We start from the raw sequence: 72,089 nt of genomic DNA, 5'->3' as shown, positions 1-72,089 counted from the left end.
CCCCCAGGCAGATCCACACTTCCAGCCAATTTGGTGTCATCTGCGAATTTACTGAGGGTGCACTCGATGCCCTCATCGAGGTCATCAATAAAGATACTGAAGAGGACAGGCCCCAGCACCGACCCCTGGCGAACACCACTCACGACCGGTCGCCAGCTGGATTTGACTCCATTCACCACCACCCTCTGTGCCCGGCCCTCCAGCCAGCTCCTTACCCAGCCAAGAGCGTACCCATCCAAGCCTCGGGCTGCCAGCTTCTGCAGGAGAATGCTGTGGGAGACAGTGTCAAAGGCTTTGCTGAAGTCTAGGTAGACCACATCCACAGCCTTTCCCTCATCCACCAGATGGGTCACTAGATCATAGAAGGAGATCAGATTGGTCAAGCAGGACCTGCCCTTCATGAACCCATGCTGGCTAGGCCTGATCCCCCGCTCATCCCGCACATGCCAGATGATCTCCCTCAAGACATCTGCTCCATAACCTTCCCTGGCACTGAGGTCGGGCTAACAGGCCTGTAGTTCCCCGGATCCTCCTTACGACCTTTCTTGTAAATGGGAGTCACGTTGACAAGCCTCCAGTCTTCTGGGACCTCACCAGTCAACAAGGAGCGCTGACAGATGATGGAAAGCGGCTCGGCTATCATCTCCGCATGTTTGTTAGACTTAAGCTTTTGAGAAACGGGCATCTAGATGCATGAAGATTCCTTGCAGTTCTAATACTTGAGAGCCTCTTCATATCTTCCCATCTTTAACTTAGATTGGCCACTGCAGTAAAGGAGAATAAGAAATCCTTTTACAAATATATCAATGGCAAGAGAAAAACCAAGGATAATATCTATCCTTTAATTGATGCTGCCGGGAATGTGACCACAGATGACAAGGAGAAGGTCCTCAATGCCTTCTTTACATCTGCCTTTAATAGTCAGAGCAGTTATCTTCAGGGCATTTTGTGCCCTGATATGGATATCTGGGCTGATATGCAGAATGTCTCCCCAGAGATTGAGGTGGAGGCAGTTAGAGAGCTCCTCCTCCATCTGGACAGTCACAAGTCCATGGGACCGGATGGGCTTCATCCTTGGGTGCTAAGAGAGTTGGCGGGGGTGATTGCTAAGCCGCTCTCAGCTATCTACCAGCGCTCCTGGTTGACTGGAGAGATTCCAGAGGATTGGAGGCTTGCTGATGTGACTCCCATCTACAAGAAGGACTGTAACAAGGACCCAGGAAACTACAGGCCTGTCAGCCTGACATCAGTGCCAGGGAAGGTCATGGAACAAATCCTCCTGGGAGAGATCACACGGCTCGTGTGCGACGTCCATGGGATCAGGCCCAGCCAGCATGGGTTCGTGAAAGGCAGGTTGTGTTTGACCAACCTCATCTCTTTCTACAACTGGGTGACCAGACTGGTAGATGAGGGAAAGGCTGTTGATGTAGTCTACCTAGACTTCAGCAAAGCCTTTGACATGGTCTCTCGCAGTATCCTTCTGCGGAAACTGGCTGCCTGTGGCTTGGACAGTTTTACCCTCTGTTGGATAAGGAGCTGGCTGGAGGGCCGTGCTCAACGGGTGGTGGTCAGTGGAGTGAAGTCTAGCTGGAGACCTGTTACAAGTGGTGTCCCCCAGGGGTCGGTGCTGGGGCCCATCCTGTTTAGTATCTTCATTGGCGACTTAGATGAAGGGATTGAGTGTACCCTGAGTAAGTTTGCAGATGACACCAAGTTTGGAGGTGGTGTCGATCTGCCTGAGGGCAGGGAGGCCCTGCAGAGGGATCTAGATAAGCTGGATTGCTGGGCTGAGGTGAATGGGATGAGGTTTAACAAGGCCAAGTGTTGGGTCCTGCACTTTGGGCACAACAACCCCATGCAGCGCTATAAGCTTGGGGATGAGTGGTTGGATGACTGTGAAGAGGAAAGGGACCTGGGGGTGTTGGTTGATGCTCGGCTGAACATGAGCCGACAGTGTGCCCAGGTGGCCAAGAGGGCCAACGGCATCCTGGCCTGCATTAGAAATGGTGTGGCCAGCAGGAGCAGGGAGGTGATCATCCCCCTGTGCTCAGCTCTGGTGAGGCCGCACTTCGAGTACTGTGTTCAGTTTTGGGCCCCTCACTACAAGAAAGACATTGAGGCCCTGGAGCGTGTCCAGAGAAGGGCAGCGGAACTGGTGAGGGGTCTGGAGCACAAGTCTTATGAGGAGCGGCTGAGGGAGCTGGGATTGTTCAGTCTGGAGAAGAGGAGGCTCAGGGGAGACCTCACTGCACTCTACAACTTCCTGAAGGGAGGTTGTGGTGTAAAAGGGTCTGGCCTCTTCTCCCAGGCAAATAGTAGGACCTGAGGAAACGGCCAGAAGTTGTACCAGAGGAGGTTTAGGTTGGACGTTAGGAGAAACTTTTTCTCTCAGAGGGTGGTCAGGCACTGGAATGGCTGCCCAGGGAGGTGGTGGAGTTGCTGTCCCTGGCAGTGTTCAAGAGGCGCCTGGATGAGGAGCTACGAGATATGGATTAGTAGCTTGTGGTACTAATAGGAATGGGAGGGTGGTTGGACTAGATGATCTTGCAGGTAGTTCCCAACCTTGAGATTCTGTGATTCTGTGATCTGTTGCATGTGCATTATAGCAGTTTCTCATGGCTGAGATTAAACTCTACTACACTGGTTATTTTGGCATTATTTGTCAAAGGGTAATTTTGAAAGGGTGATTTGAAAGGGATTTTTAAAGGGTGATTTTGAACCCTTGGCAAGTTCTAAGTATTTTTGTTTTGCTGCAAAATCCATGTACCAACAGATAACTTGCACAATGAGGGTTTTTGCATCTGTGTCCACAGATGTAAGATGGATAACATAAAAACAGTGAAGTTTTTTGGTTGTTTCTTTTAAGCTGAGGTCAAATTTCTAGTTTTCTTTTATGTCTTGGATCAGTTTGTGGAGCTCATATTTGTTGATGAGATTCCTAAGAGAAAACAATGAACAAGAAGACAGAACAGTTAATTTGTTTGCATACTTCCAAGTATGAGTGTGTTTCCATAGCTGTTTTTTCCAAAAGTGCTGTTTTGTTATTTTAGGTAATAAAGAACATTGCATTATGCTGAGTGTTAGGCACTTCATTCAGTTTTAAGACAGTTAAAAATATGCCATATAAAAACTGTAAAAGTTCTGGCAAAACAAACTCTAGTATTAAAATGCAACTCATGCAGAGATTTGGCCAGTCATGGACCTATGACAGTTCCTTCCCATTGCTGCTGATAAACATACCCATACCCCTTGGCAGCATACTTCCAGAAGTATGTCCCCAGCAGAACACCAAAATTGTATTGCCAAATACAGATTATTTTAGGGCAGTCTGGAAGCAAATGTGAGTCTGTGTGTACTTGCTGAGAATGTACCATGAACTGTCACTTCCCTGTGTTGAAGGATTCTGGCTGTCAGTAGCTGTCATGCTGTTAGTACTAGGAGATTACAAGTCTGCAAATAGTTCAGTCTCTTGCCTCTTAAGACAGTGTATTATAGTTAACATCATAGAATCCTCCACCCAAGAGAAGTTGAAAGATAACACAGCTTTTGGAGTTGGTCAGGTTTTTGTCAATCAGACAACCCACACAGCAAGGTAGTTTCTTTGCTTTGCTATAAATCTGTAGCTTTGATTCAAACACTGAAGTAATGAGAAACGGTAAGGAAACTGACAACAACAATACTTGCTTTCAGGAAAAACAAGTTAGGCTTTTCTTGAGAATGATCTCTGAACACTTTGTGTCTCCCTGGTCTGCCTTTCCCTGTTCCTTAAGTATAGACATCTGAAATGATCAAACAACTATCTACTCTAAGTGTGAAATATCTGTTTGATTTCAAAGGGTACACTTTGTAGACACAAATATTTTTCTAGCCACATCTATCTTATCTAACCATATGACATTGTTTTGTCAAATCTAGCTCACTTTTAAGGCACATATTTTCAATCAGTCTAGAAGGCTATGATTGAGTTAGAATCTTGCCATTAACCACTGACAGTACAATCCCTTTATTACAGTCATATGTGAAATAATTGTCTTTGTTCCATACATACTCTCCCAGTACTTGCTGAAAATTACTGAAAATTATTTCCTGGTTTAAAACTGATCAAGCACAGTCTGTAAATCATCAGAGCTTATCCTTCTGTGGTACTTCTAATTGTAATACAGTTAAGTCTTAGAAATTATCTATAAATGTGGTTTTTTTTTTCTGAACTTATTGTGACAGGTATATGGAAGCTTAGCATGGAATTTATGAGGCTTCCCTCCCCAACTCCCCAATTACATGATAATTGATACCTTTGTGCAGGCAAAACCTATTTCACTGGGAACAGTGGTATTAATTGTGCATGGAGTTGCACTTCTTTAGTCTCCTTTAGAATCTCTCATTTCCCTTGTTCAAAGGAAGACAATATAACTAATCTCATTGCCCTAAAATTGTTCCTGTTTTAGAAGAATTTTAATGTTGCAGTTCATTTCTGCTCAGCTTGTCTGTGTGATGGATAATCTTGCTAAATCTGAAGTCTTTTTAGCTGAACATACTATCTTTGTCATTGAACACGAATGGATGTTTAAAGGATGAGCATGGATAATCCTACCTCTACAATGCTCTTCCTGGAATTACTGAAATAAATTCTGGTTTTACTGTTTTTATTGTTTTAAATGGAAGATGATTATTATCATAGGCTGGAGGCTGCCTGAAATGTCTCTGAAAAAAGTAGTTTTCAAAATACTTCTTTCTGTCCTACCTTAGATGAAGGGCATGAATGTTGTGGCTCTCTCTTCTCCCATTTCCTTTCAACAAGCTAGTGCAAGGAAAAACAGCTTAGGAGTTATTTGTTACCATTCAGCTAATTCTAAAGTATAATCCTATTTCCTCATCTTTTATATGCAAATTTGCCATAGTGTTCTGGGTCCATCAATAACTTTCCAAAATCTTCCAATAAGCAACTCAGAGAATTTGAGGTGAAATGTATTTGTGTTAAAATTGCAGAAAGAAAGAAGTGTACTAACACAACTGCAGACCTCACTGGCCTAAAACCAGCGACAAGCTGGAACTGAGGTATGTATGTGAACAGGATGCAGTGTGGTGGAGAGAACCACTGCATTGCAGCACACCAGCAGTTGATTAGCAAGCATCTTCTAACAGAGGTAGGGTTATACTCAAGGGAGGGTAGAAAAACAGTGAGTACATAGCAGTTTGCCCAACTTCTCTCCTAGTGCTCAGGGAAAATGGAGTGCTAGGACTCTTACATAGCACCTTTGTTGGTGGAGTCTGGCAGAATACAGAGGCGCAGTATGTTGTGGATTATAGCATGTGCTCTAGAATGTTTAAATAAAACTTTCCTAGGTGCTTTTATTAGATATTTTAATTTATCACTATACATCTAAAGCACCTGTTACTTCAGGTAAGTAGGAAAGTGACTTTCTAAGCTAGTTGAGATCATGGTGCATAGTTACCCTGGGTTCAGCAGAATGCCTTGGCCTCTTTTTCATTGTGCTTTTCATTCTGCTTTTCAATGAACTGGACATATCAGCGTGATTGCATGGAAGTCTAGAGTATTCCTACTTTTGAGAATCACCAGCACTTAAAACTGTAGTCACTGTGCTCTTGGCTGAGTAGTATTCTCTTCTGCGATGGACTTGAATTTACCTGATTTAGTGTCAGTTTCAAGTGCTATTAAAGTAATGTCAGTTGTGATGATCTCAGTGTTTCTTGTCTAATTCTGTAACTGTTGTGTGTTGTTCTGTACATAGTTCCTTAATCTTTATGGCATGCACACACATACCAATTCCTGTATTATTTTCTCTGGGGAATTGGAATCTGATCAGTTCCTTGTGTTTGGTTTTGAAGTCTGCAAGCATTTCATGGTTTGCTAATGGTTCCCTACCACTGGAATTTATTTTTCTAGGCATTTCAACAGCGGCAACCCAACAGGTGTCAGGAAATGATGCAAGAGTAATCCCTTTTGTTTATTGTTTTTGCGATTATTATGCAGCTAACTATTCCTTTAGTTTTTCTAATCTGAATGCTTTGCCTGCCATGCCTTGACCTTCTGCCTTTTTGTTTTCAGCAGCATAGTCACCTGACAGTCTTATTTTCAGATCCAGCCTTGTGCTGCAGTTTTCTTTGGATTAATTCTGTTTATCTTAGCAGAGCTATTGCAAACCTACAGTTCTATCATTTGGAAGGTTTGTGTACAGTGCCTCGAAATAAGTTTTCTACAAATGAAATAGCTTTTCAGAAGGAGCATAGAGTCATGAGATGGGAGAGAATCACACAGATGTGGCAGTTTGACACAGACATCCCAGATTTCTGAATATGTTTTGATCCTTACTGTCTTCATTCATCTTTTTAGTTGTTTTGAATGCTGCTGCTAAGTATTTCTGATGCTGGCTAAACTGATTGATTTACTTTTTTTTTTTTTTCATCAGGAAACTCAATTGAGCCTTTAATATTTTACCTCAATTGCTTTTATCCCTTGTTTGCATACCCTCATTGTTGTTCTGCTGAAAATAAATGAATATATTTATCCAGTACAGTACATTGGAATGTGTTTGGTATGAATGTACTATATGGCATAAGTGACTGCTGAGGGAAGAGCAGGGCCAGTAACATGCAAAAGCTGATCACAGCACAATCCTGTTGTGTTGATTATGGCTTCCTAACAAATTAATTGTTCTGTAGTAGTACTGCTGCTTGCTTCTTACTCCCAACAAACTAGCTTTCATTTCTCCTATAACAATTTTGATTTTAAATCCCTCTTCAGAATTTTTGTGGACACAGTTGTGATACCTTTCTTGATAGTCTGATTCTGCTTTTTACTGGAATTAAATAAACTGCAATTACATTTATGGGTAAATCCATTGAATGAAAATATTTGCTCCCCACTATTTTAGTTTTTTCTAGGTACTTTGAGAGATTGTCTTCTACCATGACTCAGCTCCTTAGCTGCTGTACATGATTTTATATTCAATTAGAATCTGTTCATACGGATACTTAATCCCTGTGAAGATATATTCTATTTCTATGCTTTTGTAGGCCAAGATTACAGTTTGCATAGGTCCAGCCAACAATTTTCAATGTACTGAGTGTTTTTCTTTCTATCTTTCCATTTGTTCTACATTGGTGAATGTAGCATTAGTAATCTGCTATGACTCAACTGGCAACTTTGTTTAAAAAACAAAAAAACCATAAAGTTAATATTATGGGAAAAGCACGGATTTGTCATGTTCCATTGATTTCTGATGTATTTTTTTCTTAACTTTCTTGAGAAACGTGCAAGAAATGTGTAGTGTTAGGGACTTATTAAGTATAGCAATTAAATGTGAAGTAGAAATGAAACAGGTGTATAGACACAATGCTATGAAGTCAGAATTGAAGTAGGAAGGCAGATAGTAATATTCTCTTTAAAGAAAGTAGTACCCCCTTAAAATTTGTATATATTTTTGGTGAATCTTTCAAAAACTATTAATAGTACAGAAGATTCTGAACTACCACAGTAATGCTATAATAGTCTCTAAATTAAAATTCACACAGGTACTTTTTGTTTTTTTAAGCAAACAATGCGGAAAGCAAAATAAACACCCAATGCAATGAAGTATCAGTTTGCTCTTATCTAGTGTGGATAGGTGTGACTAAAATTTTCCTACCTTTGTTTTGAACAGAATGTTGGCTTTGAAAGCTCAGGGAAGAAGCAGCAGGGAGAAGGAAGTAACACAGTGGTAAGTACTGTATTTCTGTTTCCTCTGCGTAATAGAATGTTTACACATTGATTCTTTTCTTTTTCATATGCCATCAGTAATCACCTCCAGAGTGCTCAAACTTTATTGCATGAATGCTCATGTTGTTCTGAAGCTTTTTTGTTGCAACTATCAGTTGAAGAGTATATTACATGTAGTTATGCATGAATATAAAAGGGAAAACATGAAACTAAGTTGCAGGATAATAATTTTCTGTTTTGAAGACAAATGTTCATTATTAAATATTTTCATTTGTGGAGTTTTAGCATTTTAAAATAATTTTTAAACTGCTTTTTAAAATAAATGTATTTAGTTCTTAAGAAACCTGATTTTAAAAATTAAAAAGAAAAAAAAGTTAAAGATGCTTGAAAACTTGTTGAATACTTGTTGGGCCTCTTACCATCCATTTTAATAGTTTGCACAGGAGGACATTAAGTCATATCATTTCTCGCTTCTTGGTATATTAACATTCTTTAGCTAAAGACCATACTTTAGAGTATCAAAGTTAAGCTAGAGTTCATTTTTGTTTTCAAAGCTTTGGAAAAGAAACACATATTTATATTCAGCTTTTATCAATGATGCCAGTGTAGATGATATTAAGTTGATTGTTGTAAGGTAAGAGTTGCTAGATAGAAATATTCCTCATGAATTGAGAAGAATATCCAGGAGAATCATTCATCTCCAGAACTTCCGTTTGAATTTGAGTAGTGCTTTCCCACCTACTCCAGCAAACCAAACTAACCAAACACCTCACCTCTCGCCCTGCCCACCCCCTTTCTGCCCCCACACCACACACACAGCAGTAGTGTCCATCTGCTCTGATTTTGTTAATAGTGCTATTAATATTGTGAACGTGCTAATAAATATTGACACATCAGTGACTGTAATTATGAGATTTATTATAAAATATCTGTTTTAAAACATACAGAATCATCTGAGCATTATATCTGGCATTGCTACAGCTTAAAGAGATAGCTCTTCTTTTTTTTTTTCCTTGTTAAAAGATAGCTCTTTTTTTTTTCTTGTTTTCTGTGTTGTTTACAATGCAGTGGGCCTTGTGTACATTAGCATTTTCTATTGAGCTAAGAAACTGCTGTTGTGCTGCCTCAGCTGTGTTGCCACTCTGTAAGGACTGGTTTCTATAGGCAAATGACTTGCAGTGCCTCTTCTTTTTCTTCCCATATGCTGGTTCATCTCTTTTGATTGTTATAACTGGAGGACTTAACACAGCATCTCTTCCTCTCTGATTGAATATTTGTTGACAGTATGTGATATGCAGCATTTACTAGTACCGTAGATCCAGACATAATCCCTCAAAGGACTAAACCAGAAGCATAAGCGGTTTAATAAGGTTTTATACCTCTTCCAGCAGGCTTACCAAGTCTTAGTCTAGCTGCACTGTGTATTTAATTTTCATTGTTTTCTTTGTATAGAAAGTTAGGAATTTGTCCTTTTTGTTTCTGTGGGCCTTTTCCACATTGACAATGGAAGAAAATTGAGTTATTTAATGTAGTGCTTAATAATAGAGTAGTTTGTTCCTCCTAATGTTCTCTTAATAAAGCTACAAATTGTTACCCAAAGAATATACAATGTAGTCAAATGTCAGCAATGAAGCTTAGATCTATTGCTAATCTCAGCAATATTGTTAGTGATATATGACTAGAGACCATTCTTCAGATGACGAATTTACTTGGATAGTTTGGCTGGTAAAATGGAAATTAGTTTCTAGGACTGGCTTAGGAAAAGAGCAAAACAAGTGAGAAGTTACTACTACATGGAATGCAATTGTATAGTGACAACTGGAGGGACTCGGAATTGGATGAGTTTTTCAAACGTGAACAATCTGACAGCACAAATGCAGAATGCATTCAATTTACTTGCTTAATCTGTAGCGTTAATATAGAGTCAAAATTACAATTATTAGGACACCTAATTACATTTTATTCTTTTACTGTAAACTTACCTTATAATTTTACTTTTTTTTTTTTTTTAAATAGGGCATTTCTGTGATGCATCTTGCCTTAAATTTACACATCTGTACTCTTGTGTACCTGTGCTTTAGTGATGCCACAGCCTAGAGATATAACATAATACTAAACATTACACAGTTAAATTCTGTGCTTAAATTAAAATCTTGCCAAAGGTTTTTTTTCTTAATGTAAAACAATTTTGTTCTATTTTTACAAAGTTGATCTGTTCTTGTCATTGCTAAGCTTTTGGTATAAAAAGACCAAGTGCTTTGTTATATTACTAATTTCTTTTTTTTTTATTAGCAGATAAATAAATTAACTGAAATAAATATTCCAAGCATTTCCTTTTATATGCTTTCATTGGTTTACTTGTCACAGTAATTCCTCAGGTTTGCTTTAGTAATCACAAAAATGGTTTTTGCCCCTTTTACCCCTCAAGAAAAAAGTATCTTTCACATGTTTGCACTTAATGAATGATTGTAATTGTACTGCATTTACTAATATCTTCCTCCCTCCCTCTATTGTTACCATTCACCATTGTTGCTTCATGACTAATGCCTTTTATTTCATTTGCTATGAATGTTGTATGTGAGCAAGTACAGTGTGATTTTTTTTTTTTTTGTCTCCTGCCTTTGTGGGGACTTGCAGCCATGAATGCAGCTGAACATTGCATATCAGGAGCTTCACATAAAAATGGTGAAATGGTTTCAAAAGACCCTTTTTGTAAGTCTCTTATTTCCTATTGTTTGTTCTGACAGTACAGCTTTGGTTCCTTGGTTTGTATTGATCTAAGTGTTTACCAGTTTCATTTAGTTAGATGTGTGACATAACTGATCTATTTTGATTTTTTGTTTTCCTTTTTTTAGAAGTGAAAGAAATAGCTTGGATGGGAGGCAGGAGGAAGTGAAAATACCTTGACTTGGCATTGTCACTGAACAAAGTTTTAAAACCACAGCCACAAAATGGCAGTGGCATTTAACAAAAGGCAGTTTACTCACAGCATACCTTTCCTTCTGGTGTTTCAGTTTCTCATCAGAGTCCATCAGGTCTGAGAGTCACGCGTTCCTCTTACACATTGGACATGCAGGTCAGGGTTTACAGGGTGTCAGGTGCTCTCAGTTGCTCGGGAACCTTGCTGCTCCTTCCCGAGAGGAGGGGGAGGAGTTAGGGGAAGCCAGAGTCAAACTTTTGCCTCCCCTGCCCCATCTGGGTTAATGTGTTCTGATATTGAAGAAGAGATATCAAATCATTTCTGAGCTTAAAGAATGAAGAATAGTTCTGCTTTTTCTTGTAAGAGTGGAGGACTTTCTGAGTTTAAGATTCTTAGATGTGTACAGTATCTCCAAATTTTTGAGGACCAGAGCTGCCTTTTGGTGGAAGATTCATTTAAATTGTGCTAGGAATTGTCACAACGGTCTCTTCTAGGTCAAACCAATCAGCCTACATCTGTGCATGTGTTGTTGAACATGTTGCTGCCTTAGGAGGAGAAAAGCCTATAATATTTCTGAAGATAGACCACTGCGTGTTGCTGATACAGGAAGTCTCATTCTTAATAATTTATTAATGTAGGAGGGATAGCTTTTTGCTTGGTGGATTAAATTGTGTTTCAGTATTAATTTGTTGGAGGTTCTATCCATTGGCCACGTAAAGGTTTCTATATGTTAAGCTGCAGTGCATACTGCCCCTCCCTGCCTGTTCCTGTACTTACACATCCCCAGCTCGGCAATTCTGTGCTCATCTATAGGCACTGGATTGGACTAGTGGGATTCTGACCAGAAGTTTTTCTGTGGAGCTGTACTTGCCTTTCTGTGTGAGCATCTGATTGCTGGTTTCATTTTCAGCTTTGCTGCTGATGTAACTGGTAAACATCCTTCTGCACTTGGGGGAAAGGGGAGCGCTTTCACACGCAGTGCTTACAGCATTCGCATTCGCATCCTGTTAGTATCAGGCAGGAATCTGAACAACCCATGATACAGTGCTATTGCTTTTAAAACAAAGTAGCAGAGGTGAAGAACTTTAGCTTAGATTCTGTGGGTAATGACATGAGTTCAGAATTCTCAGAGCAGTGTGATACTTCTGTGCATGGTGTTTTGTTTTTTAATGCTCATCAAATCACAGCGAGACATGTGGTTAAACAAAAATGTCCTGTGTGTCTCTGGCAGATGCCTGGGTGCTGCTAGGCTGTGAATGCTCAGATGACGGCAGTGTGCAGGAATGAGTGATGTCTCTCTGGGTGGTGCGCACTCGTCTGAACTATCGGTCTGTAGTGGTGTCCAACCCTGCTGCCGGTCTTGCTTGCTTTTGCTAATAGTGGCCTTTCAAACTGACGCTTTGCTTTTCTACTTCGAGTGATTTTATTTTGTTTAAGGATGTCTTAGGCTTACAGATTTGGTCTGCTGTTGTTACAGTGTAGATTTGCTATAACCATGGTGTTTACTTTTCCCTAGATTCTCCAGGAACTTTATCTGAATACTGTATTAATTATACTGTATTCTCCAGTTGTTACTTCACTGTATGTCATTAGCATCTGTTTGCACTGAAATTCCATCCCTAGTTAGCAAGATTAATGAGATTTAAAGAGTACTTCAAGTAGTCTTCAAAGCCTTCTGTACCGTAGAAGTTTTTCAGGGTAGATGCTATTAAAATATGAATTGAAGTTTTTTATTTTGGTTGCTCTAGTGTTTTAATCACAAAGTTTAATGTTATCATGATAGCACATATTTTCATTTTATTGATACAAATATAATGTGAAGGCAAAATAAGGTAAATGGCATTTTTTTTTCTTTTTTTTTTTTTTTTTTTTTTTGAAACTGCAAACCAGCTGAAACTAGTTTCTGGCTTTGTTAGATTTTGCTGCTTTGATTCTGTTTTCTGTAATAGCATGCTTCAGGGGTAGCAAGCTGACCTATCTTCTGGAAGTACATTACTGTAGGGGAATTACAGATTCCCTTTGGAACTGGAAACATTGATAAGCTTAGCATGGTCTCTTCAAAAAGAAGATAATCTATGAAGTCTTTTCTTTTTTTTTAATGTGATAAGTATATGCAAAAGTAGCTGGAACACAAATGACTAATATTCAAAACTGATAAAAGATGAACAACAGTCACTTACAGATCTTTTTTAATTATTATTTATCTGATGAAACAAAAGTCCTCTATTCATTTTGAGTGTAGTTTTCAAAGCAGAAAGGGGAAATTTAATTCTGACTTTCTTTTGATTTTCAAGCAAAATTTGTTCGAAGTTGATGGTAACAGTAAAATACTGTCCGTTTTCAGCTATGTTAGTAACACCTAGAGATACCTGTTTTGGAAACAGTTAGTTATGCTTGTAGAATTCATCATAAATTGACTGTTCTGTGCCTTGGTGGTTAGCGTGCTGTTCCATTTTGTAAACCTTTGCTGAAGAAATCCTACATATCTTTTAAATTGCTGTTGTTATCAGTAACCTGTCTTAATGGTTTGTTCCAAATGTTGCTGAAGTGCTCTTAGTATAGCAAAATAATTGAGGAACTTGTTTAGCAAAATAATTTTTGCCTATAAAATCAGGTGTAAGGAGTTTGCCAATTCAAGCATATTAAATGAAAGTGTAGTGTATTGCTACAACACAGGATGTAGATGCCTAGAAAAGTCTTATTTGCAGAGGTACTTAGCTGGCCAAATCCTGCAAGTTAGAACTGGAAAACAGTGAACAGGAAAAAATAGGTAAAAGTTACTAATGAGTGAGACTCAGACAAACATGAGTTTTAACTTATTCTTCTTTTTTTTCCAAAGTGCTGGCTATTCTGCAAATTTATTTGCAAACCTATAACCTTTGCAATGGTGTAGTAATAATAATAAATAGAGCATGTATTATATTTTGAAAGAACATCTATTTGAAAGACATGTATCTGAGACTATATTGATACGGGAAATATGGAAGATTATTTCCACTCTCATCCTGAGAAAAAAAATAAAAGCTGAGATGAAAAATGAAAAAAACAGCAAATGTTGTTGTTTCTGTTTGTCGCATCAGAGGGTTAATAGCTACAAATGAATCCAAGGCTGACTGTGGGGCTGGTTCCTGTATTGTTTGAGCAGTTGGGGTGGGTGGGTGAGACTGTACACATCATGCTTTGTTATTTCCCTCTGGTTTTGATCAAACTGGTTGGAAAAAAGTCCCACAGCAATAGTCTGCATAGTCATTGTACCATTGGGATATGAAAGGTCTTGGGAGAGGTGCCTGAAGACTGCAGGATAGACAGTGTCACTCTAGTCTTCAAAAAGGGCAAGAAGGGAGGATCTGAGAAACTACAGGTCAGTCAGTTGTTCCTATAAAGGTGATGGAAGTGCTTGTTCTGGATAACCTCTCCAAGCAGTTAGAAGAGAAAAAAGCTGTAAGGAGTAGTCAACATAGATTCATCAAGGGGAAATGATGCTTGACCAACCTGGTAGCCTTTGATGTCATCACTGGCTGGGTAGCTGTGGGGAGAGCAGTGGATATTATGAACCCTGACTTCAACAAGGCATTTGACACTGTCTCCCACAATATCCTTGTTATTAAACTTAGAAAGTGTGGAATAGTTGAGTGGACACTGAGGTGGATTGACATCTGGGTGACTGGTAGAGCTCGAAGGTTTGTGATCAGTGGCGCGGAGTCTGATTGGATGCCTGTAACTAGTGATGTTCCCCAGGGTCAGTGCTGGGTCCGATCTCATTCAACATCTTTGTCAGTGACCTGGATGAAGGAACAGAGTCCACCCTCAGCAAGTTTGCTGTTAGTACAAAGCTGAGAGGGGTGGCTGATGCTCCAGAAGGCTGTGCTGCCACTTTCAGAAAGACCTTGACAGATGGAAATGTTGGGAAGAAAGGGAAGGGAAGAAAGTGATGAAGACGATGAGCAAGTTTATGGTCTTGCACCCGGGGATGAATAACCATATACATCAGTATGAGTTAGGGGCTGACCTGTTGGAGGGGTTTCTTTCTTCCTTCTCTGAGTTCTGTAGTAGATCAAGTTCTTACAATTTTGAACTTGCATGGTGATGGAGAAAAAGAAACTGTAATAGTGTTGCAGATTTGCTATTTCATTGTTTTATTTGGTACTTTCAGATTGCTTGTTGATGTTGCATAATAGTACAAGACCAAGATTCTTGTTCTTGCTAGACTTCAGAGGGAAATATTTGAGATGCTTTGTATTCCTGTTCCCTTGCTGAACTGTATTTACCCAAACCATCCCTGGAGTATAGTTCTTAATTTGAGAATATAAAAAAAATAACGTCACCTGTGCTACACTACATTTTTCTGTCTTTGGTTGATGAGAGTGAACTCTCTTCTGTGATACGTCCTTCCTTTTCTCCTCTACAGTCTTTTTACTTGGGCAACTGATCATGAGGTCAGACAGAAAGGCAGGTAAATAGGAGAGTAGGTAGTGTGCATTGAGAGAGGCAGAAAAGTGTGTAGAATGATGATATGAAGAGGCTGTCCTAGTATTGATAGCCTTCAGTGTTTTAATTAAGACAGGGAAGAAGTTCCTATAGCAAAATGAAATTTAGTTAATTTCAGTGAGCACAGCAAGATGTGTTAAAGTTTTACTTACTGACTGAAATTGCAGAAGTTGAGGGAAATTATTTATCTGAGTTCTTGGAAATCTTTTATTTTAAATAAGTAGAAAAATTAGAGAAAACAACACTAGCTTGTTACGCAAAAAAGCTGTATGTATGTGAGGGATTTGAAATTAATGTATATTAATTTAACATTACTCATCACTGAAGATGACAAGGTTTTTTTTCTTTGTATCATTTTGATTTCATTGTATTAAGCAAAAACAGATTGTAAAAGCATGAACGATGCTTCAGAACTGCTGCTTTAAATTTCATCTGCTTACATACAGTGTGGATATTCTCTGCTTAAGGCTGTTGACAGGTGACAAGTTACAGGCTAAATTCTATGTTCATCCATCGGTATCTGTAGGTATTTCAATGACATTTCATGCCAGTAAAGAACTGTTGTGTTTAAACAAAACTGAAATCTCTCTGCCCACCTCCCTCTCATGTGTGTGTATATATATACATAGCATGTATGTATACATTTCTTTCTTTTTCAAGCATTTAGCAGCCAGAAGTTTGAGATGTTGCCCATCTAGGTATTTCTGCAGTTGTCTGGTTGGTTTTATAGATCTACTAATTTCTGTGTCATAGTGCCTGAAAATGACCACGAAGCGGAATCTGTTGGTGCGGCTGGTGCCATGCCGCTGCCTGCGTGGGGAGGAGGAAACAGTCACTACACTTGATTATTCTCACTGCAGCCTGGAACAGGTGCCTAAGGAGATTTTTGCTTTTGAAAAGACCCTGGAAGAACTCTACTTAGATGCTAATCAGATTGAAGAGCTTCCAAAGGTATGTTGCATGATTTCCCTTTGTGTAACTTTTAGTGTTTCTTTTCTTACATCATCAGTGGTAAAAGCTGATAGTGTCAAGCTTCCCCGTACAGCTTTAAAGCTGAGTTTTCCTAGATATTTTTGAGTAAATGTTGGTCCCAGAACAAGCTCTCTTGATAGTCTGTCCTGTGTATTTCAGCTGCACCAGTTCCCTGTGCTGCCTTGAGGTGAAACTGCTTAAACAACTGAGCCAGCCCAACAGGAGAAGCTGGTGCAAAGCAAAAGAGGCAGGCTAATTTATTTCTGTGGAAGTGTCTGCTTAAATTGACTAATACTATTCAGATATTAAATAAATTGCTGCATTGCTTTGAATCTCTGATAATATATGAGGATTAGAAGCAGCAAGATCAGTGTATTATTCAGATTTCTATGGTCATGAAGCTGAAGTCCAAAATAGTCACTTGAAGTCCTTGCTTTTGTTTTTGACTGAAAAGTATCTAAAATTATTTAAGCTCAAAATGTAGAAAGATGAAATTCTACTTTGATTACATCTTAATTAAAGAAATCATTATTTGTTGCTAGTTCTAAAATCTGAAGACAAAGCATGTGCTGAATGAACAGTATACTACAGGAAAGGATCAGATTTTGTTCCAGTGAGGCTCCTCAAAAGTACAGTGTGGTCAGAATAATAAATTTTCCCTTATTAGATCCTATCTTGGTGAAGTTGGATTAAGTACTTGATATTAAAAATAGCTTTTTTCCAATTGCATGCAGACCTTCCCTATTGCACAGTGATGAATTTGGAACACACTGCTAAGCTTGTTGGTGGTTTGTCATAACCATATGAGATTTTTTTTACTTGAGTTTTCTTGAAAGACAAATGAAATTAATAAGGAAATAAAATAATTTAACATGTCAGTTCATCAGAAGTCTTGTAGTTTGGTGGAGCTGACTTTGTTTAATCTAATGAATATATTCCTTTTTTTCTGGAATTACAAAGCTTATGTAAATTCAGTATAGATTCAAATTCAAATACAGTAAAAGAAATAAGCTGAGAGATTAGGGAGTATTAGAGACATCTTAAAAACCATTTACCTATTTAATAGAGGTTGTAATCTTGAAACTATCCATAGAAGATCTCTTAGGGAATGCCTTCAAGTTTGTAATAATCCTATCTGTTTTAGAGCCAGAGTTTCAAGCTGTATAAGCCTTTTCCCTAACCTAAACTTATTTAGTGTTTGAACTCTGAAGCTTGTAATTAATCCATCTTCTCAGAAAAAGAGTGTGGTATTTATTAGACTGTCTCCTGCTCTTCCCCTTTCCTGACTGCTACTGGTGCTGTTTTTGTCCCAGTGTTGCAGTTTTCTGCCCTTTGTATTTCATGGCACAGTCGTTTGGACAACGGGGCCATGTTGTCAACCTGCAATGACCTGTTTTTTGTTTTGTTTAGTTTGTTTTTCATTTTTTAATCACCCCCAGTCTTTCTAGTAATGTTCACCTCAGTATACTTTCAAAACTGGATATTACAGTGTTGTTTGTTAATTAAGCAGATGTAATTGAACTTGAAAAAATAAGACATACTGTAAAATAAACGTAAAATGTATTAAAATTTGAAGTTACTGTAGAGAAGATAAATACCTACTCAAATGCTACATTCTGGAATAATGTTTTTAGTGGATTTGTTTATTTACCTTTATTTTTTCCCCTCCTTTTCTTGAAGAAACTAAAAGTACTTTGGAGGTACCAGGTGGCATGCTTACTGTGGAAAATACTTTTGTTTTCAGAACTACAGGTCACAATTTGTGATGCACTTGTAGGATTTTATAGTTGTTAAATGTAACTATCAGTTTTCTGTGGCTGTTTGCACTTCTTTTTAGCTTTCCTAAACATCCTAAACCTAGTCAAGTTTAAAAAAAAAAAAAAAAAAAAAATTGTCTTTGGTCAAAGTGTTTAAATAGCCTGACCTTCCAGCTGTGAGGTCATAAGTTTAAAGGGATTTAAAAAAAAAAAAGCTATACAGAGGAAACTAAGAGAAAGTTGCTCTTTTTTCTTTGTTTCATTAGCAACTTTTTAACTGTCAGTCGCTGCACAAGCTGAGTTTGCCAGACAATGATCTAACCACATTGCCAGCATCCATTGCAAATCTCATTAATCTCAGGGAACTGGATGTCAGCAAGAATGGTAAGTCATTTCACTTATTATATTGGAATAGCTTTAAGGCAAATCATCACTGATTGTACAAAGATACCAGCAAAAGTGTAATTTCCAGAATCTACGCATCTAATAAACTTTAAACTACAACCCTAAATCTTATGCTTAGCCAAGAGTAATCTATTTTATGGTTTTTTATGTTTGTTTTTAATCATATCTGTCAAATGTATTGCTTTTTACTGAAAAATGATACCATGAAATGTTTGTGTTTTCTCAAAAGTGCATATGCTTGAAGTTATTACTTTTATTGACTCTTGTCATTTTTCACTGTAGCGAAGAATTTTTGCACAAGAGCTTTTAAAAATTTGCTGGATTCTCTTTTAATTTTATTATAAAAATTGTTTTCAGTTTACTTTAATGATCTGTCCCAGACTTGTAATAGAAGTCAGCTGCTTTGCTATCTGTCTCTAGAGATGGTAATCTCTGTCACATGGGGAGAAAAGTGTCCGTGGACAATGACTGATTCAGTTGACTGACTTGCATTCTGTGAGTCAGCTGCTTATAAATTATGAAATGCTGTCAGCCAAGTACTATGTGTATGCTTTCATTTATTTTTTTAATGGTAGTCTTTTGGCAAGTTGGAATATCTGTGCAAATGAGGAAATTGTAAGAGCTTATATTGTCATCAGGCTTGCTTGTGTGGTTTACTTAAAGAAAAAAAAATTATTGTGTTAATTGATAAGGATGTAAGAGCCTTTTCTTGCTGATTCACATTGAAATTAGACGAGGACCTTTGCTTGAAACCATATTTGAAAGTATGGGTTAAATAAACATGCCAAAGATTCTATCATGTGCAATTCATTGTTTTTATGTGAACATCTAAATGACTCCATAAAATTAAGTTGAGATCTGCTTTATTGTGGAAGTGTTCCCATCGTGGAGGTGTTGGCATTCTCCTTTCTTGTCCATTGTATCCCAGTCTGTACTTAAACTATTACTTTATTATTTCTGCCTAATGAATGCAACATTTAGTGCAATAAATTGACCTGGTTGTTACTGCTCTGTTCCTGGTACAAGTGGATTAATAGCCTTTCTTAAACAACATGTTCCCTGAACTTTCATAATTACAAACAGCTGGGAAAGTATAGTATTTTTGTCCTAGACTGAACAATTAAAAGGATTAAATGGTTCTAATTCAAGTTCTCAATAATTAAAATTTGAAAGCAATGGAAGGGATTTTGAGTTCTAGTGTTGGCCAATTCCTTAGCTTATGAATGTAAATAGGCAGTTGGTCACAGAGTTAGTTACCCACCCAAAACAATGCAACCTTTTGCTAAGCCTTCTAAGGGCTGCTGAAGAAACACTTGCTACTGATAAGCATATAAATGATTTAAGGAGACAAAAGCTGAAAGATATGACATTGCAATAGACTGTAAAGTTCTGTTTTTTAGGAGCAATGGGTTCTTCCTCCTTAGGCGCAGCACTTTTCCTTGTTGAATTCCATGTGTTTCTTGTCAGCCCACCTTTCCAGCATGTCTAGCGAATCAGCTAGGACTTTTCCAGGACTTCACATTTTTGATGTGTTTTTATTTTATTGGGGTTTTTCTGTGTTTTTGAGTGTGATGTGGAAACAGTGAACTTTGTGGGAAGCGCAGGAGATGTAATTTTTCTTCATAAATCAGGGAAAACTAGGAATCAGTTATGAGAGGCCTCAAAACTCTAGAATAATGCAGTGGCTTTTTTTGTGAGAATAGTGTGGTTATAGCAAGAAAGTTAGTCTCCTGCATTTTTCTTGTATGCTTTCTAGTGTGACAGTACCAAAAGTGTTTTCCTCATGTGGATGGAATTAAAGCACAGAGTGCAAATGCGTTTGCATCAAATATATGTTCATTTATAATTTTCATCTATAATTTTAGATTTCATTTTCAAATACCAATGAACATTCAGGTCTTTCAGTAGTCTCCTATGTAGATGGAGTAGCTTTTTCCCTGTATATTTCAGCAAATTTAAACATTGTCACCTTTTCTATCTGTTGCAAGGCATTTTTACAGAAAAATACACAAATGAAAACCACAAACACTGAAATGCTCCACGAAAACACATCTGCCAATAATATTGTTTTTAGTAATATTGAAGGTTTTTGTTAACAGATACTAATCTAGATAAAATATGTTTCCTTCAGTGTTTTAAAAACATCTGCTGATTTGGCAAATTTTAGAGTAGTGTGTGCCAGAAGCTGGGGAGTTGAAAAACAAAAATTCAGGAGAATGTGTAGTTATTATGTTGCCCATCTGTGAAGGATTTAGAAGTACAGTTTGTCAACAAATTGAGAATTATTCATAGTTAATAAAGAGAATGATCCAAGTTTTATTTTACTCAGGGAGAAGCAAGAGAGAAAGATCCTGAATAGAAAAATAACTTGCTATAAATTTGCTATTTTTGTCCATATAGGAAGAAGGGGAGGGGATGTACTTAATTTTGTATCTTTCATGATAGTTAAATAAAAAGATAACTAATTGGTTGAGGACTTCTAAGTCTGTAGCTTTATTATAATATTTGTCATTACATAGAGGTGGTAAATTTATGTTAAAAGCAGTTAGCTATTCAACTTAAAGCTCTTTACTGTAGATAATGTTTTTTCATAAATACTTTGTTTTTCCTATGAAAAAGTACTGACTAGAAGCTGTCTCTGCAGAATAAAATTATGTTCCTGTCTAAGAGAGGATGTCAGCAAAATGGAATTGCAGTGCAGTTACGGCACAGATTTGGTCTTGAATGTGGAACTTGAGTGTACACATTTGAAATTCTGAAACTAGTTTAATACAGATCTGTTCCTGGATTCAGAGAAATTTTCATAACATAGAAAAAGCATTGTAAAAGTAATTAGGATTTTTTTTAGTTGTGAATTTCATGTGGAGGCAGAATGTACCTTTTTTTTTTTTTTTTTTTTTTTTTTTTTTTTTTTTTGAGTAGTGTGCTTTGAGTGACAGTCAATCTATCACCCAAAAGTGCAAAAGTGACTGGACAGGCAACAGAAATTTTTCAGCTCTGGGTAATGGGGGGTGGGAGAAAAGCAAATCAGCTTTTAGTTTCAGGTTACTCTGAGGGGGTCCAGCTTTGAATCAGACATAGTTCAGAACCACCTGAATCTTAATAATCTTTCAAAACAGCAGTGTAAGCAAAACAGTTGTCTATAACGTTCTTAGTATCTCATGTTCAGAAAATTTTACTCTGACCTTGGCATGCCTAGGTAGGTTTATCTGTCAAGCACTTTTGAAGACCATGAGTATGTGTATCAAGTAATAATAATTTCCTCTGATGAGTTACTGTTGGTGGAAGTGATGAGGCATTTTTCATTTAAATAGATCAAGGGGCAAAATAGGATTCTTTACTGTCTGAACTGCTGAGAACTTGGTTTTAAGCCTTCAGATGAAAAAAAAAAAAAACTTCACATTTTTAATTTTGCGAGTACTCTCAGAAATGAATTTTGGAAATATTAAACCTGAATCAGCCTTCTAATAGAAAAAAAAATAGCATGCAGATGATGAGAGAAAGCCAGCTTAAAGTATGGCACACACATGAGCATAAAATGTTAATTTTTTTATGAGATCAAAGTGCTGTAAAAAAAAGCATTTTACATTTTCAGTAAACATTCTATTGCCACATAATTGTATGTAGCTGAGTCCTCATGTCATTAATAAAATGAGCATCGAATATATTTCTGATGCTGTATTTTGTTGTAAATCTAATTATACTGTAATAATCATCACAACCAATAAGAGTATATTTTTCTAAACCATAAAAATCTTTCTACTGAAGTATTTTTTGTTTTCTCCCTTTTTTAAAATGAGAGCACTGTTTAAGTTGTACTTCTCAGGTTTATAAATCAACTAACATTCTTGCACTAACGGATAGCATAAATATCGTGCTTCTCTTCTAGAAAATACCAAGCAGACCTCAAAATAAAAATTGAGTTTCTATTTTTCATTTTATAAACCTTCGAATAACCATAATAGAAGGGAGGACAAGTGTGAAAGGAAACTTTTAGAGCATAGAATTGGAGAAAAGGACTTCATAAAGTGAAGATGGAGAGGTGAATAGGCTGAGTTGTATGTAGGTACTTGTCAAGTAGTTCATTGAGTCATAAAATCTGGAAAAGACCTCTAAAATAAGCTAGTCCAACTGTCCACCTACCACTGGTATTGCCCATTTGATACTACATCTTCACATTTCTTGTACGCCTCCTGGAATGGTGACTCAACCACCTCTCTGAACAGTCTGATCCATCACCTGTCTACTCCTTCAAATAAGATTTTCGCTATATCCAGCCTGAACCTTCCCTGGCACAACTTGTCCTATTACAAGAACAAGCTGGCACCCGCCAGGCCAGCTTGTTCAGGTCATTATAAATGGCAATCATCCCCTAAGCCTCCTCCAAACTGAATAATCCTGGCTGCCTCCATTGCTCCCCATAAGACCCATCACCAGCTTCGTTGCCCTTCTCTGAACGTGTTCCGTGGCCTCAATATCTTTCTAGTGGGGAATGGGGAAGGGCTCAAAACTGAACACGGTACTGAAGATGCTGCCTCATCAGTGTTGAGTACAGAGGGATGATCACTTCCCCACTCCTGCTAACTACACTGTTTCTGATACAAGCCAGGATACCATTGACCTTCTTGGCCATCTGGGCACACTACTGGCTCATGGTCAGTTGAGAACTGACCAACACCCCCTGATCCTTTTCCTCTGCACATCTGCTCTATCCCAAGTCTGTAGCGTTGCATGGGTTTTGTTGTGGCCGAAGTGCAAGACGTGGTGCTTGGTCTTGTTGAACTTCATCCCTTGGCCTCAGCCCAGCTATCTTGCCTGCTTCAAGTGAAATTAAGGAAATCCAATGGAGGATGTTTTTAGATTCTTACAAACATTCTGTAAGATTTTTAGATAAGAGACCTACAAGCAAATATTTTTTTCTACGAAGGGAACTTTTCTATTTAAACAAAACAGAGAGATTAAAGGCTATACAAATAGGAAAACTTACACTTGCAAGGAATGTTACTAGTTTAGTGTGGTTGTCATTGTATTCCTTGTGAAATACAAGTAAAGCAACCAAAACGCAAGGTATAGCAAGTTTCTAAAGCTTTGAGATATCGAATTTTAGAACTAGATGAAAATCTATTTGCAATAGTTGCTCTTTACTCTGAAAATGATTGGTTTAGAATAGGCTTGCACTGAATAAACCAGAGGTGCCTGTGCTGCTTTGAGATCACTAGTGAATTGTGTGCCACCTTGCATGGAGAAGTCAACCTTGTGCAGGTCTGGAGCTGCAGCTCTGAGCAGGAAGGTACTGCTGTTTTGCTAGCTGATCAAATATCTGGAAACCAGAGCTCCTGGCTGACTGGAAACCAGTGGCAGCAGGGGACTAGGTAAGAGTTTTAGGAAGATGGATGAACTCTAAGAAGGAGCAATGGCTGAGTAAACATTGTGTAGCAAATTAATTGGTCTGTAAGATGCTACTTTATAAGTGTTGCTTTTAATACCACAGGTATGCAGAAATCCTGAATTAAAGTGGATTCTACAGCTATATATGAATACAGACTGAATGTGACTGATAGTTCCCTTTGAGTTTTCAGTTTAAATTCCATGCTTAGGAACGTTTTTCATAATTTTTGGAACAGTTGTGTGATCTTGAACTCTGGAAGTATTTTGATTGCCATGTTTAATCCATATTAGCTGTCAGTATAGCTGTAGCAAAAGGCTGAGTGGGAAGACAAACAGAAGCTGTGTTTTTTTTATGGTGGATCTGCTTTCAGTCTGGTCCTCATAGCTGCTCGTCCAGAATTTAAGACCAGGATGAATAGATTAGCTCAGGGAGGCATGTGTGTAATTACGTTGCTTTCACATTCATGCAAACTGGGCCTGCGTGTTTGCCCATATCCCCTATGCTTGGAAGGATGCAGAATAGAAAAGGTGCATGGAGGGCAGTAGTTCCAGGTGTTTTGCAGCAGTAGGTCTGTTTGTTGTTGAGCTATCTGTTGATCGGGGTGAAAACCTGTTTTAATTTTCACACATTTCCTACAAATCAAAACATCCAGCTGTAAACTCTTTCCTTTGGGGTCATTACTCATGTGACTTGCACAGTCTTACATTTGTTAGTGGTTAGGAATTGAACTGATACTTTTATTTTTTTTTCGCAAGGCTGTTTTTAAAATCTTTAGATGTGGGGGAAAAAAGAGGTGGAACTTCGTTTTGAGGTAATGCCACCTCTGTCTCTAGCAGTAATAGTTTGAGTAACTAAAGTCTGGAAATACCAGTCCAGGCATTTTTGAAGAAAAATGTGAGTACATGATCTGAGTGCAAACAGCAGTGCAAATTCTTCCCAACGACAGTAGGGGTGAAACAGCAGTGTACTAGGATGTCGGCTTTATGCGGGCTCTACCAGCGGTGGGTATGACTACGCTGTTTTCCGTTAACCTAGAAATGCCGATATTTCTGAGTTAAAAAAGTTTCCTAATGGATAGTAAAGGTGCTTCCAGTTTTCTCGGCCGTTCTGCAGTTAACACTGTCCTCGGTGATAAGAAAGAATTGGTGTAACTCCAGATGGTGAGTGGGACCCCAATTATGCTTACAACTGCCTTAATCCAGACTGAATAAAGAGAGGGACATTAGTGTGTATTTGCTCAATGGTGCTGTGCCAAAACCATCCTTTCCCTCTGGGGAGTTAAAGATCAGGCGAGATTCTTTATTTCAGCCCTGCTATGTGATCCAGAACCGAGGTCGATTACATACAGGTTTCTGGCCGTTGACCTGAAATCCCTGTGTGATTTCTTTGGTCATATGCTTCCGGCATGTGCTGCAGCTGGTCTGGGGATCCTGATTAACCACCCTTCTGTGGGTTATGCTAGCTGGCTGGCGAGTGTAGCCAGATAGAGTTCTGAATGACGAATGCTTTCTGTTTTTGGTGCAGTCCAGACAATAATTTAGATTACATTCCTTACCTAGCTGCCAGCTTTTCTTTGACAATCTTCCAGGCCCTCACCCCCGTGTTTTTTGTTTTTAATTGGCATTTGTAGTAGAAACTGGCCAGTACACTTGAAAACGCCTGAAATTTGGAAAAGCAGGTTGGAAGGGACAGACAAGTAAATGTGAGAGCTATTATCTAAATGTTATTTCTGTGGAAAACAGCAATGCAAAAAGAACTTTGCTCTTAATTCAGTTCATAGAACCTGCAGTTAGCATTAAAAATGGCCAGCAAATCTTATTTTCTCTTGTTGTGCTCTGGAATTGGTCAAAGTCCACAAATGTGATGGTTTGTGATTTTTGTAAAAAATAGTAAACATTATCTGTAAACCAACTGCAGCACAGAAATGGAATTGACGTGATTGTTACCATGTAAAATAGGGAACAGCAGGCTAAGAAACCTAGCTACGTGTTTCGAGGATGGGATAAAGCTGTAGTAGTCTAGATAACCCACAGATCAGTAATCTGATTTATCTTCCTTTTCTCTAATGCTTAAGTGTGTACTTAAGGAAGCCATAAAAGATCCTAAAGGAAAATTAGATTTGAAGCAGAATATGGGTCTCACTTTGTGGTGTCCACTGCATCAGATCCTTGTGTAGGATGGGGAGGGGTCATAAATTAATTAGTATGGTGTTACAAATGGAGTGTGAAAAGACATATTCATGTAGACCCTTGAGATTTGTTGAGCTGTCTTAACAGAAGACAATTCAGGACATTTAAGTATAGATAGCAAGCAGAGAAAGAGCGGATCCTCTTAAAAATGCTTCTTACAGCACTTGGATCTTCTGTCACCTGCTCACAGTGTCTTTCTGCCTACTCTTAGTGACTTTTCATTTTGTTTTATTGGTGGGAGAATATTAACTCAACATTAACTGCACACTTGAGGGTAAAGGAAGTATATATGAAGAGAAGAGACTGTCTGAAGGTTGTTGTGTAGGCAGTTAGCACTTGCTGATTTCCTGTCACCTGATGGAGAGGAACAGCCTCTGAACCTGTACTGAAAGCATGTATATTTAATGCTACTTTCCTCATGTAACAATGGCTGCCACCATTTATCTGACTGAAGTGTTGAGTGAGTTTGTAAAAACAGCATATATGTACCAATCCTGGTACAGTGATTTGAACTAAGTTGCTGCTTCATTGTTAGTTTTCTTGTATCTGTTGAATTTCTGTTGTTAATTTGTTGTTGGAACTGTTGCTCCTTCTTGCCCAAGGCATAATCAAACAAGAGACTATGGTAGAGTACTCTAAATTTGTACGAAAGCATTCTGATCTAACGTGTCTGTATTTGGATAGCTAATATTGTATTTGGCTATTCTTTTGAGTACACTCTCCTCTCTAGATGTGCTATGTGTTTTGTTTTCTAGGTAGTTATTGCAAATCTTAGTCTTCTGTGCTTCAAAGAGTTCTTGATACAGACAGTGGCTACATTAGTAATAAATGAATTTTGACATCTTGGAGGAGAACAGTCTTTGATCTGAGGAGAAAGCCAGAGCCAGTATTGTGCCTGTCTTTCAGAATAACTAAGCTTAGAGAATCTCTGCAGTTCTAACAATAGATCTAATAGCATAGAGTGAGACAAAAATATTGCGCTGACTCCAAGGAGGAACTTAGCAGTGGTTTACTGTGATTATAGTAAACATGATTCATTTTAAATGGACAAAGTTGCATCATCAGAAAAAAATTGTGCGACTTCATCTAGACAGGTTTCACCTGCTCTAGGTTTTTGTGCATCTGGTGTGGTAGAGGACTGTCTGTCAGATTAGGTGCCTTCCATTTGTGTGTTTGGAGAAAGAGGCTTCTTGCTACAACAGGAATTAAAATAATATATCCTTAAATTCCTTGGAAATGTTTCCTTTAGTATAAAAGATGACGTGGCAACAACAGGTTAACATTTCTTATCTTTACATGCTATTTTTCTCATCTTTTTTTAAAGCTACCTTCAGTCCTGAAAGGATTGCTGTTATTTGAGAAATGAAGCTTCTTTACATTATAAGCATATAGTTTTGATTTTGGGCTAAAAGGAATAAAGTTAATCAGTAGTCCCTGTCTTCTCCTCTACTGACCCTTTTTACAGGTCTACTCAAATTCTTACTACATCTGGTATGAGTCAGAAGTAGTTTTTAATCATCTGGTCTGACTAATGGCTTCCTGTCAAGAAAGACCTAAAAATCTGCTTTGATGGCGTTAGAGTTTGTCCTTAATTGGAATTGAATTAGACATAATGACTTTCCCCCCTGAACATCATCAGTGTATTTGCTGTGAAAGAATGTTGTTGGTTTTTTTTTTGACTATTTGTCTTGTGAGATGGCAGCGTTATCTCTTAGGTCAGAATGTACTGTGTCAGTCTTGTTAACTGCACAAACAGAAACCCAAACTCTGAACACGTGTCCTGACCTATCAGAACAATGCAGTGGTACATTGCAAAAGTAAATCTTGTTGTGGTACCATGGTTTTAGTTTTTTTATGGTACGCTGGTAAATGAGGTGAAGGTCTTAGGGAACAGAACGGAGCTCAGAGCTGCCTTCTTACTGACGTGGTGCATACCCATCTTCTGTTTTCAAGGCCTGGATAGTCAGCTTCAGACAAATACAGCTGTGGTTGTGAATTTATTCATTACCATTTCTATAGGCTATTTTAGAAAAAAGAGGAGATTCCTTATTGTCTTAGCCTTTATGCAAGTGTATCTGCAGCATTTTTTTTTTTCCTTCTGTGCAAATAATTTGAAGCTAGCAGCAGGGTATGTGGTAGATTTTAGGAGATCTTTTCAGAACCATGAATGCTGTAAATGTACTTTCAGATTTCAAGAAGTAAATTTGGAACTAACAGTCTGTTCTCAGGTACATTACAGAGTGCAAGTTCTGTAGTGTTTGGAAATATCAGTAAGAATTGTTACACTGTCTCTGAAATGTTGCTTTGTGGACTCACTGTTATGTAATGAAGTACGCGAGAAATAGAATAGCAATGAAATTGATTTCGTGTAAAGGTGTTTCTTTCGTGAAAACTTACCTAAGGTGAAACATTAAAGAACGAGTCCATCGGCTTCCAGATGGGTTGCTTTTTATCACCAGCAGTTTTATGTGCACCATTTTTTATGTCTGTGTTGGAGCATACTGGTTGAACACTGTTTCCCTTCTTGTCCATGTATTTTGCAGGCATACAGGAGTTTCCAGAAAACATAAAAAACTGCAAAGTCTTGACAGTTGTTGAGGCCAGCGTAAATCCAATTTCAAAGTAAGTTTGTAATTTTTATGGTACTTATTCATTTACACAAGCTCTGATGAATCTCACATGTGCTCCGGTCAACTTTTTGTGAGCCAGCTCTTCTAACTGGAGGCAGGGAACTGAGGCACCCAAGAATTATTTTTATTATCCTCATTGTGCTAAGATGCACTTTAGCTATGCGACTGAGTAATTTGCCTAGCTTAATAGGTTCTGTCAGGCATCCTGCATTATATCACATGGCTTCGTCAGCTTTTTTTCAGTTCTTTGCTTCTTTAGGAAGGTAGAGAAAAATGATCAAAGTTTTGTTTCTTAAGAGCAAATTAATTTCACTCCAAAATTTGCACCACAGTCTTTAAGATAACTCAATTAATACAGACTATCCATCATTTTCAATAGCAATACAAGTAATTTTGCCAAAGTAGTGCTACTGGAGTTATGAACTTCATGGAAGGTAACTGTTTTGGGGTGAGAAAGCTATTGCATATATTTTAATTCATCATATTACCTGTAAAAATATTTTTTCTGCTCTAGGTGTCAGGAGATCATAAGTACATAGGAAAGAGCATGTTTTTTGTTTGTATTTTTGTTGCCTATAGATACTGCCCTCAACACTTAAAAATAATTTTCAAACTAGTTTCACATAACCACCATACCATATAATGTAATATGTGTCGGTCTTCAGTACTGTACTGTTCTTTCATAGAGCATTGAGTCAAATGCCTTGAATATAATGGAACTGAAGGCTCTGTACTACTTTTTTTTTGTTTATTTACAGGCTTCCGGATGGATTTTCCCAGCTGCTAAACCTAACGCAGCTGTACCTGAATGATGCATTTCTTGAGTTTTTGCCAGCTAACTTTGGCAGGTGAGCTGCATTTGAAACATAGTATCTATGTTTAATTTCAAATCTGTGCAGAACATTCTCTGCTGCTTCTGGAGCAAAGTGCAGACTGGAGAAGAGGAAATGTGCATAACCAATTTTATAAAATAACCTATGTTATTTTAAAAAACATCATTCACTATCATTTTTCTTCATTGCTGTCCTCTTCTGTAAAGCTTACAGTGTGCTGTAACTTCTTCAATGGTTAGGCAAACTGTGAAGTCATTAATTACTGCTAACTGGTTTAGGATTAATTATTTACTGTGGGCAACTTGAAAGCCATTTTTCTGATACTGTGCTTACTGCTTCTTAATAGCCATTAAGAATACATCCCTGCTTTAAAATAGAGGTATTGACTTAAAACATCCTGGCTTGTAGCAAAGAGAATGAGACTGAAATGAATGCTTCTCTCATCTGTTGTTTTTAATCAAATTCAACATATTTTGATGTAAGTTCACATGTTTACTAATGGTATCACACAGAACATATACAATTCTATCAGAAAGTAATTTACAGAAGAGATAAATTAGAAGATAATATAACAAAATGTGTAACTAAACTATTGCTGACAATCTTAACACTGGGACAAGTAAAGCATGCATTTGACTTCTGCTTAGAACTACATGAGCTAGAAAGAGGGGGATTTCTATACTGCTGATTTAATACATCAGAAATGTTCTTTCAATTGGGATTTCTGTTCTATATCATGATAGCTTTTCTTTTCTTTTAAAAGCTTTGTGTTTTTGGGTGGTTGTTTTTTTTTGTTTTTTTCTTTTTTGTCACATCAGTTACATGCTTCTTTTCCTCAACCATATCCTTTCTTAAGGTACTCTGAAGCTGAGCTATGTTCTACCAAAATTGGAGTCAAACTAAGACAAGTCATTCTGATTCCTCCTCCATCCTGTGCCATGTAAAGAAATCATAACTTTATCATTTGTTGACAAATGGTCTAAATTATTTTTCTCTCTGGTATCACAGGCTTTTCTCTGCGCCTTGTATTAGTAGGTCTTGGAACTAGTTTCAGTTTTAGTTATTTTTATTTGTTTGTGTAATGATGGAGGACTACAACATATGTAACTATATTTAGAATTCAAATTGAGATCTCTTAATGGCTTGTACAATGTCATGATTATCTTCTTGTTTCTCTTGGAAATGTCAGTGATTACACTCTAGTGTTCCTCCAGTGCCTTCTGCAGCTGCTGAGTATGGCTTCCCACACATGATCATCTTATGCATTGGACAGCTCAGTTAAAAAGGAGTGATTATCCTACAAGGAAATATCAGATATGCAGATCTATAAGCAGAGTAATTTAAACCTGAAGCTCACTGTGCATGACACCTTCAAAAGAGAAATTTCATTGTTGAATGTTTAAAACAAAGAGGTGTATCCTCAGCATCATTTTAAAAACACTGAGAGAGCTGTCTGTACTGTTGAGTTTTGCTTCCAGAGAACTTCCTTTATGATTTTACTTTTAATCTTGTTTCTCAACAATTTGCAGCACCAGATATTTTAAATAGTGTCTGATCTGGGATATCTTTTTAAATTAAATATACAGTGGAGATTGAACTGACATCTTGATTTAGTTACACCTAAGTAAGTTTGCAAACTCATGCACATCCTATAGGTTTTTTTTATATTTGGCATGCATTTGAGTCCTGTTTCATTATTAGTTATGATTTTAGAAGAGTACTTCTGCATTTGTAAAGCTGCTAAAGAAGTGAAAAATCAGGATTCTCTCCCTGTGAAATATTAGTTGCTATCCAAGGAAGTTACACAAATCAAATTATGAAGAATGTATTAACGTGAGTAAGGTATTAATACACAGATTTTCTTTTAAATAAAAGTTATCCCTCTTTTATAATGTAAATTAAATTGGTTTCATAAGAACTGTGCAGTAATAATTTTGTTAATTCCATTACATTAGGCACACTTGAATAATACTCTCCTATTGCTTTGTGTTTAGGCGTTACATAAGTATTTGTGGCTACATATTTTCACAGCTGAGAGATTATTTTCTTTTGAGTATGACAAATCATTGTGATTGGATGGAACAGAAAATATGTATTTTGCCATTATGACTTATTTTCCAAACTAAATATTAGTTTTTTCAGTCTCGTAGCGGGAATTCAGGTACTTAGCATGGGTCTATACACCAGCAAATCAAAGAGCAGCTAGGCTAAATATTTGTTGTGTGTTATTACATTAAACTTGAATTAAACCCTACTAATAATGGAAGAAATGGCAACTGCTTGAGGCCATTATTTCAGGTTAATTACTGCAAGAAAATCGCTACCTTAGGTACAGCCTGTATTTCCCAACTGAAAAGACTGAAAATATTTAGCTAGCAGCCTTTGCTCTATGCGTAACAAATTAGATATTTGTATCTCCAGACTCTTAAGGTTAGCTGAAGAGAGAGTAGGACATGAAATAAGGTCCCAAAGTTGTGAACCTTTCTGTCACCAAAGACAGTCTTTTAAGCTCACACGATTAGCTTATTAAAAGTGTCTACAGTGAGTTCAGGCAAAAGTCAGTGACGTGTGAGTGTACCTATTTATAGCTTAGCGTAGGAATGCCTCTCTTATTTTCAACTAAGAAATTTGACTACGTACACGTGTTGTAAGGAAATACTGAAAACTAGCTGTTTTCCCTGTCATCAAAGCTAAGCACCATTTGGGGCCTAAGGTAGTGTTTGATTATGGAAGCCTTCCCAAAATTTTCCCAGGTGACAGGTGGTAGGGCACAAGGAAATAAACTGAAGTTATGCTAGGGAAGTTTAGATTTGATGTTGGGAAGAATTTATTCGTGGAAAGAGCACTCAAATATTGAAACAGGCTGACCAGGGAAGTGGTAGAGTCCCCATCCCTGGAGGTATTTACAAGATGTGGCAGCAAGGGACATAGTTTGGTGATGGGAATCAATAGGTCAGGTTGACAGTTAAACTTCATGATCTTGAACGCCTTTTGTGACTTTAAAGTAGGAAGTTGTCCTTTCCACTTCTGTTTTAGGCAAAGCAAATGGCTTAGTAGCTTCTATTGAGCTTTTGAGCAAGTGTAAGAAATGTCTTCCGTTTGATTTGCTTTTTAACTGTTCTGTTTTCACTTTTTTTTTTTTTTTTTACCTCTTGTTAAAGGAAAGGTAGAACTCCTTGGAAACCGATGTGTTTTAAAACACAGAAAATGTATTTCTTAATGTAGAGTAATGCAAATTCAGGTCTCCAGCACTTTCTAAGTGTGGATGCTTGTGCAGTCCCCTGTGGGCCAAGTCTGAACAGGATTCAAATGCCATTTTGATGTGGGTTGCTTTTGCAGCCGCAGTAATATTAACACAGTTGGGGCAATATCCTGTTATTCAAGGAGGAAGGAGGTTTAATTCTCCAGTTTTAGATGCCCACTGTCGAGTATTCTTAAGTCTTGTTACAGGTTTGATTTTTCTTTGGACAGCTTTCAGGGAGGAGGTTCCTCTCCAGCAGTTGCTACCAGCTGGCAACTATGGCTTGCCATGCTGGACTTGATCAAGTTCTGCTCTATTTCAAGGCAATGGTTGCAATCTTAGGTTATCTGTAGGACTGCTACTTTCAAAGGCATACAAAAATGAGAGAGTGTCTTGAGAAAAAGCAAATATTGTTTACAGGCTTTCTATTTTTACTTTAAATATAGTTATCACACCTTAATAAGTTTTCATCTGTGTCTTTAAAACATACTTCTGCACCTTCAGGAAGGACTGGTCTGTTCACCAAGCTCCTTTTTCAGTCCTGGAGCTTACTATCCTGTTTTGTCCAGGCAATCTGTGTATAGTTCTTGTCTTTATGAGCTTGTCTTTTTTAAACCAAATTCAGGGCTTTTTTTATGTTTCACTTAAGAGAGAGTCTTGTCACTTCTGTCCTAATGCAAACAAAAATCTGCTTGGGACAGTAGGTTGCTTTAATGTTGAGTCTGCCTTGAACTTATCTGGACCAAGCAATTCAGTTTGTGATTTAGAGGTTATTTATATTGCACCAAGGATTTACTCAGAGAAAGGTCAAATTACCTCCTAGCAGAAATATCAAAATGGATTAAGAAGCTGACTAAAAACATAACATGAAAGGAAATCCAATACGAGTTTAAAAGTTGGCTTTACCTTTTGGAAAACCACGGGTATTCCACTGTTAAGGCCTTTCACATGAAGTGCTTTGATAAATTGCCTGTATTAGAAATTTATCATCATAACTTTTGCAGAGTGATGCTGCCTTTCTCCTTCTATTTCACAATTACTTTATATGAGGACACCATATGCTAATGAATCCAATGAAATGCTTAAAAAAATGTAGGCTGAGGGAAAGGAACTGTGTTTGAGGTGCAGGAAGATCCAGTTTGTTTGCCATTATGCAAGAACCAAACCTTAATGAATAAATGAATTCAAAATAAAATGCAGATTTCTGTATAAAACATATTTGTATTCTTTACAGGAAAAGATTTAAAACTTGTTAATCTCTTTTAAAGTGTAAGTTTAGCAATGCGAACAAGTTCTGAGATTGTTTTTTATGGTAATACAGAATAGTGTGTGATAATTTGTTACTTTTTTTTTTTTTTTTTTTTTTTTTACAGATTAACTAAACTCCAGATACTGGAACTTAGAGAAAACCAGTTAAAAATATTGCCAAAGTAAGTATGTGAAATTCGTATGAAACGCTTTGGAGGGTTTCTACTGTAGGTATGCTAATAAATTAATACATATAAAAAAGCAGACAGCAATTTAAAATTTATAGCTAAGCAACTAGAGTAGCTTCTTACAAGAAACTTTCCCTTCATAATTGCTGAAGCTAATTATCCCAGCAGACTGATTGGTCTTCATATACCTAAGTTTGCCTGATTTTCTTCCCCTCTCCCCCATGTGTTTGTATTTTAAAGTTTCTGCCATGTCTAGCTCTGTAGATTTCTGATCCTACTGTAACTCTGTTAAGTCAGAATGTGGTCTTTTCAGGATGAGTCTTGGGTATCTGGAGATGGTTTTTCTGCGCACAGCGTTTTAACATCATCTTCTCAGAAGCAGCTGGGGAAACTGGGATTGTAGGAGAAGGTGCTAAGTGTTGTATGTCTCTATTCAGCGCACATGTTAGCAGAAACTTATATGAGTAGGCTGAGATGCGACTTTTTCAGCCCTTCAAGTACAACAGCCAGTTTTCCTAAACTAAAATGGAACTAAACTATGTTTCATTCAAATTCCCTTTTTGTCTGTTTAGATATCATACTGTGTCTGCTGATTTAAAAATGCCAAAACATAAATTTGGAATGCAGTATATAGTATCAGAACATGTGATTTTTTCAGGCATGATACCCGTTAATGTGACAGAAGTGCTCTCCTTCCTTCTTTCTGATGACACTAATTTTTGATAGAAAGAAATAACGACATGTAATTTGGGATAGTGACTCTATGGAGAAAGTATACTTTAAACATATAGCTAATATAAGTTTTGTTTACAAAATTACTGACTTTAATTGCCACTGTTAACATTAATAACATAAGTTATGTGCGATATTTTTTAAAAGAGTAGTTTACAGAAGTCACTCTGATTTATGCAACTTCTCTTAAACCTGCTGGGAGTTCTTTTTCTTCACTTCATTGTGTTTACGTTTCCATCCTTGCTGGAAAACTGAACAGTAGCTGTCATGAGGATGTCCTCTGCAGCACCTTCTACGATACCTGCTGAGCTGCTGCCTTTATTATTTTCTTATTCTACTCTTCTGGTTCAATTAAGAGAGATTAAAGCTTTGGAAGCTACTGTACACATATAATTATGTATTTTGCTACAGTGAGGCACTACAATAATTTATTATTTGTGTAATGTACACTGGGACTCAGTTGCTTTAACCAGTGAAGTCATCTGTATCCTGCTTCAGCTGTTATGTCAGAATAGAAACTGATAGACAATTATAACTTAGCTAGGTTTAAAAACTGTGTGCTGTGAAAAGAACATGCTTTAAGTAGTGTATAAAATCACTTTTTTAAAAAACTAATAAGATGCAGCATTATATGCCAATATTTTTGCTATGAAAAACAAATACTGTTTTCTTGTTTTCCTGTTCTCTCTCCTTTTTAATGTGTTTGTACTGACAGTTTCTTTTGGATTTATAAGGAGGGAGATGTATTTAGATAAATACTTAGCAAATCAACTAGTCTTCTTGCTGAGTTAAAAATGCACATAACTTAACATTAAATCATAAAGCACTTAGAAGTCTGGTAATCAAAATAGGTAATTAATGCCAACGTACTAAACAATATGGGAAAGCAAGTAGATGCTATTTTAAGAAAAGATTGCTGTAACATCATAGCTGGAAGTACTATAAATTAGGCAAGTAGTGAGGAAGGCATCTTACAAAATGTTTATATGTTTTATAGTTATGGATATGTTTGTTGGATGAGAGGCACTTTTGCTTTTGGCAAAAATACAAAGAAACAAAGGCCTAGAGTCAGTAAAGTTTTTTTATTATAGTGCCAACTTTATGCAAGATATGTTCTATTCTGGCTCTGTTGTAAACAATCTAATGTATTAAAGTAGAATGGAATAAGCACAACTAATTTCCATTAAGGAAATAGAAATAGAAATAATTTGTATAATTTTACATTTGTATAAATTTGTATAATTTGTATAGTAATTTTGAGCAGATACTCTCTATTGAGTTCCTAAAGTAAACAGAAGTGGAGGGAAAATTTTGACAAAACATTGCCAAAAGAAGGAATCTTGCCCTGTCTCAGTGATTGATTTAGTCTTTGCTATCAACTGGTTTAAGAGGTACTGATGTGTCATGTAATCCAGTTTAGTAATCTAGTCTCTAGTTTTAGAACTAGAGGAATAATTAGGATTCCATTCTGTGTTCCAGGCTGCTGACAATGTTGAGTCAATGTAAAATGTGACAGTTTTCATTGTTATTTTGATTCAACAGTGGGCCTTGTCTGTTTTTGGTAATCATTAGGAAGTGATCTTTTTTGGGGGATAGATGTCATGATTTTAACAACAGGTGAAAAGTTGAGGCAGTTGAAGACTGACTTGACTAAATTAATCTTTATCATAAAGATAACTCTAGTGGTCTTTAATTATTGTAAACTATTCCATAGATTAATTACTCTTTGTATGGCAATCACAGCATGATCATTAATGTATGGTTAGTTGAACAGTGTACAGATTTTATCTTATTTAGATACTAATCTATTTACAGAACAGCATCACTACTTAATACTGACTCAAGTAATATATTTGGATGAATACTGGAAGATTGTATTTTATTAATTCTGATTCTTGTTAATCCCTTTCCCGTGCAGAACCATGTCCAGACTAACCCAGCTGGAGAGACTGGACCTAGGAAGTAATGAATTCACAGAAGTGGTGAGTTTTATCTAAGTAGAGCTTTGATTGTTCTATTAACACCTTTATTAAATAATCAATTTGTAATCATTAGATAAATGTAAAAATTGTCTCAAGGATTCTGCTACTGAGCAAATATTATTGATATCTATGCTTCTGTATGGGGCCTGTTTTTAAAATTGTGCATTTTCTTTTGCATATGAGTGTGTTTTTGAAAACAAAACACTGTGGCATAGTGGGACTAATGTGCCACTTAAATGTTAATGGTAGTAGATGTATGATTTATAAAAGTAATGGCTTGACTTACAATAAATTCTGAACACTTATTTTTTTATCTTGTTTAGTGTTACAGTTCTATGAAAGCTGTGGGTGACTTGCCTTTTTAGTGGGTATAAGCTGTTTAGATTCAGGTTTTTTAGGTTTGAGTATTATTGAAAGAAAAGAAACAAAGTGAAGAAACGCAGCCCATAATATATATAGTCAGGATTTGACATCTGTCTGCTTCTGTGAGTACTTCCCCATATCAGGGAACTGAAATAGAAGAATAGTGAAATATACTGACCTACTACATGAAGTCAAACCTCTGTGCGCTACCAGTGGGTACTTCATTAACCACAGATCATAAACAGAGGAGCGCTTGCCTAGCTGTGTGGCTTGTTAGATGCAGAAGCGCATTTGAGGAAGTGTTCGCTGGTATCGCAGTAATGAGCGCTACTGCTGTAGGCTCACTGCAGTGTAGGTATGCCTGTGAGAGCCTGAAATTAACATACGCAGGCCTATGTTATGCTGTAACAGACAGGAAGTAAAGACTATGAAAGCACCTATTTGTATATACTTCTGTCTGACTATGTTATGTCTCCCAACCTTTTATTTGCAAGGTTCAACTGCTGATGACTTATTTCATTAGGATCCTTTGGTAAAATTATAAAAAGGGCTAGAAATATGGGGTTTTCTTGGTTTTGTTTTGTTTTGTTTTCCATCAAGATCTATCTAAAGTGTAGTCTTCATTCACAGTTATTAAAAAAAAAAAAAGAAAAAAGAAAAAAAAGTTTTCTCTTAGAAAATTATTTATTGAGTGCCAAGACTGCAGAAATGCATATAGCGATACTGTAGATTTACAATATAAATAAATGGAGCTCTACATTTAACTGAACTTGGTTGTAGTTGTTCGGAAGCAGTACAGCATGCTTTGTATTACTTTCTCAGGAGGGAGATTTAAATGGTAAACACCCATGCTGTATATGCTTTCCTATGCATTATCTTTCTCAGATACAGTAAGTTGCAATGGGACCATACCTGGTACTTCATTTTATGAATCAAACGGTTTACTTGTAATGTGCAGATGCACCATTTGTTTCCCAGTTTTCTAGGTCATTATTTTGTCAATTTTGTCGTTTCTGAAAAACAACTCTTCTGGGCTGATAGAACTTAAGTATTTTTAGACCTCCTTCAGGAGAAAGAGAATTCTATGCAAGATGAACTTCTTGTATGCTCTAGCTGAAAAATAGCAGTGACTGTAAAAGATGATACTTTCTACGAAGATTTTAGTTCTATGAAGACTTTAGTAGAATGATCAAGTTTTCATCATGTTTTGTATATCTGGTATATATATTTCAAAAAGTAAATTACCTGTTTTTTTAATCAACAAATGAAACAAACGTATGTAATTAGACATTACTTATGTTAATTACATATATATGAGTTGCTGAAGATTTTTTTGCCTTTTTAAATGACTATTTTTTAAAATGGTTTCTCCTTACAGCCTGAAGTGCTTGAGCAACTGAGTGGGTTAAAGGAGTTTTGGATGGATGGTAATAGACTAACACTTATTCCAGGAGTAAGTTCCCTTTTTTTTGTTTTAAACATGTAGTGTTCTAATTTACAGTTGTATTTGCTTTAACAGCATATATATTGAAGTTGCTGTATAATTTTAATGTTACTTAAAGCCAATAGGATAAATACTGCTTAAGGCTTAACTAACCTACTTAGAAGTTGTCACTGATCGTGATCGTTTTTGTGCACAGCTTCTTTTTCATTGACAGTTCTGTCACCTAAAAATCACGTTCCAAATTGAGAAAGGATTAAAATCCTAGATCAAATCTTGATTCAAACTTAAGGCTGCCTAGTCCTTCCAAAGAGGAATTGTTTGCCTTAAAGAGCAAATGAGAATATACAGAGTAAATGTCATGTGGCTTTTTGACTTTTTACTAGCAGTGCCTGTAAAGCAAACAGCGGCAGCTGAGGATTCTCTGCTGTGTGTACAAATTCCTGAGAAAACATTCTGACGTCTCTCAGTTGCTTAGGGTCCTGGGTGACGTGTGACTGAAGTACTAGTGAACCTGTGTTTGTGTTCTAGTAAAGCACTGTTGGAAATTTGGGAAGCAGCTGGTATGTTTTCAGACTTAAAATCATTAACAGTCTTTGGACATGGAGCTTTCTTGTTTGATCAGTAGTCCTCTGATACTGTAATATCTTCACTGTCTTTCTTCACTTCAGCTAATTATTCCTTGAGAAGAGTTGAGTATACACTGAATTTTTCTATTTCATAATAAAATAAAACTTCTGTGTGAAAGCGAGTGCACTCTTTCCCTTGTAAAGATTTTAAATACTTGTGTGTACAAATCTTCATATGTAAATGTAATACAAGATTTACTTCAGCATTTTTTTATCAGTATAATGTACTGGTTCACTGTTATTGCTTTTGAGTTTATGTAGAATGCAACTTTATACAGAATTGAAACTCAAGCGTTAGGAGACTTAACATGGGTAGTATTATCTCCTTTTGTTACGCTGTGTGCGTCTGTGTTGAGTCTGTTCTAAAGCTTCTATCTATCCATGGTGACTGATCATACAGTTGCATTTAAAACTGACTTCAAAGAAACCTGCAGAATAACTGGTGTGTTTTTGTATGTAGCAACATGTTAAGCATATGTATTAGCAGAAAATAACTCATCATAAAGATAGGATATTCTGCATAAAATTGTTTTATCACTGTAAATACGTTTTCACTTTTCCTGTGGTATTACATTTCAGAGATAGTTTGTAGTTAAAACTTCTGGCTCTTGTTTAGAATATGCACTTCCTAGTATATTATTTTCTATTGCTTTTAGTTCATAGGCACTTTGAAACAACTGACCTACCTGGATGTTTCTAAAAACAACATCGAAATTGTTGAAGAAGGTATTTCAGGTTGTGAAAGCCTACAAGACCTATTGTTATCCAGTAATTCACTTCAGCAACTGCCAGAGACTATTGGTTTGTATTTTCAATTAATTCATGAATTAAAAAGTTTATGGTTTAGTCACAGAACACTATATAAATAATAAATATATAAAAATAATATAAAAATAATAAATATATAAATAATATTTTAGACCTACATGTTGAGTGTTGAAGTTCCAGTTTTGGATAAAGTTGAATAAAACGTAATTGATAAGCAATTGTCAACAGTAACGGAGCTTGAAAAAATAAGTGTTTCCTATGACTAGTTTGCAGTAAGCTGGCAGATTAATCCTGTAAGCTCACCTTACCTTTTTTAGTAAATATGTAGCTCTACAGGAATTTCAGGGAATACAGAAGGTATATTTCCCCCCCCAACTTAGGGTTAAAACTAAATTTAATGAACTCCATTTTGTTTTGAATTTTTTATTTATTTAGTTTTTTTTTTTTTTTTTTTTTTCCACAGGTTCCCTGAAGAAGGTAACAACTCTTAAAATTGATGAAAATCAGTTAATTTATTTGCCAGACTCTATTGGAGGGTATGTATTTAACCTAAATGAGATGCCAGACTGCTTTTCTGCAATCTTTTCTGTAACAATGGTTCCTCTGTTGAATGGTTTACATTTCTCTAATTGATTTATTTCCTTCTATATATTAATGTGATAATGAAACTGGTAGCAAATGGTTTGTATCTATTTTTTGGTTCTCAGTATGTATTCTACATATTTAAATAATATGTATCAAAACCTACGTTTCCCACTCATTAATGAGGCCACTGATCTATAAAAGAAGTAGAATTTGAAGGGAAACAACATGGTTACAAAGGTATGCAGCTGCCTTAAAGTGTTCTTGCCTTTATCATAGCAGTGGCCATACTAAATGTGGCAGATGATAGAACTGGTATAAAAAGGCCTGGAAATTGTAAATCTAAGCATGCACAATTATTTTTCACCTGTTTATTAGCGGGATTTTTTGAATGTCTACCTTCATGTTCAGCAATTCAATTGAAAAGTCCCAAATGATGACAAAAATAAGTGGTTCATAATTAAATGCTAAACTGAACATGGATATTTGTTCCAATGTATTTTCTCCTATTGTAATTGATGTAAGTTAAGTATTGCTAGAATTTACAAAATACTACTCTGCCAACATGTCTTAACATTCACTGTTTCTTAACTCCCATTTAGCCATTTGTCCTATTCTGATTTTCAGTTCCTTGACCGCCTCTGAAAGCTCTTGTCTGATGTCAATAGCAAGATTAAGAAAAAATAAGAATTTAGGCAATTAGTAAATGAGTTTCTTGGATTCTAATTTTAGTTGAGTATCAGTGTTTCATTTTGAATTTCATTTGCAATTGATACTGGTATCAATGTAATTTAAACTTAAAGCATTCCGTTATTTTTGGATGAATCAACCTGTAGAGCAGAGTATTACTTTTTTCAGGTTAATATCAGTAGAAGAACTGGACTGCAGTTTCAATGAGATTGAAACATTGCCTTCATCTGTTGGGCAACTATCTAACATAAGGACATTTGCTGCAGACCATAACTTCTTAACTCAGCTACCACCAGAGGTATGTATTTAGTTATAAAACTGAAAAACAAAGTATTTTCATGGGTATTAAACTGCATTGTTGATACATATTTTATTTGGACAACAGATTAATCATTCTTGAGTACTTTTTGTGTATATTTAATGACAACGTTTACAAATATACAAATAAATCTGAAAAGTTTTTGAAGCTACTAGTAGAAATCAGTACCAATTCTGTTAGAACTAAAGGGATAATATATAAAAATAAACCTAATTATACTAAACAAGATAGCTGTAGACCGGTTGTTTTAAAGTAATAATAGATTGTATTTTTAGAGCTGTGAAGGTGAATTAATTCTCTGGATTCTTTTTTCAGATTGGAAATTGGAAGTATGTAACGGTATTGTTTCTGCATTCAAATAAACTTGAATTTCTCCCTGAAGAAATGGGTGACATGCAGAAATTGAAGGTCATCAACCTGAGTGACAATAGGTTTGTGAGCATATAATTCAAGTAAAAATCATATAAAATGCAATAGCATTGAGCGTATTTTAGTGTAACTGGTATCTATCACCTGGTATCTATCGGATGTAAGTAGAGCCATTTTCTGAATGTTCTGTGCTACCTGTCATTACATCCCTCAATTCATAATCTGACTGCAATGCATGTATTTCATTTATTGTTCTTCCACTTTAAGAAGCTATGTTTCTTTGATTAGGCATATGTTTGATTTAAGTACATGCACTGACATGTGGCTTAGATATGCCAATGGGTATTAGTATGTATTTTTTAATGGAATTCATTTGTCTATCCTCTTAAAATTTGCATTTGGTTTGTAGCTAAAAAATTAATAGCTTCCTGTATTGCATACAGGGGACACAAAACAGAAGTGTTGCGGTATATGATGCTCCCCAGCATGTGTTGGGGAAGAAGGAGGAAAGAGGCGTTTTTAATTAGAACTGGTCAATAAAAACTGGCAAAATGTCTTTTTGGATTCGTCAGTTTGCAGAATTGAAATGTATTGGGAGAGAGAAATTTGAACTCTCCCTTCTGTTCTCCAAATCTTGTTTCTTTGTACTCTACCCTGAGCCTGATTTTATTCACACTTAAAAAAAAAAAAAAAAAAAAAAAAAAAACCCACAATTTTAGGTGTGACCCTTTTTTCTTAATTTTAGTACCTGTATATATTGTGTATATTGAAGGATTGCTGAGGATTCTTCTAATTAAAGTATAAAAATAAATAGTATTGATTTTAAGTTCAGTAATTGATTTATATGCAGTGCTGATGGCTGTCATAAAAATTGTGTTCAGGTTATTGACATGAGATAAATTCAGTTTGCCTTGTCTCATTTTTGCTAAAGTAGGCAGAAATGCATATTTAAAAAAAAAAAAAAAGGCCCTTTAACTGTCAAGTTGTAGTATTGATAAGTGTGTTTTCATAAACTTTTATTGCAATTTGCAGGCTGAAGAATTTGCCATTTACCTTTACAAAACTGCAACAGCTCACTGCCATGTGGCTATCGGACAATCAGGTAAAATATTCCAGGAGAAAAATTACAGACAGATGGTTGACTTTATTCCTAATTGAATTGATAAGTGATCTTTTGAATATTAAGTGAATTGTACGTGCATAAGTACTTCCTTGACATTTTGTCCATTCTCTCAAAATAAACAACACTGGGTCTCCCTTACTTTAGAGCTTATCTGGCAAAGCTTTTATATGAAACACAGTTTCACAGATGTTGGAATTTCTTATTTGTCATCTCTTAAACAAGAAAGGTGGTATTTGAAAAGTTGTTAGCACTTAAACGTATACAGTGGTGTGCTGCAGTTGCACCACTGTAGAAGATTTGCATAACCTCTTTTGTGCTAGGTTGCTTGTCCTACCTTTGAACTTTGTGGCTGTCCATATTTCAAGCTATTGAGAAGTAACTTGTGTACTCATGCCTTGTCTTACTCCTCTATATTCTACCAATTTCCTGTATGGCACTAAGGCTTTCAGGCCTTCCAGAAATTCCTTGATCTCAAGTGTGGTATACTGAAAGACTTCTGAAGAGTGAGAGTTACCAGTCTGATATCAATATTATATTAAAAAAAAAAAAAAGAGCACAAAATTTTACTTTATATAGCTGTCCACAGGTGTAGATGACTAAGTGTGTCTGTGCATCCCAGATCAGCTTACTTTGGGACAACAGTAAGTCCTAGCAAAAATAGGGTTTGTTTTTTTTTTTATATCCAGTTTATTCTCTTGAATTTGTTTTTCTCCATTCCCAAGAAAGTCATCTATTGACGTGTATTAGCAACTTCATTCTCTGAAAATTATTCAGAGGGAAAATGAAGACTGCTCTGCCTTGCATTCTATAAGTTATGTAGATAATCTTTACTTTGTACATGCATATGTTTTCTTAATGTAATTTTCTTTGATTTGCTTCTTAGTCAAAACCACTTATCCCCCTTCAAAAAGAAGCAGACCCTGACACACAGAAAACTGTGCTTACAAATTACATGTTCCCCCAGCAACCAAGGACTGAGGATGGTAAGGATTTCTTTTTCAACTTACAGCATCATTAATTTGTTACCTTTTCAACTATAAATAAAAAAAATGCCATCCAGGAAAAAGAAGAAAAAAGAGGACTTTTATTTTGTGTAATGCATCCTATTCTTACAAGTGCTTGTTTTTTTCTTTAGTTATGTTCATATCTGACAATGAAAGCTTCAATCCATCTTTGTGGGAAGAACAGAGGAAACAGCGTGCTCAGGTGGCATTTGAGTGTGATGAAGACAAAGATGAGAGAGAGGCACCACCTCGGGTTAGTACTTCATTTATTTTTTACTACTGGTGTTTCTCTCTCTCTCTTTTTCCCATTGACATTCCTGACTCCCCTCCTTTTTATTCCTTTGACTGCTGACTTAGCTCTGCTGAAGAAATCAAGACTTCATTTATTAGTTTAAGAGCATCAAACTGGGCTATTTTTTTTTTTCCTCATCATTAAAATGGAGCACATAATTATGAAATTGCTGGACTGGTGCTGGTACAGGAGAAGGATAGCTGGGAAATAATGGTTAATTCTGATTTTTATTTAAATATATAGCAGTTGCCATTACTCTTCCTGTTTGGTATCAACAGACAAATTTAAAGCAAAAATAATTGATTTGTAACTTTGCTGGGTTTTCTAAAATTTTTGTTAATCTAGGTAGATTCAAACTGCAAAGTGGAGATTCTAGGTTTTGCTCTGAGTGTTTTGTTTGAATCTATTGTCTATTTTAAAGCTTGATACTTTAATTACAGCTTTTAATTAAAATTAGAATATTACTTTTTATTATACAGGAAGGCAATTTGAAGAGGTATCCAACTCCATATCCTGATGAGCTGAAGAATATGGTCAAAACAGTGCAGACAATTGTACATAGGCTAAAGGATGAAGAGTCTACTGAAGATGTTGCTAAGGAATCAAAACGAGAAAGCCAGACAGCTTCTGTAAAAGATGTGGGGGTAAAGGTTAGATACAATATTATCTTCTGACTTCACTGAAACTTCCAAATATCTAGATTGCCATTAATTCTTTTTAGTTCTTCTCTGTCCTCATTAATGCTCTGCATTAAAGAGCAGGGCTTACCTCTTCATCATATTAGGAATCACAGAATGTCAGGGTTTGGAAGAGACCTTGAAAAAACCATCTAGTTCAGTGCCCCTGTTGGACCAGGAGCACTTAGATCAAGACACACAGGAACACATCCACACGAGTTTTGAATGTCTGCATTGAAGGAGACCTTGCAGCTTCTCTGGGCAGCCTGTTCCAGTGTTCTGTACCCTCAGCATGAAGAAGTCTGCAATATATGTCTGCTTGGTGTTAGCAATTTTCCTCTTAACGCTGAAAATGAAGATGTAGTGTAATAGGTGGTAGGACTGCTGGGCATGTCTTCGCTCGCTTGTTTTATTGTAGATACTCTTGGCTTTTTTTTTTTTTTTTTTTTAATTTAACTGAAAGTTTAGTGATATGAATTGACGCCAGTAGGGATGAGAGCGAAACCAATTGGAAAAGGGTGAGGAGTACAACGGGATAGTCTAGAGAGGTTTCTTTCTATCTCGTGTATTTCATACTTGCTCATTTCAAACATCATCTATTTCATAGTTTTCCATAATATGTAATGTCAATTCTTGATATCATATGTTATTGAAAAGGGTTTCAAAATGTTTTTTGTGCAAATGTTCTTAATCCTGTAGACTTCCGAAATTGTTCCATTGAAGAATAAGGCTGATGAGAGAAAGCAGTATTCAGCAGGAAGCTCTGTGCAGAAGCCTACTGAACCAGAAGCTGAGCACTGCACTGCAAATTCACAGATGGCTGCACTTGTTAAAACCTTGCAGAACACAAAAACAATTGTTAATCATGAAGACACGCTTGAGGTGAGGCATTGTGATGAACATTATAGCAGTCAAAGAGTTGTGCTGGTGTTGCATCAGACTTGTTTCTAAGAGAAATGAAAATTTATGTTGACAAAAGCAGAAAATTTCTATCCACAAGCACTGTTAGTACAGAAGGGTTTGTAATGCAATATTATTCTCACTTTATCTATATTATAAGTGCAAGTTGAAAAATGTAACAAAAAGTGCATAATGAAACTGTAGGCATTTAAAGAAAAATAAGCCAAGCTCAAAAATTGGTCTAAGTAGTAAGCTCTGGGAAAGATTCTTTCTTAAATAGAATTTTCTGGTTTCCACTTGATTTTCAGCACCTTGGTAAATAATTGATTGTGACTTACTGAAATGTCAAAATATCTTGTCAGTAGGAACAAGCAAAATCTTGAGTATGTAAGTGATCATGCCTGTTCATTTCAGTTAACAAGTGGGCTTTAAAATATGTTTTTGTATGTATTTAGTAGTAAGATATATTAAGTATGACTTTTTTTTTAAGAAATAAGACACAGTTTCTGAACTCTTTGTACATCTGTGACAAATGTATATATTTTTTTACTTTAGAACATGTTTCAGCATTAATAACATTTTGGAGGTTGTCAGTTAATTACTTGTCAATCACATCATGTAAAATGTTTTTTGTTGTTTTTTTTTTCAGTAGTTTCATGAACTGATTATTTTTTGTGTGTTGTGCAAGCACTGGAGCTTGCATTTATCATGTGATTAAGAGACTTTATGGCAAGCCATTGTGGCTGTTGCTGGGTCTTTTCCCCCATTGCATGTTCCTGCTATTATATGCATTCTGAAAATACTGATTCTGACAATTCTCTGCAGTTCAAAAACAATATTTAAAACAAAAACAAAACAAAAACAAAACAAAAAAAACCAACAATTAGAACCCTACAAAAAAAACCCCAAAAACCTAGTTGTCTAGCAGTGGCAGTCATTCCTTAAACCTGGCTGTATGCCAGTAAGGAAATCAGGCAGTGGTATGTGACAAGTGAAAAAAGTATGTGACAAACTGTGGATACTAAATTCCTTACTTCCTTATAGTAACTTGCTACTAATTTTGTCTCAATCCATGTAACTTTATATGCATAAAAGCTTTTCCTTTCATTGTTAATTACAATTGTTAAATGTCACACTGAAGGGGAAGGGCAGAGGCAGCAAAGAGGTTATCTGTTCTTGTTACAGAGGAACAGGATTGTTATAAACTTGGTCACAACGTTTGCTACTTCTCACTCAGTTTTACTGACCTCTGCTGTAGTCCAAAAGCTGGCCAGGTAGTTAGCCCCATGCAATTGATGGTACTGTATTTTGCAAAAAATTTTTGTTTCATTACAGAGAATATTAATGAAAAAAAAAAATCATTGTATTTTTGAAGATGACAGCAGCATATGGGCCAGGCAATAGAATTCTGAATCTATTGCGTGGCTGTTCTTGCAGGCAGCTTTGTCAGTTTATGTCTTTCAGAACTGCACTAACATCCATCTGATGATTAGGATCTAGTGATTTTTAGCCTAGATCTATTCAGCATCATTTATTCCTAAATATCTTCTCTTCCACTTGAAAGTTTATCCTGGTGTAAATTTCAAAATGAAAACCTAAGCTGAAGTTATCATCAATTTAACTATCATTCCCATTGAGTTCATCACACACAAAGCAAATGTGTATGTGCTGCATCTTAAAGATAATTCAGTGGTAAAAGTTACTAAATTCATTGGATTTGCACCACACAGTTGCTATGTTAGGTCTGTGTTACTTCACTATTGTGTTTACCTTCACTGTTTATTAGATAGGGTAATGGTTTAGATCAGTTTTACTTACCTTTAACCATTTATTTAAAATGCGCTCTATATAAAACTGTTTTTCCTTTAGCAGGAGTCAGAAGAACTCTCTTCTGATGAAGAGATGAAAATGGCAGAAATGCGTCCACCACTGATAGAAACTTCCATCAACCAACCAAAAGTGGTAGCTCTTAGCAACAGTAAAAAAGGTTAGATACTATAAAAAAAAAAGTATTGTGGGATTCTAATAATTCCTTGACTCAAAATGCCTAGTTTTTCCATTTAAATTATGTAAAAGGTGATTACATTTGTCTGTTAATGGAAAGATGACCAACTCTCTAGTTCAGCAGTTAACTTGTTGTAAACAGAGAGTCTTGTGGGAGAAGTCTTGATTGGAAGCCATCTTGGCCATAGTGATGGTGAAGAAGTTGAGTGAAAGGTGGAAAACTGCCACCAAAACTTGCACCCTGGATGTGGGAAGAGCAGGTTTGAGAGTGCTTGGAGAACTAGCTGGTGAAGTCCTTTGGTGGATCGTTTTTCACAAAAGTGGAGTTTGTCAGTACAGGTCACTTTTTAAGCATTACGTCTTAAGAGCACAAGAGTAGGCCATTCCAAATGCTGGAAATTAAACAAACAAGGCAGAAGGCTGGCTTAGCTTAGCAGGGATTGTCTTCTTGAACTTAGGCAGAAAAAGAAAGTCTGTGGCCACTGGAAGCAAGGTGAGGCAGCATGGGACAGCTACAGAGATACTGTTTGCTACTGTAGGGATAAAATTCTTGGTGGCTAAAGCTCACAGTTGAAGCTGGTAAGTATCATGGTGGATAAAAACAGTGGCTACTTAGAAATACATTAACATACAGACTGGGGGAGAGGCAGCTGGAGAGCAGCCCCACAGAAATATGTCTGGGGTTGTGGTTGATGGCAAGTTGTATCTGAGTCAGCAGTATGCCAGACAGCCCAAAGGGCCAACTGTACCCTGTGGTGCACCAGGCCCAGCATTTCCACTGTGGGAAGGGAAGGGATTGTCCTGCTTTGCTCTGCGCAGCCTCACCTCGAGCTCTGTGTGCAGTTGTGTACCCCCAGTATTAGAAGGGCATAAAACTATAATAGCATCCTAAAGAGGGCAGCAAAATGGAAAAGAGTCTAGAAGTTAAGATGTATGAGGTTCAGCCCAAAGGATAAGGCCCTCATGGTGGCTTACCACTTCTTCATGAGAAGAGCAGAGGAGCAGGTGCCCCATCTCTTCTTTCTGGTCACAGCAACTGAACCTGAGGGAAAGGCATGGAGCTGTGCCAGGGGAGGGTCAGGTTGGAGGTTAGGAAGAAGCTCATCCAGAGAATGGATGGGCATTGAAACAGGGTCCCTGTGCAGCATTCATGGCCCAGGCTGACGGAGTTCAAGAGGCATTTGGACAGTGCTCTCAGACATAGGATTTGAATTTTGGATGTTCCTATGTGGAGCCAGGAGTTGGACTTTGTGATGCTTCTGGTCCTCTTCCAACTTGGTATACTCTTTTGATTCTGTGAATAGAGGAAAGAATCCTGTTGTATCTTGAGTATGATTGAGAAAGCTGTGCTGACATTCCTATTTTGTTAATCAGTTTAAAGTCAAAGGGGAAGAAAAATGTTTTGTGGTTTTGAGAACTGTTAGCTTGAGTACTCTCTCAATAGAGAATTGCAGAAAATGGTATTTGCCTTGGAAATGTTCCATACTTGCTTCTTCTCCCACATTTTGTTGATTATTGCTGTTGTTGGCAGCAATGTCACTTCTTTAAATTTCTCAGAGAAGCTGTACTCTCTTTGTAAGTCTTAAGAATAAACTTGTTCCAGTTTCTTTTTTTTCCAGAATTACTTTTATTATTATTCTTTCCTCTCAAAAGAAACATCTGATCTGTTTTTGTTAACTAAGATACTACGGTTTATGTTACTTCTCTGGAAGATAATTTCAGTCTGGATAACCATTTCCATTGGAGGAAACTAAATTTTTAAGTCTGAGAGCAAATTGTTTTTTGTTCCATATAATGTCCCTAGTCTAGTACTTTCCAGGAAAAAAAAAAAAAAGCTCTCCTGGCTGTTGTATGTAAGAGAATAAGATTTTTTTTGAGGATGGATGAAGGAAAAGCCACTGAGGCAGCCAGAAAAGTCTGCTGAGCATTTGCAATGGATAAGTAAATTCTTTTATCAGAGGATGATGGAATAGTTTGCTCAGAGAAGTTGCCCTGTCACTGGAGGCATTCAAGGCCAGGTTGGATGAGTCTTGTGGCAACCTGAGCTGTTGGATGGCAACCCTGTCTATGGTGGGAGAGTTGGAAAGAGGTGACTTCCAGGGTTTTTTCCAACTCCATCCACTTTATGATTCTGTGAAAAAACTGGTGTTTATTAATATTGTCTTTGGGCTCTTATAACTGGCTGAAAAGTCAAAACTTCTCTCTTCTCTTAGCTAAAAAATAGTTTCTTAGAAAGTATGCTTTTAGCACCCATATCTGTGTCTAGAAGCAAAGAAAAAAAAAGTTTTTATTTGTATGCTTATGTTTGCTCATGTCAGAGTCACAGCTGGCTTGGAGTCTTGCATATCAGTTATTTTTATACAGATACCAATTTTAAGTGTGCATATATTAATCAATATATATCAATATCAATAATCAATAGACAAGTAATTCTGAAAATGTCCCATGTGATCTGTGAAGTATGGGAATGCATTGCATGCCAACCATGCAGAAGAACATTTTTCTTTCTTTTTTTTTTTACATTTGTAAAACTATATACATCCTCAGTGATCTAATTCTTTCCATACTGTTTGGTGCACTAAATAGCTATTTAACAATGATTTAATGTTAAAAAGCAAGAAATGTGTAAGCCTTAAAAATCCTGTATTTGAAGCGGCATACTTTGTTTTCATTGGGGCTAATAGAGTAATGCAACTGAAAACTTTGGGGTTATTGTAGAAGCAATGAAAATTGTAAAAAATATCATTTGATGGATATGTTTGGGAAATAATGCAACACTAGTTTATGCCAAGGAAACTTGGCAAATTTAGATTTAAAGATGAGTACTGTTTATGTTGAACCAAATATTTCAAAAGTAATAGAAACTACTGCCAGCAGTCTTCTGTGAATTTATAAAAAGGTTGTAAAAGAATTACTGAAAATTAATATATAAGATAGTAAATATCATTCAGGAACAGTGTATGATTTCGTAACACTGTGATTTAAACACATTAAATGGCTGTTAAACAGATTTGTGTCTATAACTAAATTCGCATTATTTTTTGTTACAGATGATTCAAAAGATGCTGATTCCTTATCAGATGAAGCTACCCATAACAGTAATCAAAATAACAGCAACTGTTCCTCTCCTTCTCGAATGTCAGATTCTGTTTCCTTAAATACTGATAGCAGCCAAGATATTTCTCTCTGTTCTCCAGACAAAGAAACAAATGCTGCTGTTTTATCCAAGTTCAGGTTTGTAGAACACTGTATCAAACTAAGCAAGTATAATAGCAAAACATTATTCAATCATTCAAATTACATGTCCATTTGTTTAATTAATCATTCATTAAATAGTTTTAAGTTTTAATATTTCAAAATAATGTTTAGTAGTAGTGTTTCAAGAAAAAAGCAATGGAAAAAAAAAAGGGACAAATTTGGAGACCAATTTTAGTATGAAAGATACGATTCCATCTCTTGTTACAACAGGGTATAATAATTTCATCCTTAATTTCTGCTATCCCTGCAAAATACTTCCAGTATAACATTTTAAAAGCTCTATTTTTATTTGCATAATGTTGAAAATATTGAAGATCCATTTGATTGCTAACATAATTATTAAAAAGCTTTTAGGATCTTTTGAAGAATGCACTTAAAGATTTCTGACTTTTTTTTGTGTGTGTGTGTCAATGAAAGCAAGAATTTTGCTTACAGTTGTCTGGGAGCTTGGTGTTGTTTTATAAGAAATTTAAGTTACAGTTGCTTTATACTTTTTAACATTTTTGAACTACCCTTAATTATTCCTGTGGAAGTTAAGTAGCTTTATGTAAGGATAGGTGATTAGCAGATATATCTGCCTCAAAACAGTTTTAGATCGCTCAAGAAAGGAAGAGGTTGTAATGCAGTAATAATGAATTGCTTACCCCTTTCCAAGGACCAGAGCTTGCTTAAACACTCAGAAGAAGGTAATATCCAAGTAGAGATCCTTCACTTGTGCTGCCAACCCTTAAATGTGGTTTGCACAAGTGAATTGCTTCCACCTGTACTCCCAGGGCTGGCTGTGTCCCTTCAACAGTTGCTCAATCATTGGTTCAGGCCCTGACCTAACAGTTCCCACACACTGTCTGAAATCAGAACATGATGCTAACCAGCAAAGCAAACTCCCTGAATAACATATTTTTGTAGTGGTAAGATAGCAAATCATAAATTTATTTGTAAATTGGTTTTTGTCCTGTATTGTGTGTGCAGCATGGCCATGTTGCACATCAGTTTTTCTAAATTTTCTTGAAGGAATATCTTCAGTCCCTTAGGAATATTGTTTGTGAGTCATCTTTTCTTGCAGGCGAGAAGATGAAAATTTGAATAATCTTTTGCAAAATGGAGGTGAAATGAACATTACTGCAGAAGAAGAAATAAATATGCAAGAGAAAGTTACAAATCTGTCTGAATATGAACTAAGCATTGAAGAAAGAATAGGTCTGATAGGAAAAGGTGTGGATCTAAGTAGTCCTACAGAGGAGACTCACAAATTAGACCAAATAAACATGAATATCAATAAACTGGCTAGTGAAGAGGCAGTGCCAGTTCCCATAGAAAGAATAAAGCCACAGGAAGTAGTGTCAGTAAAGGGCTTGATGAATAATGTTACAAAAGAAGAAGGTGAGCACTTGGAAAATGGAAATAGGTATCCTATAAATAAAGTAAATGGACATCCTGAGGAATCAGTACAGTCTCCCAGTAAAGATGAACTACTGAGAAGCACTACAGTTGATGGCAACTCTTCCACTGAACTGTCTATTTCACGGAGCACTGAAGATCTGTCACCACAGAGAAGTGGTACTGTAATGAAGTCTCACAGCATCACCAATATGGACCCTGGTGGTCTGAAAGTCTATGATATTGTCAGTGACAGTGGATCTCCACAGCCAAACTCAGTGGTAAAATCTTCATCTGGTAATGCAGATGGGAAAAACATAGTCAGAAGTAAATCTGCTACTCTTCTATATGATCAGCCTTTGCAAGTTTTTCCTGGATCGTCGTCATCATCTGATTTAATATCGTCTACAAAAACTCCATTCAAGTTGGACTCAAATCACAATCCTGAAGGTGGTAATGTAGTGAGAGGATCAGTGCCAGGTGGTCCACAGATGTTTTCCACTCCCCAATATAATATCCAGTACAGCAGCAGTACAGCAGCAAAAGACACCTTGTGGCCCCAGAAACAAAGCACTCAAGTAGAACAAAGCAGTTTACCTCCTTCACGTCTGCTGAGGTCTGACAGCACAGAAGCACCCAGCTATGTAAAACATTCTGCCAATATGAATTTCTCCAATCACAACAATGTCCGTGCCACTGCTGCATACAGCACTCATCAGCGAATGGCTGGTAGACATATAGACATGTGGGCTGTTCCACCAAATGATAGACTGCTCCCTGGAGCAACAAGGCACACTCTTCAAAGACAGAGCAGTGTATCCTCTACTGCTTCTGTAAATGTCGGTGATGCTGGACCTTCAAGGCGGGCCCAGATTCCTGAAGGGGATTATTTAACATACAGAGATTTGCATTCAATGGGAAGAGCTCCACCAGTAATGTCAGGGCAGCAGAGACCTCTTTCTGCCAGGACGTACAGCATTGATGGTCCAAACGTACCTCGGCCACAGAGTGCTCGTCCATCAGTGAATGAAATACCAGAAAGAACTATGTCAGTTAGTGACTTTAATTACTCTCGGACTAGCCCTTCAAAGAGATCAAATCCAAGAGTTAACTCTGAGCACTCTTTGTTAGACCCTACAGGAAAAAGCAAAGTCCCTCATGACTGGAGGGAACAAGTGCTGCGACATATTGAGGCTAAAAAGCTAGAAAAGGTAAAAATAATTTTATTTTTTCTACTTTTCTGTAATCTAGGCATTAAGTTAAATATCTATGTTTTGAGCAGCTTTTAATTACCAGTAAAATTATATTTCTGTTCTACTACTTCTTTTAAAAGGTAAACATGTTTATGAAGAATATGTGAAGAACAGTCTCTAAATGAAATGTTTCCCTGTAGAAAAAGGTCCCTGATGCTTTTACATCATACTTGCCAGCTTAGTCCAATAACCTTTGAATACATTAAATGTCCTGTCGACCTTCTGGACTGCAAGTCCAACTTTTTTTAGGTCAAGTAATTTTTGTTGTTAATATATTAACATTAATATGTTGTCTTCATATTATACTATTCTGTTACCTTTCTTGAGCTTTCTCTTCTGCATTTTTTCCTTATTTCTTCATTTCAAGAACAAGGAAAAGAACATCAGTAAAATGCATTTCCTAGTATAGGTCTACAGCTTCAAATGCGGAGGAGCTGAAAAAATACAGTTGCCATTTTTTTGCTCCAAGCCAGTAGTCTTTTGAAGTTGGATATTTGACAGACTGTTGAATGAATATTTATAACTGAGAGCACATAAAAATATTGCTCATTTCATGAAATCACAGGAGATTTTGATATAACTAGAGTAATGATGAACAGGATTCTTTATGTACCTTAATGCTATCAAAAATTTGAGCTGATATGGAAACATGAACAGTTATGCATCTTCGAAGAAATTGGATAGAGACTGGGAGAACATAAGGTATGCTATCCAGCAGAACCACTGTAAAATCACATAACTAAATACAGGCCAGGATATCATCAACCTGACTCTGTTTCCTTGGAAGGGAAGTGAATTTGGTTTTGTTTAATTTGCATAATTCCGAGTTATAAAAAGAGATGTTTGTTTTCAATGTCTGCACAACAGCCATAGCTGTTCTTGTGATCCATTTTGAGTCACATAGAACAAAAGAACAAATATTTTAAGGCAAAGTATTATGCTAAGGTGTAGTGGACCGTTTGTCATACAAAGCTGTCACAGACCTCACAATGTTCCAATCTTAATCAAAGGTGCATATTCTAATGTTAAATTCCTCTGTATGCATATATATAATCTTAAGCCAAACAATGGAAAATGAAAAAAATTGCACAGTGCTGGAGTATAGGGGGAAACTTGAGTGCACTGCTAGAGCTATTTGGCTTTAGTTCATTCTTACGCTGTCTGTTTCACATGTTAGAAATGATGTTTAATACATCAAATGAAAACTGCCCTGGTAGTAGAAATTTAGTCACCTTGACTTAATATCCTTTATATCTGTTCATATTTTTTCTTCCATGCTTTTTATGTAAACCTTAATTACTGTTTCTTACTAGAAGGATATGGAATAGTTGCTCCTGGGTTCTTAGCTGTGCATCTATCTAAGATATATTAATAGTGTGCCTTTTCTGTGCGTGCTTCTTTTATTCTGGCCTTAAAGCATTTTAAAGAAGATTTTACTAAGCTAAGACTTATGAGTTTAAAGGTGAATATGCGTATAATTGTCTACTTTATATTTTCTGGGATATGATTGGCTTTAAAAAAAAAAAAAAAAAAAAAAAAAAACTGTAGAAATGCAGATGTAATCCTATATGGCAGCTGGCAAATATGATAATGTAGAAATTCACTTTATATTTCTTTTTTCTTTTAAAATAATGGTTTTAGGTATGATTGTACTTAAAATGTATTTCTAATATTAGAGCTTAATCTACAGAACAGACTTCTGAAGTTGTTATGAAGTCTGGAAAAAAATCAGTATTTACTTGAAGAAGTGAACACTTTGTTTAAAGAACAAACAGTTATTGGAAATTGCTTTGACAAAGCTCATGGATTTATAATGCTGTTTCCCTTTCTTTCAAAGTACAAGACATAGCACTGATAAATCAAGTATACAAAATTAAATATTATGATGAATATTTAATTCATATCTTTGTGCCTGTTGTGCACAACAATATGGGTTAATAATCTTAATTTCTTTTGAGTCTGGTATTGAATTAATCACTTTTTAAATTTTTATCCAATACTTACTACGGAAAAAGTATGTGAAGAATGTGTGGCGGCTTTGACTTGTTGAGGGTTTGTGATGTGGAGATGGTGTTTAGGCTTTTGTCTTTTGTTCTTTTGTTTTGGGTTGTTTCCTTTGTTTGTTTGTTTTTTGTGGTTGGAGGGGAGTGGTGGTGAGTGAGGCTCCTGGACTACTTTTTTGCTTGGTTTCTATAGAATTTAGTAACAGGGTGAGATAGGGAAAGGCTTGTTGGGCAAAACTGGGGAAGTTTGAATTATGTTATATTTATCAGATTTTTTAACCTCATTCAGGCAAAAGGAAACTTTCAAGAATTTAGTTTGTATGAGGAGAGGTGTAAGAATATTTTAAATCCTGCAAAAATATTAATAGCAGATTTCCAGCAAGTAAACAGAATCTATAAATTCCTTTGACAAGATTTAAGACACCATATTCTGATGAACTAAAATTATCCACGTGCTGTAGGAAAGTGAATATAGTTCATAAGACCTCTTGTAAATCTTTCTTTTGCATATTTTCTGGAGAAATAATTTTCTTATCTAATGCAAAGCTGATTTTACTGTGGGATAGAGAAGATTTCTTTAAATGTCAAGCTGCTCCCTAGTGGTTACGTGTAGTAAGCTGTAGGAAAGTGTACAATGAATTCTGTCCCCTCAGTCTCAGTACCAAAGCTTTTAAATGCAGTGTACGGGTGAGCTTTTAAGAACAGCAACATATTTCATCATACTTCCTTTTTCAAGGGAGACTTGCTGGTTTTTCTGACAAGTAATAGTAACTTTCTAGTTATGTTGAAAGTTTTCATTTAGGAATTTAAGCTAAGATGCTGTCTCTTTATAATTTTAGAATCACTCACATTTTATTGTGTGTTAGAGGAATTTCTTAAACTGAAGAGTAAATATCTGTAAGAGTTGTCTGCAAATACTGGAGTTGGTAGAAACAGTGTATCTGTCACTTACATAGGTGTATTTTCCTTTTTTGTTTTTGTGGATTTCTTGAGAGTTTATCAGATGCATTTTTGCTTTCAATTATAATTTTGTCTGGAATTAAGTGCTCTATTTTTTAAATCTCATTCATTAACTACCTTTTTAGAACAGGAAGAATTGCAAAAAACAAGTCATACAAGTAGGTTTACTTGTATGAATAGGAAAGCTTACTTTCCTATTCAGAAACTAAAATATAGGTGGTTTTACTATGACAGTTCTCAGTGTATGGTACCTTCTTCAAAGAAATAAAGAAGTCCAACTGATACAGGCTTGCAATTTTAATCAGTTTAGATTTTTTTCACTGTTGTTTGTTTCTCTGTGTTCCTGATGTGGAAAAATATTTTTATTAGTATTGCCTCACAGCTTTTTCCAAGTTAAGCTTGTACAATATAACAAGGAAAATAACTTCAGTAGGTCTGTGCAGGAATAAAACTAAGTTCCTAAATATTTGTAAGGTCACAGACTAATTGAATTTTGTTAGTTCCTATTATATACCAAAGTTTCATGGATTATGATAAGCAAATGCTACATCATATCTATGTGAAGTAACTTTTGGAAAAAGTGGAAAGTTGAGGATATACTTTTTGTATTATGTGTACCTGTAGAGCATGGAACAGCAACAGTGTACATATTGTACAAGGAAGCCATAAGAAATTTACATAGAATATGTCAAGTACAAAACTATGGAGTGTGTAGATAAATGGTGGAACAAGAAGTGATTACTTTGCCTTAAATATCTCAAAACAGCAAGGCTGCGAATATATTAAGAAGTCCCTTAATGTCTCTGGACATTGAGTCTGCCAGGATAGACTCATTTTATCTTAGAAATAAGATTTTTTTTAAGAAGGCTATTGCAAAATGCATACTCCAAGCAGTCTTAAAATTACTACATTATCTGGAAGAAATTTTCCTCAGTAAATTCCAGTGTTTATCATCTTGCATCTAAGTAAGTGTGTTAAGAAACTTTGGTTCCAGAAAGATGCTCATTTCATTCTCTTACAAGCAGTGAATAGAGAATGTTTTCAGTCTTAGCATTCACAAAGAATGTTAAAACAGCAGCAAATCTGCACTTCTAGCTGCCTGAATCTAAGCTGATTTCATTAGTCTGCTTACTGACTATAAATCTGATTTATATACAGGATATTTTATCTATCTATATAATATATATTTATATATATAATATTATATAATAAATATATATGATTTTTATATATATATAATATTATATATATTATATATACATATTTTATATTTTAATATATATAAGATCATTTTTTCCTTGATATAATGTAGCATTCAATTTGTGTACCTCAGCCACTCTTGAGTAACATTTAAGAAAAAAAAAAAAAAACCTTTAAGAAAAAAAAAAAAAGAAGAACATATAATGTATATTGGTTAGCATCTATCTAGGTTAGAGTACCTGAAATGGGATTTCTCAAAAATCAGACGAGTTTTTTGGTGACATCTGCTTACTCCCCTTTCTGGAAGAATCTTCTCTGGTGCAGCAATCTCCAGAGAATTTCTAAAGAAATGTGCAACCTTCATCACGCATGATGAAAAACAAAATTATAGGGATACTGCTCTCTCTCCAAATGCCCCAGATTCTCTCTTCCAAGATAAAAATGAGTAGAGTAAGAATGCTTCCTAAAATGATCGCTGGGAATCTCTGCTTGTGTTGAGTTACAACTTTTTTACAACTTTGGGTTTTGATGTTTTACAGCATATCTCTTACTATTACCGTTTTTTTGACAAGGCTGTGATTTTTCATGAGTTTTATAATTATTTCATTTGTCAGGTAGAATATGAGGGAATTTCCATCTGCACAGTTTTTTATATTGTTTTGTTCTTGCAACAAAAGTCTGTGGCAAAATACTTAAGTCCCCTGCTTTCTTTCTGTCACCCTGGCCACTATTAGGAGAGGTTAGGTCTGCAAAGTAATATAGCTCAAAACCAAATCTCTCTTCTGTTCTTGAGCTTTTGTTACATTCTTCATTACCTGCAGTGGCATGGGAATAGGTTTTTTTTTGTTTGTTTGTTTGCTTGTTTTTTAATGAGGCTCCATCATCTTCAAATCTCTGTATGAGTTATTGTTTGTACTGTACCAATAATAAGGGGGAAAATAAGACAAAATAGTGACAACTGGTAATCAACTGATTTTTTTACAGGTGTTTGTCTTGACTGCCAGCTGTTCTTCCCACAATGTACTTGATATATTGTAAATTTGTTAAAAATGTGGGAATTTTGACAACCTGTGAACCTATGTTGTTTTCCAAATACATGAACATTTGAATGACTTTATTTACATGTAAATCTGCATGTACTGCGCTGATTGCATGCTGATTTACAGTAAATAAAGGTAAACACAGGAGACAGTTGTGTTTTATATATCGCAGTAGCACTGTTCTTGCATGGTTTTTATCTTGCATGACAATGGAATATGTCTATATTAGTCTACGTATAACATGTCTTGTGGTTTATGCATGCTGCACTAATCTCTGTGTTAAATCTGTCCCCTCTTTATTCAGAGCATGCTGTCTAGGTCCTTTAATTCCAATTATGCTGCTGTTAGCAGCTTTCACTATGGCAGCTCTAGGGATCTGCATGGCAGCCAGGGTAGTGTTGCCTTGAGTGTTGCAGACGGAAGAGGTTCTGGTGTGCACGTTGTTCGAGTGAGTACCTACAGGAGACTGCTGCAATATACAGAGGGGTAAAGGATAAACTATGAGGACTGTCCTTTAAATTGATAGATGTCTTTCTACAGATGAACAGTGCTTTCATAAATAGAGTAAAACTTGTGCTGGATTCATTTTTAATACGTATTTAATATTTTGCCGTTACTTCATATGGCTTAACCTTATTGTCAGCTTTTTCAGATTAATGCTGTGAAGTAGAATTTTCTAATTGGCCTTTATATATGGTTGAACACAAATAAAAATGTCTGGTTTTGTTTTATGTATTGTGAACAAGAGTTTGAAATTCTGAATTCAGCCAAAAATCAAAAATGATAGAACAAAATTTTATTATGCCACTTTTTCTTCCAAACAAATTCTGCTGCTATAAGCTGCAATTGCTGGGCAATTTAGATTTTCAAGGAAATGAGTTAATGTTTTCTCAGGAAAATGAGAGGAAAGAACTCCTCAGTCTGAGTATCCTAAGTAGATATTTCAGAAAACTGTTTATCATGTGAATCCTTGCATGAGTAATGTTCAGCATTTGTTGACTTTTCTTAACAATGTATTGGTGATCAAAGACACCTATGCAGTTTCTAATTTTTGTAAATATCCACCAATAAGTTCTAAGTGTGGTGTCTTCACCAGTAGGATTTACATATTCTATATAAACAAAAACAAAGTTAAAGAATTATAAAACCCTTTCAAAAGACACTTTAAAAATCTTCTGAGTACTTTTTAGTTTCTTGAATAATACAAGGATGTTCTTCTTTACTCCTGCATTTTACTTAAAGCATCCCCAGGCTTCAACTTCAGGAGACCAATGTCAAGATGAGGTATTCATTTCAGGAAAGCAGAATTACTCATCTGCTACGCTTAGTCTCAAAGATGTTCCTCCAGACAGCATGAAGAAAATACCTGTGCAGGTAGTTATCTACATGATATCATGGATGGATATACCTATCGTTTGTAAAAGCATGTGCTGAGATAGTAGATGGAACTGGGGCTTTGAAATGTAAAAAAGGGAAGAAATTTCCAGGGAAAGTAGCTGCATGTCAAAACTGGAATACTGCATATGATACGTGATACATATGAATACATGCATATGATCAGGAAGGCAGATTGAAGCTCATTATGCAGTTAAAGAACTTAACTTGAAATGTGTTGTGATTAAATTGGAGTGGTTAGCTAGAATTCATAGTACACATTCTGTATTTATATGTAAAGACCGTCTATGCAAGCAGGACTTACTACGGTGAAAATAAATATATGTATGTAACTTACAAAGCAGTGATAGATTTCTAACTTCATTGATTTCCACTGAGTTTCTACAGACACTGAGTATTGAGAATTTGCATAGATCTTGACATATGTTGCCTATGTAAACTCTTTGCCTCTTACAATACACAAAAATAGTTTTCCTATCATTTTCAGAAAATGTTTTAAGAAAAAGCAGTGGAAAATCTTGTAAATTAAGTATGGTCTCATCTGTAGATTAGCTGAGATACGCACACGCATTTCTCAGAATGACTTTATTTTAAGATGAGTTTCTATATCAATCTCTGTATGTCCTTTTACATTGCATGGTTAATGACTGAAATTTGTGTACCTTAGCTATTTATAACCTTGAGGAACAGAGTATTTTGATGTCCTTGTGTCTTCTGACTAGTGAGATAATAGTAGTAGGCAGAAAAATCTGCAGTTTAAGATTGTAGCATTTTCAGAATGTGGGAATCCTACAGAAGGGTGACTGACTAGTTGGGCTTTGTAACAGCATGGAAGAAGGAAAATGAGTCACATTTCAAGGCAGAGCTGCAGAAATCTCAGTAACTCTGTGGCTTCAGTAAGAAACATTGTCTTCTCCAGCAACATCCTTAGTAAAATGGTTTGAATGTGCTGAAGGTCTTTATAGTTGAATACCTTATTGATGTAGTTATTTCCTTAACAAAAGAAATACCATTAATATTGATTTGATATTTAAATCTTGAGCTTTTAAGTGAACTTCTTTGGGTTTTTTGTTCCAGTGATCATATAAATTGTCTGCTAGTTGTGTAGGATTTTTAATTTGTATATAATTTACTAAGAATGCTGTAAATATTTTGTGTGAGAACTACAACAAAATCAACCACGTTTCAATACGGTCACTTATATACCAGAAAAAAAAAAAAAAACAGTTGAGATAACTCAGTGAAAAAGTGTTTGTCTAGTCTGTTCTAGTAGATTAGTAAACATAATAAGTTTTTGTTTTACAAAGTTCTTATAGAGTCAGAACTCATAAATCTCATGAAAATTGAGTGTGATTGCACATGACCCAGAAGAGTAATTTTAGTAATGTTCCTAAAATTAAAAACAATCAAACATGAGAAGTATTGAAATAAGGAAGAATTGAGGATTAGTCTGTATAAAGTCTATGGTATTAATAATATTCATATTTTATTCAGATACCTTTGACAAACGGACAGATGTGCCAGCCTCAAAGAACTCAGGCAAACTATAGCCAAGTTCATCATCTCCCTCCTCAATCATCAGTGGGAAGACATCCATCTAGAGAACAGTTAATTGATTATTTGATGTTGAAAGTTGCCCACCAACCTACCTATGCCCAGTCTCAGTGTTCTCCAAGACAAAGCCATGAATTGGTAAAGCAAGAGGTAAGGGTAAAATGTCATTTGGATGACTGGCATCTGTCTGTTATAAAGAGAAATGTGGTAGATTTTTTTAACAGATAGTTCCAAAAACTTATGTTTGCATTTTTTTAGTGAGGTAGCAATTCATTTTTTTACTATGTTTATTCGTCACTGACTCATCATTTATGGGTAACTGAAAAATTCAAAATCACAGTACAAGTTAGAGTACTTTGCTTCTATTCATTGCTCTCCAAAATGATTCAAAAAGTTGCAAATGTGGAATTGTGCAGCCCTAAATCATAACAAGGTAAAAAAAAAAAAAAAGTGAGAACATCTGATGCATGCCTGATAATTATTAGTCTTATTTATGGCATACAGATATGCATAAGGACTTCTCACACCACTTAATGGCTCCTTCATTGTGAGCAACTTTCTTTCTGTTCTTGGACACAGAATTTTTCCTCGTTATTGTTTTGTTATTTGAAAATTTTGAGAGCTTTCATTCTGTGGTAGAATGAACATACACACTTCTTCTGTAAAACTGTCTTGTAGTCAACTCTTCTGTCAAGAGAACGGAGATACAGCGATGGCTATGTAGAATTTAGAATGAAAGTAGGAACCAGGTTTGATTTTAAATTCAGCTAGAAATAGCAAGAAATAGGAAGAACAAATTCTTGCAGGTAGGCATGTATTTGCTGAGAACGTTACATAAATGTACTTAGTATCTAAATATCTATGAATTTAGAAGCTGCGTGGATTACTATGATTATAATATCAGTGATGTTAGAGTAAAACTTATGTACAAAGATACCTTGGCTTGAATTAATATTATGAACTACAGTATTTGCTTGAATGATGATAAATGCTTTTTGAATTTTTTTTCTTTCAAAAGCTTTTTTTTTAATCTGAATTCCTTAGTAATAAATTCATTACAGTAGCTTTGAATGCATTTTTCAGCCAGTTCTTCTAACTTTGTAACTACTTAGATTCGAGTGAGAATTGACAAGGATCCAGAACTTGGATTTAGTATATCAGGAGGAGTTGGTGGTAGAGGAAATCCATTCAGACCTGAAGATGATGTGAGTATTTTATTGTAACGTATCTTAAAATCGTTTTGATTAGCACATGCTTCCTAATGTATGAAAAATACAATAGCCCCAAATGTGAACCACTAAAATCCAGGATGTAATTGGAGAAAAGTGAGGAAAAATTATGGAAAATGGAGGTAGTAGCCACATGATAACACAGAGAAGTATTTTCACTGAAGGATTCTTAGACTGTACCAGATATCAGTTCACAGATTTGTGATAGTGAATTACATAGGAAGCCTCTTAAAAGAAAACATGATTTAGCCTACAGCATTATTTCTGTGGTTGATAATTCATTTTGATATATACATCTGCCAAATTAAACAAAGCCTTGAGTTCCACGTTAGGCGAATCAGGATTTGCCCTTCAGTAATCCTTTAAAGGCAATTGCCCTGGATTTAACAATGGAAAAAGAAGGCAGCCATAAAATAATACTGCATCCCCTTCTATTTGTGATGGAAAATTGAACTGTTTTAAATCACGTTTGTATACCCTAATTTTATGAAATAAATTGTCAAAAATATTTTCCACCTCTGTTTTTCAAGGGTATATTTGTAACCAGAGTACAGCCTGAAGGACCAGCATCTAAGCTGTTGCAACCTGGGGATAAAATAATTCAGGTACTGTAGTCATATAATCAATTAGCCTGTGTAATATATTAGTTCATTTTTAATTTGCTTCTTTTCTAAAAGCAGTATGTTTCATTTTTGTGTAGATCACTAGTATCTCTCCGGAGCCATTCTAGCGTTTTGGGATGGTGATTTCAATTTTTTTCTACCTAATGTTAGGATAAGTGAGATGGGCTGAAGCATTGATCATTTGAGTCATTTTTCAAATTTTGAATATTTTTTGTAATTTTTATTTTCATAATTTTAAAAGCAAAAAATAGTCCTAATGTTGTTATTCAATGTGAGCAAGTCAATTAGACTTTGTCATTCATTTAATTAACTGGTAGTCATTTATATACAATATTCTGAATAATAAACTGTGTGATGGCCATCAGTTACTCCTCAAGCCCATTTTCTGTTGCTGTCCCCACACTGCAGCGCTACAGACTGTGTCGGCTTTTGCTGCCTCCCTCCAGCTGGCAGGTTGGATATGCATAGCCACTGACAGAGGCCACTTCTTTGCTGAGTGACTGATACCTGAGTGCTCGCAGTGTGTGCCTCCTGGCTACCCCATCTGCCATGAGCAAGCCAAACAATTTCTTTCAGGTGCTCTGGCTTCTGGTTGCAGCTCTGCAGCCTGTTTTTCTGCAGCAAGTTCATTCTTTTCAGACCACTTTTCTATTAGATTTGCTTGAAATTATCTAATGAACTCGCAAGTTATTTTTGGAGGGGTCAAGGAAATGGCTGAATGGATTATATAACCTTATTGTTCTACAGAAAGAGGCTAACAGAATATTTAAAGCACCCTTCAAGTTGCAGAGCTAACCTCTTGGTAAAAAGTATTCTCCATGTTACCAGTGTAAAGGTATTTATAGAATTAGCTCTGCTGTATTTCAGTTTTTTCAAAGACAAACTTCACATCTCCATTAAAGTACCGTCTTGTGTGAACAGTTTTCTTAAGCAAAAATAAATTGCATGATCCCTCCAATGGAAGAGAAAGCCCGCTAACGCACACACGAAAAAATGAACTAAGATCAAATTAATCCGTCTTTAAGATAACTTGGTTTTGAGTGGGGTAAATAATTAAGTACACATTTCTCCTGACAACAGAAAGCTAGCTTCCATTCATAGCATTCATTCACTCTTAGTGATGTAAGTACTTTAAATGAAGGGGCAACACTCCACACAGGAAGAAGAATAACATTTTAAACCTTGGACTAGAGTGGAATGTGTGTGAAGGGTATTTTTTTGTTTTAAAGGACTATTCTTGACTTTATGGAATTTCATTTGTCTCTCTTGTAATGCATTGTAATGCAATTTCTTTCTGTCCTGTTGGCACTCTGCTAGGGTTTTGCTTTCTGTTTAATGAAGAATTTTATAGATTTTAAGAGCTCAGAGAGATGCTGCATTTGCATCTATAGACAATTACAAGCTCTTTAATTTCTCATAGCTAACAAATTTTTTTGGTCTAACAGCAAATATAACCCTGGTACCTCAGTGACAATGTAACAACAGTCCTGTCTTCTTTATGACATTTAGTCATGAAAACAGCTGCATTTATCTACAATTTCTCCTCAGATTTCTCTCCTATGCTTGTTATTACAACATTTTCCATAAAATATACATTAGAAGTATATTGTAATGTGTATCTAGTACATATATCAAGCAAAATATTCTACACGACCAGTGCCCAGATAATTGCATGGAAGTCTTAAGATACTGTTGCATATTAGGTTAGGACATACCATATAGATGATGGCATGGAATTATTATTACTGCTTTTGTTCTCTCAACATTCTATATTTAAAACTGCTTTTGTAGCCCTAGACAGACTTACAAATTACTGCCTTTATAACAAAGGGTCTTTCTAGTAGCAAGAATAAGTGTTAGGTAATAGGAGGAGCATGCACAACTCCAAAATGGAGCAGCTAAGAGCACAACTGGCCTTAACTGTCACCTCTGGTGACATTTTGTCTGGACCTTTGTCCCCATAAGAAGTGCCAACCCCTCTGGGAGAAAGGTGGGAGATAGAGCTGGAAGCAGTGGACAGACCAAACTGTCACTCTGCATTTCACGACTCAGACTGAGTATGAATTTATAGCAGTGCATCCTGAAAAGCTGAATGCTCATTTCCGTTGGCTGCTTAGAGCTGCCCATGTTTGCCAAGCCCATTTTAGGAATAATAGAGGTACTTGATTATAGGAAAATTGAAGCTGGGATGACCCCAGGAGATTTCAATCCCAGCCTTGAAAGAGATTTGGCACAGAGATCTGATCAGAGATTTATCCAGTCAGGTCCTGCGGAAGTTGTACACAGGTAAAGACTGTATAACCTCACAGAACAATCTGGCTCACTGCTAGACTGTGCTCATGGAAGAAAGGAAGTTTGTTGATGGGAGAAAAGGAGTGAAGTCCTAAAAGGGCTCCAGTGCTATGAATGCTTTTTGTTAGAGGTTTAAATACTTTTTAATTTATCAATCACAAATCCATTTCTGGTATTTAAACTGAGATATATCATTTGTACTGCCTTTGCTTTTCTTTAGCATGGCTGTATTCAGGCTGAAGAATTTAATGTCTGATGCTTTCAAGCTCAGATTTCTCTTTTGGTTGTTTGCAAATATTTTCTGTGCACTTGAGACAAAATTCTCTCAAGGCTAACAGGATCTGTGAATTCCTTATAGCATATACCAGTGTGTTCTGCTGACATTAATCATGGAATGAGTGAATCAGCAGCATGTTACTGCCTGCATGCATGTAAGATTTTGTTATTTTGAACCTAGTTTAAGCATTAGTGACATAACATTAAATATCAGACTGCCATTTTCAATTCTAAAAATTTCTTTTTAGGCCAATGGATACAGCTTCATAAATATTGACCATGGACAAGCAGTATCTTTGCTAAAGACTTTTCAGAATACAGTGGAACTCATCGTTGTGAGAGAAATTTCTTCATAAATTCTGTGGATAATGGGGATAAAGCCAACAGGATTCATTGAAGGACTTATGGGAAACTGAATATTTTGCCTATTTTTATACATTAAAGGAACTTGAAAAGAATTATGATCAATATTTGTACAGGAAATGAAAAACTGAACTTGTGGTTAAAGGGGAAAAAACCACTGTATAGAACATACAGGAAATCACTTTGGAAATACATATGGTGAATAAACTTGTTTTTAAGCATTATAGCAATCTAAGGATCACTCCTCCAAGAACAAACCTGTGTTATTGTTTTGTACAGATGGTAGGTTTATTTTTGGATAATTCATACACATTACTAAACTTTGTGCGAGGCTTTAAGAAGCCACGTTGTAGCCAATGGACAGATGGCAGGGCTGTCTGTCCTGTTGCTGTTTATTGCCTTTATTTTTATTCACCAGATATTAATGTGTTATGCTGAAACCACTTCTATAGATGTGGAAAGGGGATATTAAATGTTGGCTTTGATATGTGCACATTGTATAGATGAATGGGTAGATGGAAGGTGGTGCTGGTCGGACAGTACAAAGGTCAGGTGAATCAACTATCTGCTATCTAAATCTGGAATCAATAAAGACAAAAAAGCATTTAGTTCTGGAGTGTGCGTCTACCAATAGAAAATGCAATAAAAGATTATGGTGTTTTTTAGGAAGACTAATTACAAATCTGTGATATTGTACAGGATTTATTCCTAATGTAGTCACTGATTATTCATTTGCCATGTGATTCATGTTTAGTTGGGTTTTCTTCAATACATACTTTTTTTCAGCTGTACTGTGGAAACGTGCCCAGAGATTTTTCTTTGCTATGGAAATCTCCAATTTTGTGCAAGTGGTGGTACTTTTGTCTTTATAAAAAGTACTCCATTTTAACCTTTCAGATTTTTAAAATGAAACCAAAATGGCCAGTTTTTAAGATTGTTGCCTGTAATATATATTTAAACACACACAAAATAGATGATGGAAGAAAGGTTATGAAAGTCATCTCGATTTTGTTTGGCCTTTGCATTGCCTTGTTAATCAAAAAGGAGACCATAGGCATGGAGCTAGTAACCAAAGCAAGTTTGTGAAACTTCGAACAGTGATGGAGAATTGCTGTGACGAGATGGAGAGCAAAGGGAGGGTATACTTAAAACCAACCAGTTTGTAATGATGTTTCTTAAAGGGCTGTTCCTACAGGTAACATTAAATGTGAACTACACACTTCAGAGTCATTAAAGGGTTTCTAACTGTATTAATGTAATAGTGATTTACCACAGGCTGCCTTTGTTCCTTATTACTGTGTAAAATATTCAATTACGCTTGTATTAATTTTGTTTACCAGAAACATTAACTTTATTTTTCTCTTTTCTCCTTTGTAATTCAATAAAGACTACGCAATCTGCAGTGTCAATTAATACACGGTTGTTATGGACCAGGGAAAAGTGCCATAGAAGACCAGTAACTGTTTTTAATCAGGGCTAATGATAAGCCTGTCATTGGAGCAATATTCAGTTATTGCAGTTCATTTTTACTTACATGCAAGTTGATTGTTTGAAACAAGTAGAAGTTGCTTTCTTTTCAACTCATGTGTACAGAAGTAAATGCATTTAATAAAGCTAGCAAAAACACCAGCCTCCTTTAGTATTGGGGAAATTAACTACAAGAGAGGAATTATACATAGCTAACGGTAATACACAGGCAGTACTTTTTAAACAAGCGAACTTCAATATTATTGCACTTCTTTTAAAGATGTTAACTGTTGCTTATTGTACTGTGTATAGTTCTAATAATTTTAATTGAAACCCTTTAACAACTCTTTGTATATTTTAATTCTTTTTAGTTTATTTTCAGTGATATTTACATAGGAAAATTGTTTTTTTTTTAAAATATACTAGCAGAAATGTGCTGTATTTTGATAAAAATTCACTTATTTTCTGTGTGCTGTTAATCTTTAAAGAAAAGAATGAGAAACATAGTTATATAATGGCAGGCTTCGGTGTTCCCCTTCTGAGATGTGTTTGGTTATTTAGTTTATATTTTTTTATTGAAAAAGCAAAATGTTCACATCATACATTCATTAATTTCAATCATTTTATTTTTATCACACACTGCCTTTTAAAGGGAAAAAAACCAGACAGACATGTCCTAAATTGGTCTTCTACATAACCTGAATTTTTGGGAAGGGAAAAGTCCAAAAAGCAGAACTGATTCTTTACTGATCTCGGGCTGACTTTATATACATTTTACAGTACATTTAATTATATCACTGAAGAATAATACTGTGTTGTATTTTGCTTTAATGTTAAGAGGAGTTCTAAACTGTGTTATGTTACTTAATTTTCAGACTGACTTGTCAAGAGACAATTCTATCAAAAACTGCTTGGCTATGATAGAACTGTAGAAACAGAGTTTTATAGAAGAACTTTAGTACCTCTTGTGGAAACATTTGGCCAAAGTTTGTCTTGAGTAAATTAGCAAACTAACCATCAAATAAAACATGGATTATACTGACTTTACTCAGAAAACCTTGAAGTTTTCAATGGGTTGAATTGTGTTTGTTCCTTCTGTGTCTGTGTGTAATCTTAAATACATGTCAAGCTAGATGATTTTGCAGAGAGTCTGAGAAGGATGTCCTCTGAAGTAGTCTAATTGGGATTCAGCAGGAGGAGAGACAATACTGGCATTTTTCTTAAACTACATTTTGAACAGAAAAAGCATCTGTCAACAGTGTAACTTAGAATGGCAGTGAGTTGATGCATACTCTGTTAATTATTTCTATTCTTACTCGTTCATTAAAGAATCAGTTCAACTGATACAATGAAAAGATTAAGTCCCCCACATATTTATTGTGTAAATATTTTTAGTTTCTTTTTTGGACTGGAGTTTTTAAGTGTGTATATACTTGAGAGCATTCTATGAACACAAGCATAGCAATAATCAACACAAAATCAAACCTTTATGATTTGGGACATTTTTTGTTTAAAAATATTCCCATGTCAACAGCGATGAAATGTTTTTATTGATCGGCATTTATTCAACATTCCGAATTTTCGTATATAATTAGACTGTTCCTGAGGTAACACATGGAGAATAGATAATAAACTAATGCTCTTTAATGCTCTGTGTAATTGACTTTTTTAACTTCTAGGAAATTCTCCATGGCACAATTTTATATTTCTGTAGTTTTTATAGGCATTAACCTACTATCGATATCCATTAATAAAGACTTACTCGTGTTTTTAGCTCCATCCATCTCAGTGCAACAAGGGTCTGCTTGAATTGGTTTTGTTGTAAGACTGAGTTATTAAGAATTATGAAAAAAAAAAACAACCACAAAACCAATGAGAAAACAAAACAATAAAAAACCACTTCTGAATTGCCAAGTTTTATAATGAAATCAATTAGGGACTCTTATCCTAAAGAGATGAGTAGTCTTTTAATGTCTAGTATAAATGAAGTAGTTGAAATAGCAAAGAAGACTAAGTGCAGACTTAAATAGGGTAACTTGGATCTGACTTAATAAGATGTACAAAGGCTATTGGGAAAAGAAAGGCACAAACATTATAGGAGAGGCAAATGTGGATTTACATCCAGTTTTCTTGGAAACTGACAATGTAAAAGCACAGACTAACTCACCTTTGCTTTAAATGTAAAGCTGGCATACCAATCTGATGTGTTGAACTTTCCTAGTTCCTCTATGCAGAAAAGAGGCCATAACTGTAAGGGGTTACAGCCTTGACGACCCTGGAGTGTTGGGCCCTCTACATTTAAATGTTTGCATTTGTTACCAACTGGGAGTTTGGAATTTTATCCCCTCCCTCTCTCTACCTCCTTCCCCTTAATTTTGTCTCTGTGGACATTACTCTGGGAGAATTCGTTATCTTTTCTGCTTTTTATGCATCAGACTGCAAATTTATTCTTTTTCATTTCACATGTATTATTTGTTAGTATATCTAAGTCCCTACAATTTGCTTATTTGCTACACTGTCTTATCCATCTTGGCCAAAGGAAGTATTCAAGCAGGAAAGGAATTGTGCGTGAAGTGAGTTGTTTCATTTGAGTTGTACTTCTATAGTTCTTCCCAAATAATAATAATAATAAAAATAATGTTTGTTTTATGTGTATTCATCCTATGCTGTGAGGAATCAATTACACAGCCTGTGTAGAGCCACCCTATTTTGCCACAAACAAGAACATTATTTCTACTAATCTTCCATGTTGCACACATTAGAAAACAGGTCAGATAAGGAACCTCTTTCTCAAAAATGTTTTTACATTCATCCTCTGCCATTCATTTGGGGAAGAGCTGACTTTAGGAAGCATTTTTCAGGTTATGGCTTCAAATCCTTTCTGCTATTCTGCCTTCAAAAACTATCTTTCCCCAACACCCACCAGAACAAGTCAGTTTAAAAGGTTTTGTGCCTCAGAGCACATCAATTATTCTGAAAAATAAAAGACTGACAGGAGAACCTAATACAGTTTTCCATTTGAAAGGAGAAATCTAAATCTGCCCTCCAAAAAATATTTTTACAATTAGAACAACGTACCTTCTGAAAACTAACTATGAAGAAAACCAGTTAAGGCCTTCATTCTTTGGGAAAATGAAGGTCTAAGAATCTAACCACTAAAATGAAAAAATATATTACAGTAATCATGATTACTCCAATTTTGCTAGCTTATAAACAGTGTTAAACTTTTCTTACTTTCTTAAATTTGGTTTGGCTCTGAGGAGCCTTTCATACTTTAAGAGCTGATCTATGTGTATGAAATAATGCTACCCACAGCTGCTTCTGCTTCATGGGAGAATCTGAGATTATACAAATACTGAATTATTTCCTTTTTCTTTTTTCCCTTTCTCCTCTCACTCTACCTGAGAGGACATACCTGTAAATCTCTAAGCTACTTTCATCATCAGACAAAGAACACCTCTTACTGGAGTTAACTGGATAAAGCCAAATCTAGATCGAGTTCTGCTTTACAGCATTAAACTTACAAAAGGAAAACTTACTTGATGTCACAGGAGGTAATTTTAGAAAAACTAGATTTGTCTTTACTTACTTTACCCATTTTACACACTATTCCGCCGTAACTAAGCAGTGATGATCTTACAAATGTCTATAAATACCTGAAAGGAGGAGGCGAAGAAGAGGGAGCCGGACTCTTTTTGAGCTGTGGCCAGTTCTGCAGCAAGGCAATGGGCACCAACCGGTTTTGTCTGAACATCATGGAGCAGGTCATTCATTACTGTAAGAGAGACGGCGGTGGAGTTTCCTTCTGAGAGATCCTGTAAAGCTGCCAAGGTCCTCTGCCCTGCATGTCTCTGCTCATGCAGGGCTGGGAGCAGGTGGCCTCTAGATGCCTCTGCCAAACTCAACTGTTGAGGGTTCTGTGATATATCATATATCATCATTGCAGC

General features: G+C 36.0%; 1 protein-coding gene across 1 annotated transcript; it reads left to right on the top strand.

Annotated features, from left to right (window-relative positions):
• Nucleotides 1–15,884: 15,884 nt before the first annotated feature.
• Nucleotides 15,885–66,668, top strand: ERBIN (erbb2 interacting protein; the record flags this gene model as incomplete). The annotated part of the gene is given in 27 exon segments (XM_079549005.1): nucleotides 15,885–16,076; nucleotides 18,121–18,238; nucleotides 28,381–28,459; nucleotides 29,226–29,315; nucleotides 33,915–33,971; nucleotides 36,628–36,691; nucleotides 38,433–38,507; nucleotides 39,781–39,925; nucleotides 40,356–40,428; nucleotides 41,333–41,462; nucleotides 41,799–41,914; nucleotides 42,885–42,954; nucleotides 43,859–43,958; nucleotides 44,111–44,232; nucleotides 44,751–44,921; nucleotides 45,648–45,830; nucleotides 47,718–47,835; nucleotides 47,838–47,857; nucleotides 48,416–48,431; nucleotides 50,903–51,086; nucleotides 52,174–53,698; nucleotides 59,248–59,391; nucleotides 60,186–60,317; nucleotides 61,833–62,042; nucleotides 63,005–63,097; nucleotides 63,652–63,726; nucleotides 66,561–66,668. Coding segments are annotated over 27 exon segments (4,407 nt in total). The 5' UTR covers nucleotides 15,885–15,887.
• Between the last annotated feature and the right edge of the window lie 5,421 nt (nucleotides 66,669–72,089).

The sequence above is a fragment of the Tetrao urogallus genome (genome assembly GCF_951394365.1).
Source record: "Tetrao urogallus genome assembly, chromosome: Z".
In the NCBI taxonomy this organism is placed as follows: Eukaryota; Metazoa; Chordata; class Aves; order Galliformes; family Phasianidae; genus Tetrao; species Tetrao urogallus.
This window is presented reverse-complemented; position numbering and strand designations above follow the sequence as displayed.